General features: G+C 46.3%; 1 protein-coding gene across 1 annotated transcript; it reads left to right on the top strand.

The window, feature by feature from the left end:
- Positions 1-35,928: 35,928 nt before the first annotated feature.
- On the top strand, positions 35,929-48,532 carry LOC147711334 (uncharacterized). Its single transcript, XM_086919458.1, has 2 exons — positions 35,929-36,064; positions 47,727-48,532. Exons 1-2 carry the CDS (start codon positions 35,929-35,931, stop codon positions 48,530-48,532), a joined length of 942 nt encoding a protein of 313 aa, XP_086775584.1.
- Positions 48,533-72,089: the final 23,557 nt, after the last annotated feature.

Below are 72,089 nucleotides of genomic sequence, written 5' to 3'. Positions count from 1 at the left end.
CGTCAATTAAATGATGGCGTGAGTTACAGTCAATTACGATCAGACCCTTCAAAAGCAATTGCTCTGGAAATCCTGAAGTTGACTCAAGCTGGCTGGGATCAGGGTTTCCTATCTGAGAATGAGTTCCTTTTCCTCAACCAAAAACATCCACGCCTTGCGACCATATACACCATACCAAAAATTCATAAAAGCATGGTGAATCCACCTGGACGCCCCATTGTTTCAGGGTGTGGCTCGATATTCGAGCCTCTTGGCAAATACATTGACTTCTTCCTCAAACCCCTTGCTGAATCGACTCAATCGTATTTACGTGACACCATGCACACAATAAATATCATTGAGAATTTATCTTTTTGCCTACAACGACGACCTGCCCCAGTACAAGTGCCTTCGGAATTCATTGTGGCCCTGTTAAAAATAGCCATGACAAAAAACTTTTTTCTGTTCAAAAATCAATTCTACCTTCAGACATCTGGAGTAGCAATGGGGGCTCCCTTTGCCCCTGATGTGGCAATTCTGTATATGGCGGCCTTCGAAGATGACACTGTGCTCAATGAAGTCAACCCATTCAGAGACCAACTCGGTCTCTGGATGAGATACATTGACGACATTCTATTGAACTGGAATGGTGACGGGGATGGACTGTCCTCTTTTTTCAATTGGCTCAATCAACAATCTACATATCTTAAGTTCACGATCCAATCTGACAACCACACCATAAACTTTCTGGATATCACCATATATGAGCAATCTGGCAAATTACTCACTATACTTTATTGCAAACCGGCAGAGAGAAACTCGTTGTTACAATACAACAGTCATCATCCGCGAGCCCTTCGTGACAATTTGCCCTTCGAGCAGTTCCTTCGAATCCGGAGGAATTACTCCAACAAAGATCATTACTTTGAACAATCTGAAGACCTTGCAAATCGTCTACAACAACGTGGATATCCTAGACGCTTGGTTAAGAAATCAAGGAAACGTGCTTGGTTTTACCCCCGTGAGGAATTACTCACGCCTAAGGATAAGACAGAACAACAAGAAAACAGAATTGTATGCGTTACTACATTTACCACCAAAAGCAACCAAATCAAACGTATTGTCATTCAACACTGGCAATTGATATCAGACGATGTCAACCAAAATGGGACACCACTACACGCTTTTTAAAAATCCAAAAGCGTGAAGGACTACGTGGTACGGTCCTTTCTACCAACTCCTGATGATCCTACTATCATCTCGCTGTGGAATTTGCCACCGGTGATGGGCCACTTCAAATGCGGCCATTGCAAGGCCTGTGACACTACAATTCAAACAAAGGAATCTGAGTATCGTCAACACAAGATCCAACTCAAATCAAACAGTAATTGCAATACGTCCAACATCATTTATACAATAATATGTCCCTGTCAAAAGATTTATATTGGCCAAACACAACAAAAAGCAAAAGCCAGAATTCTCCAGCACATGAGCAGGATTAGATGTGAAGTCCTGGGCGCACCCCTTGTAGACCATTTCAAACTGGCCACACACCCCCCAGAGAGTCTTCGATGGGTTGTGATAGAAAAAGCAGTCCTAGGACCCCGGGGTGGTAACATCACAAGTATCCTGAACACACGGGAGTTAAAGTGGATTTTCTTTTTTGACTCCATTGCGACAGGTCTTAATGAGCAAGATAGTTCCTTTTCACAACTAGCAACCCTGTCCTGAGTCCTTCCAACACCCAACAGTAACATATAGTTTATATTGCTTTTGATTTGGCCTATATCCTCATGTGAGAGGTACGCCATAACAGCCCTTAAATATCTATATGATCATTGACCTATTTGGTCCATACCCGGTTTGATGAGGTATTTCATAGCAACAAGCTTTATGTCATTGCATGTTTTTGTAAGCGTCCATACTAGCATATTTGACATCTAAGTTACGATCACTGATTCACATGTATTTCATCATGCACTTAATTATACAAGTAATGGCTTTACCATCATGTGATAGGTACGCCATTTTTTTATATTATGACTACCTTTGTTCTGAGTTGGTCCGCATGTTTTGAATGATATGAATCGATTTCAATCTAGCCGGACAGAAACAGCATACTGATGTCACCGAATGCCTTTATTGAAAATAATACATCTTGTTTCAATATTTTCCTGCCTCTCACCCACATGCAATTATAATTCTTAGAAATCATCCAGATCGGTTTGTTATAATTATATGGGTCCATCAACAGTAATCGCAAATCTGTTGCCAGGTTCGACCCTTACACCGGGGTCTTTCTTCCATGTCTATTCACCGGCCATGAAGCACGTGGTGCGGTTACTATAGTAATGAGGTAATCAGGAAGCTCGGTTCGCCATTGCAAACACGAGCGGCGTTTATCGTTAGATTGATTCAGCCCACGGTGAGTCTCTCTCTGTCATCATGTTGGTTACAAACGACTCGCTAGTGATTTGGTACCCATGAACCTCCGTATTAATTCACAGGCATCACAGATTAGTTACGCGACCCCCAGCTGATTTTCTAAATAATACTACTGCTGACCTGACGATTATCCTTAATATCGTCGATTCCGGGTAAGCCTTTCTAAATCGACCCACTTGTGTGAAACGCCTTGCCATAGATAAGTTAACTCACCACGGGTTTGAGTTTTGTTAGAAATGACCAAGTTTCCATGTGTTTTTTCGCAGATACTGCCCTCTGTTTTGTATAACTGATATAACCATTGGACCCTGAGCCTATGTATTTTCGGGTAAGCCCGTTTAAATTCTAGCTCTCTAATCGTTATCATGATAAGTCCGGTCTCCACTCACAACCAGCTTTACGTGTTTCTTTACAGACACCGTGAAGCGATCCGCTGTGCCTACAATAATTTACGACTCAGTATTAATCTGATTGTCGCTCCAGGTAAATCATGTCATGTTACAAGCTATGCAATATGCAGCAATACCTCATGGTTTAGTACCAGTTATTCAAACTATCTTAGATTTTTTCCTTTCCACCGACCCCTGGTCAGTTCCAAGCTCCTCCCACTAGACACAAGAACACCTTGATACTAATGATTTGGAATATGATAATGAGTCCGTTCATCTCGGACCTTTTGGTCCTTATTAATCCCAATGAATCTCTCTTTACTAGTAAATCATACAACTAAACGGAGACGCTAGTCCTGTTCTTTAATTTTAACACGAGCAGTAACCAGTACTGTATGCCCCTTGTCAATTTTTCAGTGTGCTCCATGTGCTATAATGAATATTGTGATTCATCTTCACGACCAATTAATTAATAGTAGTTTCCTTTATTTTATATACATTAATTAGGTTGCATGCCCCATAACCCGTCCTGATGAAGACCCCACAGCAAGGTCATCACTAACTCCTGCGAATGTTCGAGGGTCGAAACGTCGACAATAGTTCTTTCTGGCTGTCAACTTCACGCCAATATTTTGACATTTAATGTATTCAGTGGAGTATGACATTTGTGTATTCCTGCATTGAACCAATGGTCTTATGTTTGTGTATGATAATTAACCTACCAATGCATTTTTGAAAATTGGTCGATTTTACTGTCACTTAATTTCCCTTCCATCACATCATCCTCACTTAATCACTTCCCTCTCCTCCTGGGGCACTATACAACCTTTTGTGATATGTAATCAATGTATAGTATATTTAATATACCAAGTCCCATTGTGAATAAAACAGTGTGGACACATTCAGTGTTTCTTTAATTGTTTCTTGAAATTGAACACATTTTGCTGCATTCACGCTGGGACCCCTCCCTCTCAGTACTTAATTGACCCAGGTCCCAGTGACTATGTTTGGGTAAACCCCCCTATACATACACCGTTGGGGGGTTTGGGGTGGTTGTTTACATGTACTGAACTTGCCCTGGCTGCTCCATTCTGCATTCCGTTATTTGGGGGTGTAATTATAGGCAATCTTTGCCTCTAGAGGCGGAAAAGTGACGTTGGGCTGACTAACGTGAGTTTTTTGCCTCTAATTGGCTTTTCGTCACTTTTCTCTTGCTAGCAGCAAACTTTCTATTGCCTTGACGCTGGTGTTAGGGGCAATTTTCGCTGCCGCAAGCAGATCTTTTCACCATGTAGCGATGTATTGTAAATACGTCAGTACCATGGTGATAGTTTTCGGCGATACGCAGAGTTATGAAAATTGCCGTTAATGCTAGTTAGCTGCAATTCTTGTAAATATACCCCTGACAATCAAGAAGAAACACTGTTGTTAAATCATGAGCAACAAGAAGAAATAGAGACTGGCATTTCAGTTCATGAAAAAGTAAAGCTGAAAATCTGAGTCTCAAGAGCCGTCAAGTCCATTAAACCCATGATTGAAATTTACAACAACAAATGTATATTGAATGTATGTTATGCAGCTGGTAAGAGGGGTTATTTTAACAATGTTAATATCTTAACTAAGGATAGTAGATTTTGAGGTGCTCATTAGCCCTACCCCATAGTATATCATCCTACATATGCCTCACAGAGCTTGATTTACCCTTTTTGGAGGACATTGTTAAACTTTGCGCTATTCTTCTGTGGGTTTCTTTAAAGATTACGGTCAAAACACATTTTAATAATCAGTTATTTTAAATTATCTGGTATTAGAAGGAGCCAACAAGATACTTTGGCTAAATTGTCTTCAAAATATGCAGTGTCCTTAGCAGACCTGTGATATTTACTACCTAAAATTTCATAAAACTACAGGATCTGATATCTGTCACAACTGCTTTTCTTTCTCACAAATATGCCCTGGGTTGAGCATTTGAAGTGTTAGAGCTCATGTGCTTCTTAAAACTACTTTGACAAAGCAGCATTTTCTTAATCTTGTACAATGTGCCCATCACAAATTTCAACTTGACCATTTTAGGTTGGGCATAGTCAATTACACCTTGTGTTTTTTCAGATGCTGGTCAATAGGTGGCAGGCTAATTGTGCGAGGCGGTTTGAGTATGGAGAGAAGAGCGGGACATTACTGGCATAAAAGGTAAGATCGGAGAGGACCAGGAATAACATAAAAGAGCTGGTAGTTAACTCTCAGGGGGGGATCTCTACTAAGGTAGGGCAAATGGAGGGTCCTTATTTTCAAACCTCTACAAGGAGGAGGTCTGCCCAGATGTAATAAACCTTAGAGGATGGTTGAGGGACAGGGGCCTCACTGGGCTTAAAAAATTGGGGAGGAACTTGCTAGGATTTAGGCTCAACAAAGCAAAAATATGGGAACATCTGAAATGAGTGTAAAACGGGAAGGCAGTGGGCCCAGATGCTATTCCCTCCGAGCTTTATAAACTATTAAGAGAGGTAATTATACCTGTATGGGAAAAGTGATTTAATTTAATAGGATCTACCTAGGGAATGCTCAGGTACCGGAGTCCTGGAAAGAGGCCACCTCAGTGTTAATATTCAAACCTGCCAAGGATCCCAAAAAGGTACTCTTAACGGCCAAACTAATTATTGACTGCCAATTATAAGGTAGATGAGCAGTTATCCTGTCTGGGTGACCACACTTCTATACAATCAACAAAAGATTTCATTGTATTTATTGAATTTATTATATTGGTCGTAAGCATGATTTGATTAACTTCATTAAAGGCAATGAATTTTAAACAAGCCAAACCAGCCTTAGTACACCTCTAAATGCTGAATGATGCCCTGATTTGTATGCTAATGGCTAGTTTTCTAAGAGATGCTCTTAAAATCAGGGATTTCTTACCTTTTAAAAAATCTTATCTTCTATAATGCTATTTTGAAGTTTAGCTTTTATTTAACTGTAATTTATAATCTTGAAACTATTTTCTGTATTTTTTGTGTGAACTCTGATGGCGAATTGCTGTCGGGGTGCCGTTGCCCATCAGGGGGGGCTATTGGGGCCTCCTTTCTTCTGCCTACATCCTTTGCTCTAGGGGTGTGTATTTTGCTCCACCCGTCACCCGCAAGGGTGCGCCACACTCTGGTGAGACTACCAGTCCCAGAGTGCATCGCAGGAGCTTAATCATCTGCAGCTGAGCAAGGCACGGTCCGGGCCTTCATAACTGCTGCTTCCACCCCGCGGCGGGGGACGCGCCCGGGCAGCGCCCGGGCCAAGGGCGGGCCCGCCTGAGCTCGTCAGAGGCTGGAGGAGACTGGGCTGGGCCATCCCTCCTATATCCAGTAATCACTGATCGCAAGCCCTCCTAGGTGAGCTAAGGACATTCTTTTTGTTATACCCAACAGACCTGTATGTCAAAACGTGATCATGGGGAAACGTGTAGGACAAGCTGTAACAAGCATTGATACCATGCTGGAAAGAGCAGTCAGAATTGTCAGCAATGAAATCGAATTGACTGAGAGGCGACTTTCTCTTGGCCTAGGGCTACCACTTCAACCCCTGATCTCGACAGATGAAGCTAGTAATTCCATTGTGTGTGACTCTGATATTCCAACTCCAGTTTGTGAGGAGTCTAGAGGTGTTACCATAACCAATCCCCCTGAACCAGATATCTCTATAATCACTGTTGTACCTATTGGGTCTAAATGCAAGAGGAAGTCAGCTAAGACTGTAAGCGCTAAGAGGAAGCAACCAACACATCCCTGTTCTACCCGTACAATACTAAATTCTTGGATTCGCCCATCCTCCAATCTCACAACAGTCGAGGTTCAAGTGCATGCTTCAGACACTTACGCCCTCTATTGTTCTATCAGCACTCAGACTGAGACCGGTCAGTTTTTTACTATTAGTAATGACAGTAGTAGTAGTGAAGTGGCCATGAGTTATATTATGGATACAATTACTGACCGTGTTAAGTGTGTTCTTGACAGTTTTCTTTCCTCTTTAAGGGATTCCCTGCCCGTTGTGCCTTCTGTCCTGCCTGGGCCTCAACCCATGATTCCTAACATTGCCCCCCTAGTAGATCCTAATGCGTCTGAATCTACCGGCGCAGGAATGTCAATTATGTCAAATCTGCCCCCCAATGACACTTGTATTCGCCAACAAAAGCCAAACGATCCAACTAACTTGAATTTAGGCGTTGATGATTGTGTTATGTGTATTAAAATGTGTTCTTGTTTTGAAACTGGTGGGATTAGAGGAGCAAATAGGAATACAGTGCGGGATGATATAAGCACAATCACTGATGGAAATCTGACAATCACCACGTTATCTAACAGACAACGAGATGGTGCTACCGGTGCTGCCTGTCTGTCATATCCTCGAGGTAATAGGGAGGGGTTAAATCTACCACCTGAGGCGTGTCCCTATGTTGTGGTTTTGGCAGGTGTTCCCCACCTAAGATCCAACCAGACAGAATTGTGGCAGCAATTACGTTGTAAGAGCGCGGACTGATTGTCGAAACATAAAAGATTTAGGCCACCACTGATTGAGAACATCATCATGGTACGGAGAGTGGGTTGGCTTGGCATGTCTCCAAAATCCATCAAGGGGGACTGTATAGTCATTAATTTCCGCAGGCCCGCTGTGGCAAAAGCTATATTATCATCACAGATGGAACGGGCTGATCTTACTACCAGTATTTGGGCTTTGCCATTGGGCTACTTTTATAAACCCTCACAAGAGGCACCTCGCCCTAACACGCCCTATCCCATCTCAACCCTCAATAGATTTACACCTTTATCAGACCTGGATTGCCAGGATTGACTGTCTATTCCATCGACGACTCAAGTATTAACTGAGGTAGTGAAATTAGTATCTTCTGGAACTTGCCCCCAGCCTTGCAAACCCGACATTCCAACCACAAGGAATACAGACTCGTCACTTAAAATATTGAGTTGGAACGTTGCGGGTTTAGTATCTAAATTAAACTTACCAGACTTGCAGGAACTAATCAATAGCCACGATATTGTAATGCTCCAAGAGACTTGGGCAAATCGGGAGCTGTTCATGGAGGGGTTTGAATGTTTCAATGTCTTATCCCCTATCCCTGAATCAGGCAGGCCTGCTGGCAGCCTTTCAACATGGATTAATATCAAGGCAGATGGCAGCGCTAGAGCTCTGCATACTAATAGCAATACATTTCAGGCTTCCATTTACACACGGAGCCTCACTTTATTTGATTAATTTTTATAATGATGATTTTAAATCTGTTCCTAATATGAACTTTATCAAATTGTTTAAATTTATATCAAATTTACAAATCGTTAATAGCGATATGAAAGCCAAGAGCATATGTTTAGGTGGCGATTTTAACGTTAAAATATCAAATGGCATCTGCTCAGCTATTCAATCTATTACCTTGGGTCTGCTGAGTCAGAGAGGAGACCATCTAGGGAATCTTCTAAGCTCTTATAATTTCTTAAATGCCATGGAGATCGCAGCAGTGCCCTCTAGGGATGGTTGTATTGAACCCACCTATAGAGGAAGGGGGCTCAGCCTCTACCATTGATTATATCTTTATAACTGCTTGTCTAGAGAATTATTTGATAAAGGCAGAGGTAATCCCTACAGTTCAGAGGGATCATAATACAATAAACATGACCCTGAGCTTTACACACAGACCAATCCATGACCATGCACACGGTGCTAGTGATTTAACAACCACTACTGACAATCTTTGACTGGTGTGGTGTGGCGTAAATAACAGAGTAGTATTTGAAATAATGGTAAGATCTTATCCCAATTTGATAGACACATGCTTGTCATTCAGAGAGAGCAACCGGTAGGTGGTTGGTGCCTCTCAGCTTTGCACTGGTATTAAATCTCTATTGTCCACGCCCAACAAGAAAACTAATTTAGACCCAGGTTGGTTTAACGCTGATTGCTCTGCAGCTAATAGAGCTCTGCGGAGGGCGCTTGTAAGCAAACCTAGAGATGGCCCTCTTGTTAAATCGCTTAGGATAAGTTATAAGCGAGCTATTAAAACTAGAAAAGAGGAGATTATTAAAGACCACTGGGATAATCTCGTACAGGAAAACACCTTAAAAAACGGCAAGGAGTTTTGGCAGGCAGTCAAAGGCATGAAATCACTGGGAAATACAGTGTCGCCTATTAGCTGCAATATTTTCAGTGAGTCCTGGGAGAACCATTTTAGTAAGATCTATGCCGCCCCAGACCTCACTCAAGCCTGTGAGGTGAATATTCCAACCACTGGGATTAGGATTTAATTATCTGAAGTTGAGGAGGCAATTACCCAGAGCCTGAGATGTAAAGCCCCTGGGCCTGATGGCCTCCCCATTGATCTCATTAAAAGCCACCCTGACTTTTGGGCACCATTACTTTGAAATGTTTTTAATAACCTAACAAATTCTCCCATACCCCAAACCTGGTAGACCAGTAATAAAGTGTCAATTTTTAAGAAGGGGGATCGGTCGAACCGGAGTTGCTACAGGCCAATCTCCCTGATTGATAATACTCTAAATATTTTAGGGAGGGTATTATATAACAGGATCAAGTCGTGGGCTGAAGAATGCCAGGTTTTACATCCGTGTCAGCTGGGGTTTAGGAGCAAAGTTGGTACTGTGGAACAATGCCTTAACCTCAATCTGATTATTGGCAAATACAACATAGCCAAGAAAACACCTTTATACCTCGCATTCATGGATCTTACATCGGCCTTTGACTTTGTTATTAGATCCCGGCTGTTGTCAACTCTTTTAGATTATGGACTGGAGGAGTCACTGGTCTCCTTTTTAGCATATTTGCACAAAGACCTACATGCTAGGGTACGCAATAGCAGGGAGGGCGAGGTCACCAAAGCTATTGAAGTCGGTAGGAGGGTCAGGCAGGGCTGTGTCCTGGCCCCCCTCCTATTCGTTTTATACATTAATGATTTAAATAAGTCTTTGGTGACTCTAACCCAGGATGTCCCATCTATCAATGGTAATACAATTCCTGCATTGCTATACGCTGACGATGCAGTACTGATGGGATGTACTCCAAAAGCTTTACACATTTTGGTTAACGGCTTTGTAGAATTCATGGCAGCCCTAGATTTATGTACCAATTTAAAGAAATCTTTCTTGATGACGTGTAGGTCTAAGAAGCATTCTAATCCATCAATAATTTTAAATTCAAATCAATTATTGAGCACTCGCACTTTCCCAAACCTTGGTTTGGTGTTCGCATCTAATGGTTTGTGGAACGAACATGTGACTTATTGTAGGAGGAAGTTTACCAATTCTATTAATATCATACTCAGGCTTCCTAAGCCAAGGAATGCTGAGGTTGTGCCCTCCACTGTTAAGATCTACAGACTTCAATGTATCCCAGTTGCAACCTATGGTGCGGAGGTCTGGGGGCATACGATTAGTGTCTGCATCCATGGTGAAGAGAATAGATATTGTCGTAAAATCCTGGGTGCACCTATTTCCTCGTCCAAGTACGCCAGCCATTGTGAACTTAACCTCCCATATATAGAAGATTATGTTAAGGCTCGTCCGACGTTATTTTGGTTGAGAGTTTGGAATAATCCTGCACCATTGTTAACAACAGAAATCATTTTAGATTGTTTGAATTGTGACAGGGGGATGGACATACCATGGTTGGCCGCTGTTCGCAAAAGTTTAGCCAGTGTAAATCTGAAACACGTATTTTTAAATCCCTCTGACCTTAGCTCTATTATTATTAAATCCCTTGAAAAGACCTTGTATGCATTGTATAAAAAAACAAGATTAGACACTGAAAGTAAAAAAACCTCAGTGGTTAGATAAATGGAAATTGAGAATGTGACACGAGCGGTATCTAGATATTTGTTAAAACCAATCAGCCGCTGGGAAAGGGGTTTACTCTTTCGGCTAAGGATTGACACTGTGAAATACCTGTTGTCATTTCCAGTGGGTTTTATTACCAACCTTGATTTCCTACCCTGTCCTTGTAATAAGCAACACAAACAATCAATGCTGCACTTTTTAATTTTTTTGTTCTTATTATTCACTCCTCATTAAAAGATTTTTGATTCCGTATTTTAAAGATTTATATGAAATTGACTATAAGGCAGCCTATGTGATGGTGCCAGCTCTGAATGATGATGAACTAACCTTTCGGGTTGGATCATTCTTGAAAGCTGCGGTGCGCACCTGCAATTCTATGCAACCTTGTTAAATCATTTGTATTTTATCCAGTGTTTTTAAAATGGATGTTTCCTTTGATTGTTTAACCATAAATTAGGTACTGTATTACTGGAGATCCATATTAATCCTGATGTATGTTTTTTAATTTGCACTGTTATGGATATGTTGTTTTCATCTAAATAAAGTTCATTGATTGATTGAAATCATGAGCAACAAGAAGAAATAGAGACTGGCATTTCAGTTCATGAAAAAGTAAAGCTGAAAATCTGAGTCTCAAGAGCCGTCAAGTCCATTAAACCCATGATTGAAATTTACAACAACAAACGTATATTGAATGTATGTTATGCAGCTGGTAAGAGGGGTTATATTAACAATGTTAATATTCTAACTATGGATAGTAGATTTTGAGGTGCTCATTAGCCCTACCCCATAGTATATCATCCTACATATGCCTCACAGAGCTTGATTTACCCTTTCTGGAGGACATTGTTAAACTTCGCACTATTCTTCTGTGGGTTTCTTTAAAGTTTAAGATCAAAACACATTTTAATAATGAGTTATTTTAAATGATCTGGTATTAGAAGGAGCCAACAAGATACTTTGGCTAAATTGTGTTCAAAATATGGAGCGTCCTTAGCAGACCTGTGATATTTACTAACTAAAATTCCATAAAAGTACAGGATCTGATATCTGTCACAACTGCTTTTCTTTCTCACAAATATGCCCTGGGTTAAGAATTTGAAGTGTTAGAGCTCATGTCAAAGCAGCATTTTCTTAATCTTGTACAGTGTGCCCATCACAAATTTCAACCTGACCATTTTAGGTTGGGCATAGTCAATTACACCTTGTGTTTTTTCAGATGCTGGTCAATAGGTGGCAGGCTAATTGTGCGAGGCCGTTTGAGTATGGGGAGAAGAGCGGGACATTACTGGCCTAAAAGGTAAGATCGGTGAGGACTAGGAATAACATAAAAGAGCTGGTAGTTAACTCTCAGGGGGGATCTCCACTAAGGTAGGGCAAATTGAGGGTCCTTATTCTCAACCCTCTACAAGGAGGAGGTCTGCCCAGATTTAATAAACCTTAGGGGATGGTTGAGGGACAGGGGCATCACTGTGAGTGCAACAGTAGGGTAAGTGTTGGATAATGTACCCCAAAACTCATACCCACCCTAAAACTAAAAAATCTCCATTACTTACCTTATATTGCGTTGTAATGGCATGTGCTGTAATGGTATGCGTAGTAATGGCTTGCGTTCTAATGACGTGTTGTAGTGACATGCGTTGTAATGGCATGCGATGTAACGGTACTGTATTGTAATGATTGCGTTGAGATGGATGTTTCCTGTTCTGGCAAATGCTTGACCTCCCCAACCCTCTACAAAATGGTATTGTCAACAACAAAAAATCTAATCTAGAGAAAATGACAGTACTTCTTACTATGGTATGTATACCCCCTCTAATGACCCATTCAATCTCGCCACACAAATATAATAAATTCCACTCCAGATTTAAGAGGTATGATGGGTCGTTCAATTTCGGGCCATAAAATCCTGCATACAAAAAGTTATAATTAGACCACCTCACCTGCCCTAAAACCCATCTCCCTGAACAATCAGTTTTGTAGTCCCGCAATTCCACCCTTACTCCTTTCCTTACAATGACCGCGACCCCCTTCGAATATTTGGCTTGATCAGATATGGCATACTGCCTGATCCACTTTTGTTTCGAGCACAGAGCCCTAATCTCTATTGCAGTCAGATGAGACTCCTGCAATTTTATAATATGGGCCATACAATCCTTCAGATACTGAAACACAGTGTTCTGCCTCCCCATAGACCTAAGCCCATTTATATTCCAAGGTAGTACCCTTATTACTATTCCAATCTTCAACTGGCCCTAATTTTCATACTGCATCACCTATTACAGTTTTACTGGCTAGAGGCCATATTACGATAACTGTAATGAAATATGGTGAACATGAGGACTAAAAACCGTTTGGAGATTTTTTGCCCCTGCTCCCCACCTAGTGGTTGACCCCCTAACCCCACCCCCCCACCACCACCACCCTCAACCGGAAACGCTCCTGTCACTAATTGCCATTTTTAATGCTATATGAACACTGTACTGGAGGAGAAAACCTATAACATCATAGAGTGCACCGACCTTACCTTCCCCCAGCGCCCCAGCCCCACTCTATTCAGATATACTATAGTACTCTACCCAAGAGCAGCTTAATGGTCAGTGTCCTTTATAATGGACTCATTCCGAGCATCAACCTCCTCCGGACTGCCATATTTATACATTTGATTGTTCCACATTATGCCGAGCATAACCGGAGATTTCAGTTGAGCGTTAGCACCCAGCTTGTGGAGCTCATTCATTTTTCTGCACAGATCCCACTGGTGCTGTTCTGTGGCCTTACATAGATCTAACCTTATTACAAACGTGAATTGCTTACTAGTAAAGGGGACATTCTTTAATGCAATGCCCACTTCACTGCATTGGACAATTTCACCAACATGTTTTTTACTCATGAGTCTTGGATCCCCAACTGACTAACCTCAGAGACTTCAAATCTATTCTTGGTCTTAACCCTAAGGCCCAGCAAAATTCATGCTAGTGATCCCTTGAGCCGCCCAGGATCCTCAACTTCACCCGGCATAGCACTGCTTGGTATGGGGATTGACTCGCCCATTGCTCTCCTAAAGGACCTCCTCTTCCTTGTTGCGCCTCGTAGGAAGTGCCAGGCACTGCTGATTTAATGCCACGGTTATCAGGGGGTTGTACAGGGTAGGACCTCCCACTGCAGAGTCAATTTGCTCTATGACTGACTCTGTGGAAGTTCCTGTAGTATTACTGCCAGGTGGGCGTGGGCTAGCCCCCCTACCTTGCCTCCTATCTCCAGTACTTTCAATAGAGAGTCTCTCCTTCCAAATCTGCAAGGAAGCAGGTGGCACCATAACCCGAAAGAAGGAATTTAAAGAGGGGGTAACTTTCAGCTGGGCAGCTGTCTTATTTCTCACCCTACCAGCAGCTCTGTTTATTGGGCAGACCAGGGGATCTCCCCACACCTGTTCTTTTGGTCTTAAAGGTTAGATCTCCAAAACCTTTCCTGCAGCACTGACCTTTTTTTAAAACACTTTCAGGTCCCTCTTGAACACAATGCGCACCAGCCCTAGGATTGTGCTGTGCATCCGAAGTACCCCCAGATAGGGGTTAGGTAGTATTGCACGCAGTGAATCCCTTAAATGCAGATTCAAGTAGAAACCACATTCATCCTTAGAGTAGGCAGTCAGTGGTGACTCACTTTTCTCTGGCCCCTACAGTGCAACTACTAAGGTCAGGACACCTTTACTCTCTCCCAGGTCTGGTGCCTTCTATTCAATCTCTGGAAAAGTAGACAAGGGGGAAGAAATACAAGGTCTTCCAACTCCCCAACGTTTATCACAGGCCCGCTCCTCTAGACTTGTGCCGGCACTGCAGTGAGGAATCCACTCCAGTGGTCTCCTGTGCAGCAGCTCCCAGTGGTAATGTAGATTAGCATGTGCTATTGGAAGATTCATGAGGGCAGTAGGGGTAATGTTTATAGAGAACTAGGAGGAGGGTTGAGGTACCACTCATGGGTACCTGCAGATTTTATTGGAATATATGTAAATTTTATTGGATATATGTTTTATATGATAATTTTATATGGTCTTATTACATGAAATTTATTTTTAAATATGTATCCATAATATATCTTATTGGTGTGTTGTTTAAAGGCCATTGGTCTAAATTAACATAATTTTGATTGATTGAGTTCCCAGTGGAAGTAACTAATGACGGTGGGAGTGCTCGGGCATGAAGAGCCGACAAGGCATCCACCAGCTCTCTTACTCATCTGCGAGCCCTCTCAAGGCCGTCCAGGTACCTAGACAGGAAACTATACTCCTCATGCAGACAAAGACAAGTAAGGAGTGCAGCTTTCCTTGTTATCCAAACCCCTATTTAAAATAGATCTAAAATGCCTAAGCAGTCGTTTTCAGGGAGTGCCCTTCGACTGCGGCACTCAATGCCCCCAGAGATAAGGACCATGTCCTTATTTGAACTTTTTAAAATAAAGTTTAAGGACCTGGGCCCTCATTTATGAAAAGTGACGCATCCTTGCGCAGGCGCAGGGATGCGTCACAATTCCGTACGACGCGCTGCGTCAGAATTATGCGACGCGGATGCGTCAGATTAATGCAATGGCGCATCATGTTGCACATGATGCCGAAAGTCGGAAAAAAGTGACGCAGACGCTGCTATCCTGACGCACCGGAAAGTCACGCAAGTGCTGGAAAAGTGCCGTAAGTCACAATCGCGGTACTGACGCAAGTGTACGCTTCACTGCGCCACTTTCACATTGCGTCAGAATCCGGAAAACGCCAAAAATACACGCATCCATCTCCTAATTCTCCCGCAAATCGAAAAAATTGCTACCATGGAGCCTGAAGGACACAGCAGCAGTCTAGGGAACCTTCCACATGGCAGCCAGGATGCCCTGCCTGAAACACAGGGAGAAACACATGGAAAGAGGAAAAGGAAAATAAATGTCAGTGCTGAGGAGAACGACATACTCATCAATGAGGTGACAGACCACCAGCACCAGCTTTTTGCAAGTTCCAAGTTGCCATTATCAAAAAAAGAGGCCATTTGGCAGTCCATATTGACAAAGGTCAACTGTGTGGCCCAATCTAAGAGGACAGTCATTGACATTAAGAAACGCTGGAATGACATAAAGCGCAGGACAAAAGAAAAAATGGCAAAAAAACCGCAAAGAAGCAACCGTGACAGGAGGAGGCAGCCCATCACAACAGGAAGAGCTGGATGACCTTGTGCACCTATGTCGTTGTGAAGGACAGGTGACACCAATAAAGAGACCCTACTGATAGTCACCCCATGCAGGCCCAAAATCTGTCATTGTACTACTTTGTGCATGATGGTTTCAGCCACATCATCTGCATATGTAAGGGAAAGTACTCAGGAATGTTACTCAGCATGTGAAGCCCTGTGCCACATTACACAAGCATCATGCATAACGTATGCATGGTGGGTCTGCACATCCAAACAAAAATATCAGTAGTGGTGCTGTGCAATCCATCCAAATTTTGGAAATACATTAGCATCTGGTAATTGTGTCAGTACCTCACACCTGCATCATGGTAGGTATAGGGGTGAGGCAGTGCCACCGGGAGAGGCCTGCAGCACGGTTTGCTGTACTTGAATGATGCTCCTCACATGAATGCATGACTTAAGCACTGACCAGCTACGTCTGGATGAATGACGTATATAACATGAATAACAACATGTAATGACATACAGTGAATACAGCACATCTATGTTGTCACGACCATGGGAAAAACATAAGTGTACCAATGGTGTTCTTGCAGTGAAAGAACATCCAACATCAATAGTTTGCAGGAATGCGCACCATCTCACCGAAGGCCTCCATTCATGGTCTGTACCTATGCATGCACTGCAGCACACCTATATCGCAAGGGGCGCAGTCCAGCTGCTAAACATCCAGCAAATATGCACCATAGTTAATTATACAAATGGATCATCAGCGAGTCTGCAGCACTGTTTGTGTAGCTTAAGTGCCAAGAATGTTTAATCACATTAGCAAGCTGTAGCATACAGATGAGAGCAAATGCTCAGGAGTGATAGCAACTTCTATGTCAATGGCATTGCATGTCCCAAAAAAACTATGGCAATGACATGCAAAGTAGGCGTTACGTATCCAAATAATGCTAACAAGTTGACTAACTGCACCTTGCAAGATTAGCAAGGCTGTCACAGACATGAGAGAAACAAGCAAACTCATGCAAATACACAATAGCTCCCGGAATGTAAAGCCACAACATACATGTCCCTAAGGAAGGTGATAATTCGTGGCACAACATATATGCATGGGACTGGTACTGGACAGCGCTGCAAACAAGGTTACAGGGTTGCCCTGTGACAAAGATACACTCTACAAATGTGCAAAAACAACAATATTGTGTGCATTCCTATGGCACAACCATGAAAATTGTTGCTGCAAGAAGACAGTGATGCTAAGAGGGAAGGGGTCCCAGTTGAAGGAAAATAATTGTATACAAATGAGACTAAATACAAAAACAATAAATGCGTCTACAATGTTTTAATCACAGTATAGAACAAACCAAGGATATAGTATCCAACATTGTCATTTTGAAGAGGTTGAATAATGCCCCTGGAGGTAAGGAGGAAGTGATATAGTGAGGATAGTGCAGGTAGGGAATAGTGACAATAAAAACAGATGTATATCTGAAGTATCCACAAATCAATTCTGAATATACACAAAACGGTCAATGATCAGAACAAAAGTATTTCATAGAACACATGCCCCACAGTACATAGTATGTAAGAATAGTGGGTAGGGGGCTGTAATCGAACAGGGACTTGTCGACGTTTCGACCCCAGAATGAGCAGGAATCAGTGGAGTCCTTGCGGCGGGCTCTTCATCAGGACAAAGGGGGACTAGCAACCTATTGATATTAAGTAATAGGTACATATTACTTATATACTAAAAAATTGCCGTAATTGCATAATTAAAATGAAAATAAACACACCATATTGCGGGCCTACCTAATAAATCGGTGCCTTGTGTCAGATAATCACATTCAAGGAAATCCGCGAATAGACTGGTATGTCCTGCGGAAGATTCGAACATTGTATGAGTATTTAATAAAGGTGAAAGGTGACACGATTTACAAAAAGTGCATTAAAATAAGTCAAAAAGACTAACAGTTGACTTCTAAATAAAGGTGTTATGGCAAAATTAGAAAGTTGACCCGGGGACGCTGGACCATGGGATTCACTCGACGTATCTACACAATTAGAGAGTGCCATTACTGATTGTGCTGGTAAAGCTTGCTATCAGGAGACATGAGCAGGCAGAAGTGGCTTACCAGGTATTAATCCTGAAAGTAGGAAGCGTCCCCGTGGAGACACGGAGCTCCGCGTTAGTCAGGTTTCGTGCACTAAAGGGGACAGAGGAGTAGAGCAACGATATTAGTGTTGCGCTCGAAGTAAAGTTGGTAATTAAGGCGTGGGTATGAAATCCGCCGCCGTATAGTGAACAGGCTTACCGGCACGCGATGAGACCGGCGTCTATGCGGCAAACTCGCAATTGAAGGCAGCGTTTCCTGATATGTCCGTAACCCCAGCAACCAGGGCACCTGATCGCATTGGAGCTAGTAGACAGACTACGGGACTTGATGTGCACCTAGGCGCTCGGGAAAAGTTATAATACGAACCAGACTGGATAGGAATTACGGCCAGACTGGAAAGATTAAATTAAATAGAATTAAGGAGGCGGCCAGATTTACCATAGATTGGGAATTGTTAAAAAAAAAAAAAAAAGGGGGAATTGGTAATCATCAAGGGCCACATAGTGTTGGTATTCAAGAAGGGCATTAACGCCAATTGAAGGCACTGACCGTGCTAGATATAACCAACATGATGAGCAAAAGTGCAATTAGGGATGATTGACATGAAGTATTGTGATACTAATGGGGCAGGGACATAGTAATTAGACAGTATGTCGTACCTGTGGTGTTAGAAGCCTGTTTGGTGTACCAACACAAATCTCATTAACTAGGATCTTATTCAATGAGAGGCAATACATATCAAAAATAGAGTGTCATGGCGTACCTATCGCATGATGGTAAAGGCCATGGTACAATGTCATGGGTGTACGATATGTATGGTATAGTATAAAGATTAGTTATCATGTGGTATACTTTTCATAATGAGGAGAGCAGGATCACAGGTGTACCTGTCGCATGACGGTGAAGACCTGGTGAAAACAGTTGGTTGTCATTCACATAATAAAATGGATCAGTGAGATCAGAGTCTATTACTATACAGAGTGTCAGATTAAGGTGGTTAGCTGGGAAAATGAACTATCATGTTCATTGAGACCTGATTGTATAGAATTGAAGAAAAACATCCACTTGAGCTCACGGATGTTAAGGATAGTGGTAATATTCCCACCCCGGGGTCCTAGATTTGCTTTTTCAAGTATGACCCATTTGAGACTCTCAGGGGAATGGGCAGCTGATCTGAAGTGGTCAACCAGGGGTGCACCTGTTACCTCACACCTGATTCTGCTCATGTGCTGCAGAATGCGCATCTTGGCTTTCTGTTGTGTCTGTCCAATGTAAATAGGATTACATGGACACACTATGGCATAGATAACGTTCAAGGTGTTACAGTTCGTCAGTGTCTTAAGTTGTACTTTGGCTTGATTGTGCTGGAATTCTTTTGTCTGGATGGTAGTATCACAGGCCTTGCAATGGCCGCATCTAAAGTGACCAATAACCGGTTGGAGATTCCATAACGATCTTATAGTTGGTTCTTGCGGGGTGGAAAGAAGAGAACGTACTACGTAGTCTTTAACACTCTTAGCTTTCTTGAAAGCGTGTAGGGGATTGCCTGGATGGTTCAGATCGTCGGAAATGAGTTTCCAATGGTGATTGACTGTGTGTTTGATTTTATTGCACTTGGTCGAGAAGGTGGTGACACAAACTATGCGGTCTGGTTGATTGGTGGTAGAGTCTTTTTGTTTCAGAAGTTCCTCACGGGGGTAGAACCAGGCTCTTTTGCGAGCTTTGGTGACCAGTCTCCTAGGATATCCACGTGGTTGTAAGCGGTTGGACAGATCCTCAGATTGTTGTAGATAATGTTCTTTGTTGGAACAGTTCCTGCGAACTCGCAGAAACTGTCTGAAGGGAAGATTATCCCGTAGTGCCCGGGGGTGATGACTATTGTATTGGAGTAAAGAATTTCTCTCTGTAGATTTCCTATAGAGTGTAGTTAGAAGACGTCCTTGATCTTCACATATAGTAATGTCGAGAAAATCAACTGTTTTATTGTCAGACTTGAGAGTGAATTGTAGGTGGGGTAGCTGGTGATTGAGCCACGTGTGGAACGATGACAATATCATTGATTCCGTGCGTGTATCAAGAGGGAGAGAGAGGACCAGAAAGCTAGTCCAAATCCCCAGTTTATATGTAAAGTTATCAAAAAGAGACTAGCTATGGATGGGGTTGGTATGATGTTTATTTTATAAAAATCATGGTGACTCAGTTGAGTTTTGTCGATTAGGGGTGGCACCTGTTAGGTGTCTTTAGAAAGCCCTCACCCACCAACCTAGTTGGTGGCATGCTTCATCATCGGGCCCACCCAGTGACACCTAGCGTGTCCCGGGTGTGCTACGACGCCTGGTTACAGCGGAGCAGGTATGTCACTGTGTGTGCGGTGAAGGGTAGTGAGATAGTGAGTTTAAAACGGCTTGGCGGGGGTCCCAGTCCTTGAAAACTTTATTAGTTGGGCCTCTGTCAGCGGTTAAAAATAAGGCTGTTGGACGTTGGGGGCGGGTTACGACCTCCCACGTCCTTTAAAGTGTCAACATGTTTCAGCCAGTGCCTTATCAATATACTGGCTTTCTTCAGGACTAAAATGTGGGTGTGAATTAAAAATTAAAAACTAGTGGGTGTGTAGTGTGGACTGTGTGTCTACACGCCCTAAAGTGTATCTAACTGTGAGAGGGGGGGATTCCCTTCTCAAGATCACCTGTACAAATAACATAAAGGACAAGGACAAAACATACAGGGAAAGAAAGAGTCACAAAAACGATATATGTCATATATATCATGGCAGCCGGCTTAATAGCGATGAGGTGCAGGCTATCAGCGGCTCAAGTGTAATGGTATTGGTGGTACCATTATGGTGGAAGATCGCACTAGAACTTCGAGGTGAAGTGGTTTAAAAAAACGGAGTATTATAACAGTGGTGAGAAAGAGTGAAGAATGAGGCCTAAGGTTTATGGCTTACGCTAGTTTTAAGAAGTGTCCTCTTCAAGGTTTGTTGAGGTGGCAAGGGGTTGACCCTGGGGGGGAGAATAAAGGGTGGACCACTGGAGTTAGGAACCTGTAGGGAGAAAAGAGCGGTAGCGCTTACCCATGGTCGAGGTGGTTGTTGCTGCATACTCACAGGATTTCTGGTCAGCGCCGGCTATGGACCTGTTGTGCCTCCTTCGTGAAACCGGTAAGGTATGGCCTGTGCCGCCGGTTTAAATACTGAGGCTAATTGGTAAATCGTGCGCACCTGGGGATTGATAGGAATGGTGAAAAGACTTGTGTTTGCCGAGTCATTATTGTGCCCAGGTGAGTGCCGGTTCTGCCGCGTAGAGACGCGGTGTAGCGTGTGAAGTTCGCGCATGCGCGGCGGCACTAGCATCCTGCGCATGCGTGGGGCCGTGCGAGCCACCGTGCATGCGCGTACCCCGGGCGCTATCTAGCGGAATTCTGTTGGTGTGCGCTGGGGGCATCCGCTTGAAATACAAGTGATTAAAGGATTCGAGCTATATAAATTGGTGATTTATATCCTAATGGTGAAGGCGCTCCTGGGGTTAAAGGCGCCCCTGGTGCTGGTGTGATTGATTATGCACTATCCAGGCAAATATGATGGGCAAGGCAACAAGCTATGTCCTATCCAGGCTCATGATTAGCCTGGATAGGACATAGCTTGTTGCCTTGCCCATCATATTTGCCTGGATAACCCCAGGAGCGCCTTCACCATTAGGATATAAATCACCAATTTATATAGCTCGAATCCTTTAATCACTTGTATTTCAAGCGGATGCCCCCAGCGCACACCGACAGAATTCCGCTAGAGAGCGCCCGGGGGAACGCGCATGCGCGGTGGCTCGCACGGCCCCACGCATGCGCAGGATGCTAGTGCCGCCGCGCATGCGCGAACTTCACACGCTACACCGCGTCTCTACGCGGCAGAACCGGCACTCACCTGGGCACAATAATGACTCGGCAAACACGAGTCTTTTCACCATTCCTATCAATCCCCAGGTGCGCACGATTTACCAATTAGCCTCAGTATTTAAACCGGCGGCACAGGCCATACCTTACCGGTTTCACGAAGGAGGCACAACAGGTCCATAGCCGGCGCTGACCAGAAATCCTGTGAGTATGCAGCAACAACCACCTCGACCATGGGTAAGCGCTACCGCTCTTTTCTCCCTACAGGTTCCTAACTCCAGTGGTCCACCCTTTATTCTCCCCCCCAGGGTCAACCCCTTGCCACCTCAACAAACCTTGAAGAGGACACTTCTTAAAACTAGCGTAAGCCATAAACCTTACGCCTCATTCTACACTCTTCCTCACCACTGTTATAATACTCCGTTTTTTTAAACCACTTCACCTTGAAGTTCTAGTGTGATCTTCCACCATAATGGTACCACCAATACCATTACACTTGAGCCGCTGATAGCCTGCACCTCATCGCTATTAAGCCGGCTGCCATGATATATATGACATATATCGTTTTTGTGACTCTTTCTTTCCCTGTATGTTTTGTCCTTGTCCTTTATGTTATTTGTACAGGTGATCTTGAGAAGGGAATCCCCCCTCTCACAGTTAGATACACTTTAGGGCGTGTAGACACATAGTCCACACTACACACCCACTAGTTTTTGATTTTTAATTCACACCCACATTTTAGTCCTGAAGAAAGCCAGTATATTGATAAGGCACTGGCTGAAACATGTTGACACTTTAAAGGACGTGGGAGGTCGTAACCCGCCCCCAACGTCCAACAGCCTTATTTTTTAACAGCTGACGGAGGCCCAACTAATAAAGTTTTCAAGGACTGGGACCCCCGCCAAGCCGTTTTAAACTCACTATCTCACTACCCTTCACCGCACACACAGTGACATACCTGCTCCGCTGTAACTAGGCGTCGTAGCACACCCGGGACACGCTAGGTGTCACTGGGTGGGCCCGATGATGAAGCATGCCACCAACTAGGTTGGTGGGTGAGGGCTTTCTAAAGACACCTAACAGGTGCCACCCCTAATCGACAAAACTCAACTGAGTCACCATGATTTTTATAAAATAAACATCATACCAACCCCATCAATATCATTGATTCGCCATTCCAAATTAGGAGAATATCGTCGATGTAACGTACCCAGAGATGTAGATGATCTCTGAATGGATTCTGCGTATTGAGTACAGTGCTGTCCTCAAATGCTGCCATATAGAGGATGGCCACATCAGGGGCGAAGGGAGCACCCATCGCAACTCCTTGGGTCTGTAGGAAGAACTCATTGTGGAACATGAAAAAGTTTTTTGTCATTGCTATCTGGAGCAAGGCTGTGATTAATTCCGTGGGAACTTGCATTGGTGCTGGTCTCTTTTGTAGACATCTGGTAATGACCGCTAAGGCTTCCTCTTGAGGGATACAGGTGTAGAGGGATACTACATCACAAGTAGCAAGAATTTGATTTAGTGGGTCAAATGGTAGATTTTCCACAATGTTGATTGTTTGCAAGGTATCCCTCAGATATGTCTGCGTTGCTTCAGCCAGAGGTTTCAAAAAGAAGTCGATATATCTACCAAGAGGTTCGAGTATCGATCCACACCCTGAAACGATCGGACGTCCAGGTGGATCCACCATATTCTTATGGATCTTTGGGAGTGTGTAGATGGTAGCTAGACGAGGATGTTGTTGGTTTAGATATTCAAATTCACTCTTGGACAGGAAACCTTGATCATAGCCTTGTTGGGTTAGTTCTAAAATTTCACAAGCTATAGCCTTGGATGGATCAGATCTGAGTATTTGATAGCTGATACCGTCCATCAATTGTCGTTTAATTTCAGATTCGTATTTCAAAACGTCTTGGATGACAATTGCCCCACCTTTATCTGCTGGTTTGATAACAACCTGCGTGTTGTTGGCCAGTGATTGAAGAGCAGCTTTCTCGACCTTGCTGGTGTTATATTTGGTAAAAGTTTTTTCAAGTAATATGCTGTTAACATCTCTCCATACCACCGCTTCATATGCAAGAATGTTATTGGACATAGTACATGAGGGCCGGACAAAGGTGGAAGGAATCCTAAGGCCAGTATAGGATGGGTTGATGTATGGTCCAGCGTTCCTGAAGAAATATTTTAACCTGATTTTTCTGAAAAAGTTGAAAAGTTCTGTACGAACTGTGAATGGATCTGGTCTGTTGGTGGGGACATAGGATAATCCTTTACTGAGTACGCATTGCTCACGTTCATTAAGAGAGTATTTAGAGATGTTCACTACCGGATTAGTGGTGGATGAATCAGTTACCATCAAACCAAACAAAAAACAACCAAACTCGAGAAAGATATTGCAAAATTTGCGAAAGAGAAAGTATACCCCTACCTGAAGGATGATTTCAAAGGAAAGAAGAAAACTTATTCTTCTGATGATAACTCAGGGAGTGATACCAGACGCGGATCGACGAGCAGTGACTCCAGTGGCGGATACCCACCCAAGAATCCTCGTCCACCCCGTGCATGGCAACAAGGCTATCATCAAGGCCCAGTCTTCCACGGACCACCACATATGGCACCCCCATGGCAGTACCCCTTCTACCCACAAGGCCCCCCACAATTCTACCCCCTTAATCCGCCACCTTTTCAAGGCAGAGGTTGGGGCAGAGGAAGAGGGCGAAAGCGAGGCGGGCAAAAGGGAGTACAGTGGCAGGACCAAACACCAGCACCTACGGCAATGGAGACCAGGAGCACGTCATCCAGGGGGAGACGAGCCTAATTGTCAATTTATCAAACAGAACCCTGACACCAACCGAGACGCAAGTCTTAGAGAAAGGTCTAGGATTTGTCCCTACACCAACCCCTGATACATTCCAAGAGATGATCGAGCTGAAACAATTTTTCAGGAAGATTCGCCTTCGGGCTTTCTTCGAAAACCAACCTGAACTTCCGGATCTCGACACGGGCCTGAGAAAACCTTCCACTTTTACCCCCACTGACGGGATGGTACCACCCGAAGTTCTAACTTTCGAACGGGCGGTCCTGAGGAGCATGCGGAACATACCCCCGACCAGAACTTTTCATAATCTGTCCACTGCAGAACGACTAGCATCTAATGATCTAGGCCGAGACGAATCAATCGTCATTAAGCAGGCAGACAAGGGGGGCGCTACGGTCATACAGAATTACGAAGATTATGATCGTGAATGCAGGAGACAACTAGCAAACACTACCCATTACAGACCACTCCAGGAGGACCCAACTAAACGACTTTCCACTACCATCATGGGCCTTGTCATTGAGGGGGAGACTAATGAATGGATTAGTAAGAAGGAGGCAGACTTCTTGGTGACACTAGATCCTGTCACCCCTTACTTCTATACTCTCCCCAAAATACACAAGGGCACCTCTCCGGTCCCGGGGAGATCGATTGTTTCAGGTATTGGGTCACTGTTAGAACCGCTTTCGCAATTCTGCGATGCTTTTTTTCAACCTTTTGTCAAACAGATACCATCTTACCTGCAAGATACCAGGGACGTCCTTCGTCTGATCGCAGATATCGATGGGAGAGAAGACACTGACCTGCTGCTCACCCTTGACGTGGAGGCACTATATACGAATATTCCGCAACAAGCGACCCTGGAAGCAGTCGATTCATTGATGCGAGAAGAAGAATGGCTGTCCCCAACACCGATAGCCTTCATCATGGAACTTGCCCATATTGCCCTGACCGAAAATTTCTTCAGGTACGAGTCCCAATTATACCATCAGGTCCGGGGGACCTCTATGGGTTCTACCTTCGCGCCGAGCCTGGCGTGCATCTACATGGCCTCGTTCGAAAAGAAATACATCTACCCCCCAGAGCATAACCCATACCGAGAGAACCTGACTCTCTGGCGTCGCTATATTGACGACATCTTGATTTTCTGGAAAGGGGATCGTTCGAGCTGTGCAGCCTTCTGCGAATGGATCAATCTACAAGACCCCTTCCTGAAATTTACCGGCACCATCTCAGAAACATCAATACCTTTCCTCGATCTAACCATCAGGCTAGAATCGGAAGCTATCACTACCTCGTTATACAAGAAAGACACTGACAGAAACAGTTTACTCCTCTACCAAAGCCACCATACAAAAGCTCTGCGAGACAATTTGCCTTTTGGGCAATTCCTTCGAATACGGAGAAACTGTAGCTCTGTCCAAAACTTCAAACAAGAGGCCCAGACCCTGCAACATAAACTCCAGGACAGAGGATACCCAACACGGTTGTTGAAAAAATCGTTAAAACGAGCATTGAACAACAACAGAGATGCCCTTCTCGAGGTTCACCCAAAAGAACCAGATGACACCATCACCTGTGTCACTTCGTACACCAGGCATTCCTCGTTCATTAAAAAAGCCGTGACCACACATTGGGGGATCCTGAACTCTGCAGGGATGGAACTGGCGCGACCACGGTTTGCTTTCAAGAGGACCGCGAACCTGAAGGACACACTGATCCACACCCGCCCAAAGAAATCGTGCACTCGACCTGTCAGAACTCTATGGGATCTACCCCCTGTCACTGGACACTACAGATGTGGTTCCTGTGTAGTATGCCCCCAAACAATCCAAGGCAAAACTATCGAACTCCCAGGGGATTTCATCTGGACTATAAACAAACACACCAACTGTAACAGCTCGAGATGTATATACATCTTGGTGTGCCCCTGCAAGATGCTGTACATCGGGATGACGATGCGCCCTGTCAAACAACGCATAATGGAGCACAATAGCAATATCCGATGTACCAAATCACACACCAGGCTTTATGACCATTGTAAGGAACACAAACACACCACTGAAGATATACAGTGGACTGTCCTAGAATGCCAACCTGGAATGAACCAACAAGCCCTGTTCAGACTGGAGCAGAGATGGGTACACCGTCTACATACCGATGAAAATGGTCTAAACGATGCGGTGCCCTGGACAATGCTCACCAGATAACTGAATGCTGGGACTACTTTGTCCTTATTATGCCAGAAACCTTTTGAACCAAGAAATAGAATTACCCCTGTCTCTGTTGTTAGCACAGAGGGATCTGTAGATGAACCTACGACTACCTCCCTAGCAGTATCAACAGTACTACTTCCCCCTTCCAAGATGGCACCCAGCCTTTCGACCCTCCTCGACATACAACGAGGGCATCTTCGCTGTCCATTCACGGCATTGCGTTGCCTGGCAACACATCCTGAACACGCCCACCTAATTCCCGCACTTCCCGGTCTTAACCAGAGTCTCCGGGACGGTACAGCTCCACCGGCTGTCCTGCGGTAGCATCCGAAGTGGGAGGGGTAGGTGCCTAGACGCCCTCTGCCAAGAACAATCAGGTAAGGCGCTCTGCTCCGTTCTACGACCTCCGCGAGCGAGTCCTTCTGATCGCCGTGGCTAGGGTCCGACCTTGAAGCTGGTTAAACGGTAAGACGCGCTGTCCGACCAACCCCTAATCCGGCGGCAATCCTTACTCCTTTTAGGTGTCTCACACCAAGTTCTGGCCCCACCAGGTCAGCGCGAGGGAGCTTCCCTAGTAAACAACACGGGTAAGGTTCTAACGTAGCTCGTTTTCGCTACGATATCCCGGCATGTTTCTTGGTTCACAATAAGGTTTAGTCCCCCCTTCTAGCACACTGACGCCATCTAGTGCTCGTCTTTGAATTTTTCAAAGAAATGTCTGAATATGTTTTTCTCCGTAAATGTTGTCTTAAACACTGCTTGTAATCACGTGTGCCAAAGGCTAATTCACAGCCGTCTAGATCACAAGATTTTTTAACGCATGACGTGTTTCAGCAAAATGAGTCTGCTATATACCATTGTGCATGCCACATCCCAGGGCAGACTTATTGCATGCCCAGTAAATGTATACTCCTGAAAGTCACAGGACGCGAGAATTCCACGTTCTTCATAATAGCCTTCTGTCTCTCTCTCACTCTTATATCTCTTCACGATGGGACCTCGAGAGACCCATCCACACCTCGCTACACTATGCTAGCATGTCAAAAGTGCATGTAAGGTCTACCGAGGGACATGTAGAGATATATAGAATCTTCTGATGACATCCTTCTTCTCCTCCCTTCGATTTCAGTTCTGGGAAGGGTCCTGACGAAGGATTACCATACGACACACACCAGGTCGTATACCGGATCCCTCTGACCACTGAGGGATCCCCTGCAATTATATGAGCACTGTTTATGTTTATATACTTTTTGGTCCTGACGAATTGCCTTCGTGGCGAGAAACATGTTGACCATTTGTTCACTAAGGGTTGAATGAGGCACCACTACCTTGATTGTCCTGCCTCAATACCCCTTATTGGTTTTAAAAAAGCAGTGAGCCATGCCATTAAAAATCTATTTTTTGGACTCTACTGACTTTCTTTAATCTCACCCACGCTCACTTTTGCACAACCATAAACCCCTTCTCCTTTTTTTAGGCCCCTCACACCCACACACCCTTTGGCGAAGGAATAGAAGATCCCCGCCAAAGTGCGACATCTGTTGTCGCCCGACAGGCATTGCACCGCCAGTCTGTCGCAGGGGCAGGATACCGATGATGACGCTGGACGATCACCGGGTGGGATTACAAGTGTAGTCCAACCGGTGACCTGTGTGAGGTATCCCTAAAAATTCCGAAAAGGGTTCACAACACTCACCCTTTCTGCCTGACTCGATGAGAGAGAGGCTCATGCCAGTCATTTAGTTGACTTTGCCCGGGGAACTCTGTATTATTAGTTGTTGATAGGTACGCCATGACACTCTATTTTTGATATGTATTGCCTCTCATTGAATAAGATCCTAGTTAATCAGATTTGTGTTGGTACACCAAACAGGCTTCTAACACCACAGGTACGACATACTGTCTAATTACTATGTCCCTGCCCCATTAGTATCACAATACTTCATGTCAATCATCCCTAATTGCACTTTTGCTCATCATGTTGGTTATATCTAGCACGGTCAGTGCCTTCAATTGGCCTTAATGCCCTTCTTGAATTACCAACACTACGTGGCCCTTGATGATTACCAATTCCCCCCTTTTTTTTTTTTTTTTTTTTTTTAACAATTCCCAATCTATGGTAGATCTGGCCGCCTCCTTAATTCTATTTAATTTAATCTTTCCAGTCTGGCCATAATTCCTATCCAGTCTGGTTCGTATTATAACTTTTCCCGAGCGCCTAGGTGCAATCAAGTCCCGTAGTCTGTCTACTAGCTCCAATGCGATCACGTGCCTTGGTTGCTGGGGTTACGGACATATCAGGAAACGCTGCCTTCAATCGCGAGTTTGCCGCATAGACGCCGGTCTCATCGCGTACCGGTAAGCCTGTTCACTATACGGCGGCGGATTTCATACCCACGCCTTAATTACCAACTTTACTTCGAGCGCAACACTAATATTGTTGCTCTACTCCTCTGTCCCCTTTAGTGCACGAAACCTGACTAACGCGGAGCTTCGTGTCTCCACGGGGACGCTTTCTACTTTCAGGATTAATACCTGGTAAGCCACTTTTGCCTGCTCATGTCTCCTGATAGCAAGCTTTACCAGCACAATCAGTAATGGCACTCTCTAATTGTGTAGATACGTCGAGTGAATCCCATGGTCCAGCGTCCCCGGGTCAACTTTCTAATCTTGCCATAACGCCTTTATTTACAAGTCAACTGTAAGTCTTTTAGACTTATTTTAATGCACTTTTTGTAAATCATGTCACCTTTCTCCTTTATTAAATACTCCTACAATGTTCGAATCTTCCGCAGGACATACCGGTCTATTCGCGGATTTCCTTGAATGTGATTATCTGACACAAGGCACCGATTTATTAGGTAGGCCCGCAATATGCTGTGTTTATTTTTATTTTAATTATGCAATTACGGCAATTTTTTAGTAGATAAGTAATATGTACCTATTACTTAATATCAATAGGTTGCTAATCCCCCTTTGTCCTGATGAAGACCCCGCCGCAAGGACTCCACTGATTCCTGCTCATTCTGGGGTCGAAACGTCGACAAGTCCCTGTTCAATTACAGCCCCCTACCCACTATTCTTACATACTATGTACTGTTGGGCATGTGTTCTATGAAATACTTTTGTTCTGATCATTGACCGTTTTGTGTATATTCAGAATTGATTTGTGGATACTTCAGATATACATCTGTTTTTATTGTCACTATTCCCTACCTGCACTACCCTCACTATATCACTTCCTCCTTACCTCCAGGGGCACTATTCAACCTCTTCAAAATGACAATGTTGGATACTATATCCTTGGTTTGTTCTATAATGTGATTAAAACATTGTAGACGCATTTATTGTTTTTGTATTTAGTCTCATTTCTATACAATTATTTTCCTTCAACTGGGACCCCTTCCCTCTTAGCATCATTACGACCCAGGTCCCAGTGACTTGTTCTGGGTGAACCCCCTTTTCTCATACTCTACTTCGTGCAGACACTGGTCTGCGAGGTTCTTTTATTTAAATTAAATTTAATACCCCTTGGTATTAGCACACCATGGTCGAACGAGAACTACTCTCTTACTCTGAAGAATATATAGAGAAACTCCTAGAAAATCCCGACAATATTTTTCTATCTACTGACCTACCTACCATAGACTTTACCCTTAAGGATAAAATTCAACGTTTAGAACGGCTTGAAAAGAAATTGATCCGTACCCGCTGGCACGGTCATTTACTCACTAGATACCTCAAAGAAAACATTATCCCCATTGGTTTGCAGATCAAAATTGAACCAGCTATCTTTGTAAAAGTACCCAAATTTAAGGAAGGATTCAGCCACGTAGCGAACAACTGCTCTCGCCATTGGATGGTGCTTGGCATAGAAACTGCTGCTGAACGTATCCAACTACTGACTACTGAAATCAAGACACTCAGAGCAGAAATTGCAGCTGATGCTAATCTCGCCAGCGCAAAAGAAACCCTTAACAACCTGGAGACATTGTTAAAAGACTTTGACCTCACCACCCAATACCGCAAACTAGAGAAACTTGCCAGGGACATCAGGCTGTACGATAAAAAGAAAACGTATCCGTATCTCCAAGACGACTATTACAAACAAGACAACCAAGGTCGTTTTACGAACAGAGGACGTGGCAGCTTTCGGGGAAGAAGAAACTACAGTACCTTCTCCGACTCATCCTATAGCTTGGAGGGAGAACAAGATCTGGCAGGCTCCAGCCGTCCCTATAATTACCAAGAATACGGATATCAATCACCTCAATTCATTCCTTTTTTAGGACAACGTCCAGGACCATGGCGACCCCCGAGAGGTAGAGGCAATTACACTACCAGAGGCCAATCACGCGGCCAAACCCAGAATACCAACAACTGGGAATCGGGACGAGGCCAAACCCAGAAACAGGTCCATTTCCAACAGGAGCAACATGGCGAAAGAGTCACGCGCAACAAGACGTACCGATGGTAACTGATTCATCCACCACTAATCCGGTAGTGAACATCTCTAAATACTCTCTTAATGAACATGAGCAACGCGTACTCAGTAAAGGATTATCCTATGTCCCCACCAACAGACCAGATCCATTCACAGTTCGTACAGAACTTTTCAAATTTCTCAGAAAAATCTGGTTAAAATATTTCTTCAGGAACGCTGGACCATACATCAACCCATCCTATACTGGCCTTAGGATTCCTTCCACCTTTGTCCCGCCCTCATGTACTATGTCCAATAAAATTCTTGCATATGAAGCGGTGATATGGAGAGATGTTAACAGCATATTACTTGAAAAAACTTTTACCAAATACAACACCAGCAAGGTCGAGAAAGCTTCTCTTCAATCACTGGCCAACAACACATAGGTTGTTATCAAACCAGCAGATAAAGGTGGGGCAATTGTCATCCAAGACGTTTTGAAATACAAATCTGAAATTAAACGACAATTGATGGACGGTATCAGCTATCAAAAACTCAGATCTGATCCATCCCAGGCTATAGCTCGTGAAATTTTAGAACTAACCCAACAAGGCTATGATCAAGGTTTCCTGTCCAAGAGTGAATTTGAATATGTAAACCAACAACATCCTCGTCTAGCTACCATCTACACACTCCCAAAGATCCATAAGACTATGGTGGATCCACCTGGACGTCCGATCGTTTCAGGGTGTGGATCGAAACTCAAACCTCTTGGCAGATATATCGACTTCTTTTTGAAACCTCTGGCTGAAGCAACGCAGACATATCTGAGGGATACCTTGCAAACAATCAACATTGTGGAAAATCTACCATTTGACCCACTTAATCAAATTCTTGCTACATGTGATGTAGTATCCCTCTACACCTGTATCCCTCAAGAGGAAGCCTTAGCGGTCATTACCAGATGTCTACAAAAGAGACCAGCACCAATGCAAGTTCCCACGGAATTCATCACAGCCTTGCTCCAGATAGCAATGTCAAAAAACGTTTTCATGTTCCACAATGAGTTCTTCCTACAGACCCAAGGAGTTGCGATGGGTGCTTCCTTCGCCCCTGATGTGGCCATCCTCTATATGGCAGCATTTGAGGACAGCACTGTACTCAATACGCAGAATCCATTCAGAGATCATCTACATCTCTGGGTACGTTACATCGACGATATTCTCCTAATTTGGAATGGCGAATCAACGATATTGTCATCGTTCCATATGTGGCTCAATCACCAGCTACCCCACCTACAATTCACTCTCAAGTCTGACAATAAAACAGTTGATTTTCTCGACATTACTATATATGAAGATCAAGGGCATCTTCTAACTACACTCTATAGGAAATCTACAGAGAGAAATTCTTTACTCCAATACAATAGTCATCACCCCCGGGCACTACGGGATAATCTTCCCTTCGGACAGTTTCTGCGTGTTCGCAGGAACTGTTTCAACAAAGAACATTATCTACAACAATCTGAGGATCTGTCCAACCGCTTACAGCTACGTGGATTTCCTAGGAGACTGGTCACCAAAGCTCGCAAAAGAGCCTGGTTCTACCCCCGTGAGGAACTTCTGAAACAAAAAGACTCTACCACCAATCAACCAGACCGCATAGTTTGTGTCACCACCTTCTCAATCAAGAGCAATAAAATCAAACACACTGTCAATCACCATTGGAAACTAATTTCCGACGATCTGAACCATCCAGGCAATCCCCTACACGCTTTCAAGAAAGCTAAGAGTGTTAAAGACTACGTAGTACGTTCTCTTCTTTCCACCCCGCAAGAACCAACTATAAGATCGTTATGGAATCTCCAACCGGTTATTGGTCACTTTAGATGCGGCCATTGCAAGGCCTGTGATACTACCATCCAGACCAAAGAATTCCAGCACAATCAAGCCAAAGTACAACTTAAGACACTGACGAACTGTAACACCTCGAACGTTATCTATGCCATAGTGTGTCCATGTAATCTTATTTACATTGGACAGACACAACAGAAAGCCAAGATGCGCATTCTGCAGCATATGAGCAGAATCAGGTGTGAGGTAACAGGTGCACCCCTGGTTGACCACTTCAGATCAGCTTCCCATTCCCCTGAGAGTCTCAAATGGGTCATACTTGAAAAAGCCAATCTAGGACCCCGAGGTGGGAATATTACCACTATCCTTAACATCCGTGAGCTCAAGTGGATGTTTTTCTTCAAATCTATACAATCAGGTCTCAATGAACATGATAGTTCATTTTCCCAGCTAACCACCTTACCCTGACACTCTGTATAGTAATAGACTCTGATCTCACAGATCCATTTTATTATGTGAATGACAACCAACTGTTTTCACCAGGTCTTCACCGTCATGCGACAGGTACACCTGTGATCCTGCTCTCCTCATTATGAAAAGTATACCACATGATAACTAATCTTTGTACTATACCATACATATCGTACACCCATGACATTGTACCATGGCCTTTACCATCATGCGATAGGTACGCCATGACACTCTATTTTTGATATGTATTGCCTCTCATTGAATAAGATCCTAGTTAATCAGATTTGTGTTGGTACACCAAACAGGCTTCTAACACCACAGGTACGACATACTGTCTAATTACTATGTCCCTGCCCCATTATTATCACAATACTTCCTGTCAATCATCCCTAATTGCACTTTTGCTCATCATGTTGGTTATATCTAGCACGGTCAGTGCCTTCAATTGGCCTTAATGCCCTTCTTGAATTACCAACACTACGTGGCCCTTGATGATTACCAATTCCCCCCTTTTTTTTTTTTTTTTTTAACAATTCCCAATCTATGGTAGATCTGGCCGCCTCCTTAATTCTATTTAATTTAATCTTTCCAGTCTGGCCGTAATTCCTATCCAGTCTGGTTCGTATTATAACTTTTCCCGAGCGCCTAGGTGCACATCAAGTCCCGTAGTCTGTCTACTAGCTCCAATGCGATCACGTGCCTTGGTTGCTGGGGTTACGGACATATCAGGAAACGCTGCCTTCAATCGCGAGTTTGCCGCATAGACGCCGGTCTCATCGCGTACCGGTAAGCCTGTTCACTATACGGCGGCGGATTTCATACCCACGCCTTAATTACCAACTTTACTTCGAGCGCAACACTAATATCGTTGCTCTACTCCTCTGTCCCCTTTAGTGCACGAAACCTGACTAACGCGGAGCTTCGTGTCTCCACGGGGAAGCTTTCTACTTTCAGGATTAATACCTGGTAAGCCACTTCTGCCTGCTCATGTCTCCTGATAGCAAGCTTTACCAGCACAATCAGTAATGGCACTCACTAATTGTGTAGATACGTCGAGTGAATCCCATGTTCCAGCGTCCCCGGGTCAACTTTCTAATCTTGCCATAACGCCTTTATTTACAAGTCAACTGTAAATCTTTTTGACTTATTTTAATGCACTTTTTGTAAATCGTGTCACCTTTCCCCTTTATTAAATACTCATACAATGTTCGAATCTTCCGCAGGACATACCGGTCTATTCGCGGATTTCCTTGAATGTGATTATCTGACACAAGGCACCGATTTATTAGGTAGGCCCGCAATATGGTGTGTTTATTTTCATTTTAATTATGCAATTACGGCAATTTTTTAGTAGATAAGTAATATGTACCTATTACTTAATATCAGTAGGTTGCTAGTCCCCCTTTGTCCTGATGAAGACCCCGCCACAATGACTCCACTGATTCCTGCTCATTCTGGGGTCGAAACGTCGACAAGTCCCTGTTCAATTACAGCCCCCTACCCACTATTCTTACATACTATGTACTGTGGGGCATGTGTTCTATGAAATACTTTTGTTCTGATCATTGACCGTTTTGTGTCTATTCAGAATTGATTTGTGGATACTTCAGATATACATCTGTTTTTATTGTCACTATTCCCTACCTGCACTACCCTCACTATATCACTTCCTCCTTACCTCCAGGGGCACTATTCAACCTCTTCAAAATGACAATGTTGGATACTATATGCTTGGTTTGTTCTATAATGTGATTAAAACATTGTAGACGCATTTATTGTTTTTGTATTTAGTCTCATTTGTATACAATTATCTTCCTTCAACTGGGACCCCTTCCCTCTTAGCATCATTACGCCCCAGGTGCCAGTGACTTGTTCTGGGTAAACCCCCTTTTCTCATACGCAAGAAGACAGTGAGGCAACACTTCTCACCATGTCCCCCCTTGCAATAGCATGGATGTACAGTACCCACTGGACATTGCTCCATGATTAAAGTAATGACTGATCCATTACAAATCATAATGTCAGTGTATGCACAACCATGCCGCAACTCCAGCAATGCATAGTGGCAGACGATGCCAATGGCACTGCCCACATACATGGCTGCCATGAGGCAGGGGGAAAGTAGGGATGCAAGTACATTCATGAGGGGTGCAGAAATGATGGTGTCATTAGAGATCCTAACAGTGCTATTTGTGTGCTGTAGTGTCACAAGTATTTAGGCATTGGTGGACTGTCTTTGCACAAGGAGTGGGTGAGATGTCATGCACTGCCCTTGCTCCAGCTGCAAGAGGGTGCAAGGATGGCGGTGGTGATTGCTGGTCAAGTCACATATGTCATGCATTCAATGATGGTAGTGCCAGGAGAGTATGAAGTCAGACCTGAATCAGAAGTACCTGCAGCCGTAGTACAGGTACTTAACCGTGTCCTGTTCAGTGGTATGTTGAGGTCCCTTGATGCTTGTGTCTGATGTCAGTGAAGTTACCCTGGAGGTGTTGTTGGTCAGGTAACTTAACCTGCTGAGGTGGAACTGGAGGTCATCGAGAGGGATGCTGTCTGTGGATGTCACACACTGGGGTGCAATGAGGTCAACAATGGTGTTGGAGAATGGGGCACATGGCCTGGGTGTCCTGCACATGAGTGTGCTGCTGAGTATGGCTATGGGCCTGGTCACGATAATGTAGTTGTCGTAGTACATGGTCAACCATGGCACATTAGAGTGCCTGCTCATTCTGAGTGTACCAGTGTATGGGTTTACAATGCCTCTTCCATGATTGTCGTGCTGCCACATGCAGGTGACACAGAAGTTGTCAGTGACAGTGATGGTGATGTCTGTAGCAGAGTTACATCCTGGCAGGTGAGGTGACGTACAGAGTTGAAGGTGAGGAGGTTGCTGACATTGTATTGTTGCAGTGTCCAAGAGGAATAAACCTTGGTTCACAGTGTGGACCTGAGCCAGTCAAATGCAAACAGCGTAGACTATGGTTGCCGTAGTCTTTTGCGATGACCATTACAATGTATGCTGCACAATGTCAACAATGCAATGCATGTGTACCAAAATATCATCTCAAAATACCTCATTGTGACCACAATTATGTTGTGATGTAAGTACTTCATGTGGTAATGTGTGTCAGTATGAAAAACAAAATAAATTGTGACAAATCTGAAAAATATCTAAAATGTTGTGCATTTATGTGTCAAATAATAACATTTGGTTGTGTCATGGGGTGACATATGGCTGAACTATTATTTGTATAGATGTACATCATGAGAAATAGGGGTTGAAATGTTGAGAATATTAACAAATGCTGTGTATATTTGTTTTGGCAATGAAAAATGGTGTGTGCATTACTCACTAATCTGACTCCATTGTGTGTGTTGTGGTTGTTCATAAAGGAATTTAATGCTTCAGGTCTGGGTGTGTGGTGACAAGGATAGTTTGTCCATGTACTCACTCAACTTTGAACAGTGTAATTAAAGTCTCCGCTGTGCAACACCTACTCTACATTTGCAACATGCCTAGTATTAAAAATTAATTCAATGGAATGTGATGACATGGCATGTTTTGGTAAAATGTATGTGCCTTTTGGCACAAGAGTGGTACACCTGCTCTGCATGGGGGCACAGTGGCAAACATTGGCAATTGGGGGGGGGACAGCTGTGAGTTAACAAATGCAGGAAATAACAATGAATGTCTTATGGATGCAGGGATGTGTGTGTGAGTGGGTGCTGCAAAACATATAGTGGCCGATTCACAGAATGAACTTAAGACTCAATCCAAAACTTACTACTATTTTGGTATTCACAGAATGCACTTACTAATTTTGGCATTCACAGAATGAACTTACTACTTTCGGTATTCACAGAAGTTAGGATTTTGTCTTAAATTTCTCTTAAGACAGACTTAAAATAGACTTGAGACAAAATCCTAACTTCTGTGAATACCAAAAGTACTAAGTTCATTCTGTGAATGCCAAAAGTAGTAAGTGCATTCTGTCAACACCAAAATAGTAGTAAGTTTAGGATTGAGTCTTAAGTTTGTTCTGTGAATCAGGCACATATTGAGGGAAGTCTGACCTCAAAGCTGTGTCCCATTTCTCTGGAGCCTATGCAACCCTGCCTTTGTGTCACGTAAAAGGAATTAGGCAGCCAGGCTCACTACTCTGAGTCAATCACAACGCTGTGAAGTGCTGGTGTGACTGGTAATAGGAAATGGGATGAGTCGTGCAGCCACATGCTGGAGTGTCGGCCATGTTTGCCATGGAGGCTGAAATGCAGCCTGCATACCAAACATGGAAGTGGGTATTACTGCTCTGGTCATCATGGGTGGCACCTGAGTCATCTTGCCAATATGCACATGACCCACCTCATCTTAGATGTCCCCTACCCACCCTCCCATGCCATGATGACACATAGCATGATCACATCAGTCACTCATCCCTTGTGTCTCCATAATAAGTCAGTTCAGTGCTCTCATCAGAGCCCACATTCCACATATGGTCTATGAACTACCACTAAGGCCCCCACCCCTGTCTTCATGTGTTCCGTCATCACTGAATTTTCTACCTCACAATTACCCTACTCAATGTCAGCCGCTGTGCAAGCGCACAGCAGACGCATGTACATGGTGTGCTGAAGGGACGCCTATGGCAAGTCTGAATGCGCACATCTGTGTCCCAAATGCAATCATTTCCAGCAACAACTGATATACAGTCACTCAGTGATGCAGCTCAGCCAGCCTCCATGCACTCATACATGGAAAAAATTGGAGAATGACAACAGGCCTTTGCAAACATGACCCGCAGACATTTCACATGCCTACACTGCTGACAAAGCTCAACCACCACCCTGGTCTCAAACACAGCCAACGCCAGCATTTCTGCAAGTGAAAGTCACACCTGGATTCACAACTGCGCATACCAGACCTCCACCCTCTGCAAGCCTAACAAACAGCACTACAGGGACACGGCATGGTAGAGCACTGATCTCTAAGAAGCAAGAGGCACCAGCAGATACCTTGGTAAGAACTGTATAAACACCAAGACACCTGAAATGTAAAACACATACATGGACGCAATGAGGGACTACCACAAAAAAATAGTCTAAGATAATGGAAAGTCCTGCAAACTCGTCAAGGACCTGCATGAATAAAACAACCTATGCAGCAAAGCTACAGACATCACCCTGGCACTACAGCCCTGTGATAAGTGTCCAACAAAGTTCACCATAAAGTAAAACATTTCACTACAACAACTTTGCCGTACACATCACAATCGGACTTTGTCCCTCAGAGGTCAACATCACTGAACCTTCGCACGATTATTTCGGTTCTGCACAGAATCGATCCAGCCACCCCTGCTGCCGCGGTTTTTCTAGACACCGAGAAAGCTTTTGACACGCTAGAATGGCCCTTTTTTCTGGATGTGATGCGCAGGATGGGCATGCCCGAGATGTTTGTCGCGACAATTAGAAATACTAGGACAGGGGTACAGGGTAAGACGCTTGACTGCACTCTATTCACTATGTCTTGGTCTAGTTGTGTTTGTGGGTGCCAGAAACCTGAGGCCACATACCCCTAGGCCTCCAAAGTCAATGCCCAAGGCACTGTATACAATTCAACACAATGGTTCAGCACACCATACAGTATATAGTAACAATATTAATATCAATAAGACATGGAATTTTCTTTCTTGTTTTTATTCCAAATCTTCACACACAAGTAGCCAACGCGTTTCGTCCGAAGGACTTCTTCAGGGCGAATGATTATCAGAATTACGTCATAGATTATGTGTTCCAGTGCTTTATCAGTGAGAACCAGTCTTCAGAAAATTAAATAGAGAGGATCCTTATTTTAAGATGGATAAGTCAATTTCTCTGCGAATGCTGTATTGGAAGTAGAAACGAGATTTGGATGCCAAAATTCGCATCCATTGACAGTGATATCAATATTCACCTTGGACGATCTTCATGTCTCCGTTCTTCCCGGTCGCAGCCTCGAAAGGGTAGTTCGACAGTGGAACTGCTGTACAACCCTCCCGCGGCTCGCATTCGCCTGAACGGCACCATTTCCGACAGATTTACTCTCTCCCGAGGTACCAGCCAGGGATGCCCCCTGTCTCCCTTGCTCTTTATTTTGGCGATGGACCCCTTGGTGCGACATTTACAGGAAAAACATCTCCACAGAGGGCTGCAGTTCCGCACGGGCCCGCTCTTAGTTTCGCTCTATGCGGATGACATGGTCCTATATGTCCGTACTCCGGGGACCAATCTGCAACCCCTGCTACCTGAGATTGCACGCTTTGGCGAGTACTCTGGCCTTAGGGTTAATTGGCATAAGTCACAATTGTTTCCCCTCACCCCTGCCACCGTGCAGTGGCCCTGCTCCTAAGCATGGGCGAATTTTGCGAATCTCGCGTTCGCGAATTTTGCGGATTTGCAAACTCGCAATTCGCAAAATCCGCGAATTCTCGCGAATTTGCGGATTGTTTTTTTGTGTGTTCGCGCGGGTTTCTGCCAGTTCGCGAGGGTTTTGTACAATTTCGCAAACGCGAACTTACCTGTCGGGTCGCAAGTTTCGCGAACTTGTTGTTTCTACGTGTCCAGCCTGTTTGGGACACTCTTCTTCATCACTGCCACTCTCTGTCACCACTGCCACTCTCTGACTACTCATGCCACCCTCTGGCCCACCCATGCCACCCTCTGTTTCATCACAGCACCCTCTGGTTGTCCAGTCAGTGTACATTATTGTGGCAAAGCAAGCACACCTTCCCTGCCTCAAGTGACCTGAATTAATTTGGGGCTGATTAATGTGTCACAGAATATTTTTTTAGCTGGCACCTGCTTCCTTAGTGCTTCCTGATTAGTGATCTTTTGCACTTGCTAAGTGCTTTCATTGTTGCAAAATTAGTTACAACACCTGCCCTGCCCCAACTGACAATAATGAATTAGGGGCTGATTAATGGATTTGAACTTCCAGCCTGGCTCCTGCTTGTCTCCCTTAGCTGTAATTCAGGACCTTTGTGGCATATGTGTAACTATTCTGAGGTTCAGAGCAGGGTCACATAATAGTTGCAACTGGCAACTGAACTCTGGAGGGGCCCCTCAGGAAGCACTACAGGAAATGGCTACTAATGATGAGCCTGAACTTTTGAACCTGGTAAGTAGTTTCAGTTTTGCTAAGATCGTATTTCTGCAATTTTGCGCTTATTCGCGGGGCGCAAAGTTGTACTGGGAAGCCGCGAACTCACGCGAACAGTGCGAGCAAGCCATAAAATCCGCTGCTCGCGGATTTGCGGATTTTGCGGGAGATTCGCGAATCTCGCGGATTGCGAATTTACCGAAAATCCGCAAAATCCGCGAGCGAAACTGATTTTCCGCCCATGCTTACCTGCTCCCTCCCACTGGAGTGGTGCGAGGAGTCTGTCAAGTATCTGGGGATACATATACACCTTGACACAGTGTCCATCATCCGCCTGAACTATGGACGAGCCCTCGACTTTCTGGAGGATAACACCGATAGGTGGCTCCGTCTCCCTTTGTCCATGGCTGGGCGCATTGCCATTGTTAAGATGGTTGTCCTCCCCCGGTTTTTGTATCTTTTCAATAATATTCCGAGTCCTCTTACCAAGATTTTTTTTACACAATTGCGTACTGCCTTGCTGAGATTAGAATGGGGAGGAAAACGCCCACGACTAGCCTGGCGCACACTAACTCTACCTTACGAGCGGGGTGGCTTTGGGGTCCCAGATTTCTACCTTTACTACCTGGTCGCCCAGTGCTCCTACGCTCACTCTTGGTATCATCCTGATGCCAGGATTCCGGATTTGCGGCCCGAGGCGGACGCGGCGCTCCCGGTGAGCCTCGCGACGATTCTTCCCAGGGGCCTCCCCTGAGAACCACGGGACATACTCCCACTCACCACAACCACTTGGGCTTGGGACAAACTCAGGCGCTTGCTTTGCGTAGACACGCTATACTCTTCCGCCCTCCCGCCCACTGGTTCCCTATAACGGGCGAAACGGTGGTAAGCAGATCGCTGTCGAAATTCCAGCTGCACACGATTGGCGATCTATTCCCCAATGGCCACGTTTTCACAATCACAGAAGACCCCCGCTTCACTGATCGTACATTCATGGACACATTTATACTTACAAGAGTACGGGCGCTGTTGAGAGCTACTTTCAGTACATTCCCTCTCCCGCCGGATGATACCCCAGCCCTTACACACATCATACAGTCCACATCGGGGGCACACATGGTGTCCAAACTTTACAAGCTGTGCTTGTTTTCACTACCCTCGTTGGATGAAGCGGTCCGCATCGCTTGGGAACTTGATATAGGCACACAGATCACAGATGACCAATGGGAGGCGTGTTGTCTAATGACCATGGAGGTCTCCATGAATAGCAAGCACAAACTTATACATTTTAAATTTCTTCGGAGACTGTACCACACACCGGTGCTTTCACATAGGATAGACCCCACCAGACCCCATACCTGCCCTAAATGCAACGCCCCTCAGGCAGACTTTGCACACCTTTCCTGGACCTGCCCGAGTTTGTACACCTACTGGGTTGAGGTACACAGAGAGTTGGGTGAAATACTGGATCTATCACTGACTGTCACGCCTGAGATTACCCTGCTGGGGTATGTGTCCGATTTCCCTCGCAAAATTCGCAAGTTGGCGTCCATTTGCTTCCTGCTGGCCAAAAGAGAGGTGGCGCTGCTGTGGTGCTCGTGACGCGCTCCTACAGTCGCGTCGTGGCTTAGGAGCGTGGCTTTCTGTAACATACACAGCGTGGAGTATTCGGAATAGCTTCCGACATCCTCCCGCCCCTTGGATATCTGGGGTCCATATCGCCATTATCTAGCTGGGAGGGCGGAGGTGGCACCCTCTCAATCCCTACATCCCGTCACTCAGACCGGGGTGGGTTAGAACTTGAACCCTCCTTCTTTGACCCCGCTTTGGTGTTGACCTCGTTGCGGCACACTCATTTTCCTTGTGGGTGGTGGTCGGGTCCTTGTGGGCCAGGGGTTCCTCATCCTTCCTGGCACTGGAGTTTTTTTTTTCCTGGAGCTACAGGCTGTGGTGCTGTGCTGGTTCCGGCTAGTGGACTGTTCCGTCTTCAGCCGCATATGTTGGCTCTTGCTGGTTGCTTGTACCCTTGAAGGGTGGTGCCGGACATCGTATGTTTTTTGCTCTGAGGTGGTTGTTGCCAATAGCACTGTGCATTGTCATGCTGACTGAATTGAAATGTTGTTCTCGCAAGACGATCAAAATGTGTTCTGTTTCTTTTCCCCTTTTTCTTTTTTTTCTCATTTACGTGCAATCTGTGTTGTTATATATTCATTTCTGTTGCCTTATCAGAAAAAAATTACACTGCTGTATACATGCTATCCTGCTATGCGAGCATAATGGACAATTCCATGTACACTTTGTTCTGTTGTCGATGCCACTTGCTTTTCCTCTGTACATGGTGTGTATACGTTTGATGACGATGTGGATTGCTCTACTTGCTTCAATAAAGTGTTTTATAAAAAAAAAATCAAAAAAAAAAAAATTTGCCGTACACATGAGATGCCACAGGCAGCACCACGCAAACCTCTCCCAACACAACAGCCATACTACCATCCCCACCGGGACACCAGTCACAGCTCAATGCACCCCCTCACCCCCTCCAACATGAGATACAGCCACCTGTGGGATCACTACAGTCCTGTCCTCATCACATCAACAACAGCACCAAGATCACCCTATTCACAGCCACCGGTGACATCCGCACACTCCGGGACCAAGAGCCGTGAGTGTGCTCCGACACAGACTAACACCACACAGATTTGCTACACTACATGAAGCAGGATTCCAAGGAACAACGCTTAACTGGGTCACTCATCCCAGCAAGAGGTCCAAGGATCAGACTGACAACCTTCGTCTTTAAAATCACGTAATTCCAATGCTGAATGCAAGAGGGACCATCTATGTATCTGACCCTTGTCAACATCAACAGGGCTGCCTCAGCGCCATTTGAAACCAAACACAGCCTCAACATTGTATCCATTGCTGATGACAGACAGCTCATACTCTCTCACACCTAAGACTACACCAACCAAAGACTTAAAATACATTGAGGAATGCATTACGTCGCAGTCTGCATGAACCACAGCTGCATGAAAACAAAATCAGAGAATACAGAAGTCCGTGTCCTTGGAACAACTCCTTCAGCATGTAAAAACACCTGTTGGATCTCCCACTCTGATGGGAAGGGGCTGCCGCTACCGCTCAAAGAGACAGGTCTTGATGAGTCTTCTGAATGCGAGTAGGTCCTGGGTCTGCCGTAGGTGGGCCGGGAGGGTGTGCAAGGTCTTGGCGGCGAGGTAGGACAAGGATCTGCTGCTGGAGGTTGGTCATAGGATGCGGTGAACAGTGGTGAGGGGGAGGCTGGTGGAGCAGACCTGGCGTGTGGGGGTGTAGAAGCTGAGTCTGCTGTACAGGTAGGCTGGTCCGGCCTACTGGAGTGCATTGTGTGTCTGGGTCTGGAGCTTGAAGCTGATCCACTTGCTGATGGGGAACCAGTGTAGGTCTCACATTTGGGGGATGATGTTGCTGCGGTGGGGGACATTGACAATCAATGAGCCGTAAGTGTATTGGATGCGTTGCAGTAGTTGTAGGTGTTTGTCTGGGAATCCTGCGTACAGTGTGTTGCGGTAGTCCAGTCTGCTGCTGCTCAGGGCCTGTGTCGCAGTTATTTTTGTCTGGGGTGGGGATCCACTTGTAGATCCTGCATAGCATGCGGAGGCAGTTGTAGCAGGAGGAGGAGATGGCGTCGACCTGCTCAGACATGGAGATGGAGGAGTACTGGATGTATTGTAAGTTGCGTGCATGGTCAGTGGGTGTTGTTGCTGTTCCCAGTGTGGTTGCCCACCAGGAGTCGTCCCAGGCTCAGGGTGTGGGTCCGAGGATGAGGACCTGTGTCATGTCCAAGTATAGTTTCAGACTGCTGCTCCTCATCCAGTTGGTGAGGGACTTCATTCCCCCGTGGAGGTTTGTTCAGGGTGTGTGTGGGTCCCTGGTGATGGAGAGGATGAGCTGGCTGTTGTTGGTGTAGGAGATGATGTAGAGGTGTGATGGCGGCCCACGTGTGCGAGGGGGACATGTACATGTTGAACAGTGTTGGGCTGAGGGATGACCCCTGGGGTACGCCGCAGATGATGTTGAAGGCGTCCGATTTGATGGATAGGTTTTGGACACTCTGGACGCTCTGGGTTCTGCCGGAGAGTAAGGACGTGGTCCAGTCTAGGGCCTTCAATTGGAATCATGATTCTCGGAGGTGTGTCTTCAGAGTGTGATGGCATACCGTGTCAAAGGCGGTTGACCGGTCCAGGAGGAAGAGGGCTGCTGTCTTGGTGCTGGCTAGTTGGCGCATGATGTTGTCTGTGCCGGACATGTGGACTGTCTTGCTGCTGTATGTACGTATGAATCCGGACTGGGACGGGTCAAACATGTTGGGGTCTACCAGCTCGCGGCCCAATTGCATGTTGATGATTACCTAGATGACCTTCGTTGGGAATGTGAGCAGGGAGATGGGCCGTGAGTCCTCGAGGGCCTTGGGGTGTGCCTTGTGCCTCTTGAGGAGGGCATTGCTTGTGGCGTGCTTCCATATTTCATGGAATGTTGCTGCATTGAAGAAGATGTAGATGAACTTGTGTAGTTGTGGTATGATCGCTTCCTCTGCTTCGTACAATAAGTGGTGTGGTGATGGTACTGCTGGTGATCCAGAGTGTATGGAGTTCATGACCTTGTGTGTTGCGTCCTTGTTGACGTAGTACCAGGAGGTGCTGCGGTTGGTGCTGGTGGTCCTCGCCGGGGAGGTGGAGTCTGGCGTAGTTGGGGTGGTTGTGGTGTTGAAGCTGTCGTCGATGTCACCAAACGTGCGCTGTGAGAAGATGGACAGTGAGTCGCACACTTCTTGTGAGGGTGGGATGTTGTTAACGTTTGTGCATGGGTTTCTCTGTTCAATAATAATGCTGAAGACCTCATTGCTGTCGTGTGCATTGGTATCCAGCCAGGCTCGGAAGGAGGAGCTCTTTGCCAATCTGTTGAGGTGGTGATGTATACACGTGGCATCCTTGTGGACTTTGTGGTTGTGCAGTGTGTGTCCATGGAGCCATGTTCACTCCATCTTCCGGCATGCGCGTTGGTAGGTCTGGAGGTAGTCGGTGAACCGGGTGGCTCTGTTGCAGGCGTGGCTGTTGGAGGGTAACGTGAGTGGGGCAAAGGTGTTGGTGCAGTCCTACATACACTGTCAGAGTTTTTGGGGACTGGCGACTGGGTTGGTGGGGTTGTAGTTTGGGCTCTGGCTGAGGGGTGTGACCAGCTGGTCTACGTTTACTTTTACCCAGCATTGGTGAGGCAGCAGTTGTCTGCAGTGGTGTGTGGTTGATTAATTGAAGGTCAAATTGATGCTGCGGTGGTCGGTCGAGTGCAGTTCGTTGGTGTGGTTGGAGGTGACGTGGGTGCCTGTTGAGAAGACGGGGTCCAGCTTGTGGCTGGCGGCGTGGGTTTGGTCCCGAGTTGTCTGCAGCCGGGTCTGGTGAGGTCGTTGATCAGTATGGTGGAGTTGTCGTCGTTGTTGTCCTTGAGGTGTAAGGTCAGGTCCCACAGGATGATGTAGTGCATGGAGGCAAGTGCGTGGGTGCTGGCGAGGTCATCGATGGAGCAGCAGAATTAAGCACAGGGTCGGTGTGCTGTACACGAGGGTCCTCTGAGGGTGGTGTTGGGTGTCGGTGTGGATGTTTATGTGCAGGTGGTTGGCGGTGTTGATGGTGTTGTCTGCATGGGTGCCGACCTTGAGGGTGGACTTGTGGTCGATGGTGATTCATCCACCAAATCAGTCAGCGCAATCTCTGCGGTTGAACTTGTAGCTGTCTGGGATGTCTATGGTGATGTTGGTCACAGAAGAGTAGTTCCACCAGGTCACGTTTAATAATCACACATCTGGGGCGGAGGTGTCAAGCAGATCCCAGAGCCACATGGGCTGTTTTCGTGTGGAGCGGGTGTTGTGGATAATGCATTGGAGGTGGATGGGTCCACTCCATGGGGGTTTGGTGGCTCAGTTGCATGTGAAGCTGCATGTGCGGCAGGAGAAGGGTCCCGTGTGTATGTTATTGTGGTGGCCTGGAAGCAAGTGTTGTATTGGCCGGCATTGAGTGCATGGAGGGTACAGGCGTAGTACTGGAGTCTGGTATAGTGGCGTTAGTGGCCACAAGGGGTCCTGGCGCTGGGCATGGTCCAGGCGCAGATGGCTGCAGACTGGCTTGCTTAAGGGGTGCCTCTGGTGCGCAGGTTGCACAGTCGAGCAAAGTTTGGCACATATGGGGATGTGGGAGGGAGGAGCAGCTGGTAGGCGGGAGCAGCAAGTGTGCATGGGGTGGTGGAACAGTGGCACTGAAACCAAAATGGTGTGCAAACAGGGTGAAAAATAGTTGCACAGAGGCAACTAACGGGACACTAATATGGTGGTTCTGCACACCTGCCAGTGTGTACTCAGCAGCGGCAGCAGGGGCACACAGGGGGAGCTGGGTGTAGGTTGAGCAACATACCAGGAGCAATCTGTATTATCCAAATATAACGTCATTAGCATGAAGACACAGGAAATGGGTCACACACAAACAACACAGCTGTGATGGCTATGACAGGTGGGATGATGTGAGATGGTAAGAAATCCATGTCCCAAATCCTCAGTAATTGTGGCCTGATACCTGTTGCACACATATAGAGTGCATAATGCCACTTGTACTTGCTACTGTGCTGGAATGTGTCCTCAATATACACCAACAAAACAGACATCAGGACATGCACTCAAGTTGAATGTTGCAAGTGTGCAAGCACTGTCTGGCCATGTGCCATGTGATTGGAAAAACATTTTGAATCCATCAAATGAATCATGCCATGTCATTTTAGGTAACATGAGTGATGATGTGTAGCTTTAACTTTGACATGTTGACACACATCAAAGTCAAAAAGGGTAGATGACTCAAAATTGTGCATCTGTAGACCATATGTCAGACATGAACATAAACCTACATCTTTTTTCATTTCAGGGCATGGTACACCTACTCATGAGCAGGAACCTATGTTTGAATCCGATGATGAGGGCGGTGACAGTGTACCGAGTGTGGACACAGGCCTCCTCCAGGACCTGTTAGAATCAATACAAACTCCCTCTCCCCGCACAAGAACACAAAGCAGCACAGTGGGATCTCCGCTTGCCCAACATGGAAGCACTCCTACGCCACCTCCCACAACATCTCAGCCTCACTACTCGCAGAACACGCTAAATTCTTTTGAACAACGTGTTGTGGATGTACAGGGTCAGTTGGCACAGGAGGTGCGTAAAGGGATAGAGAGCATGGCAGGCACCCTAAAGGGAGTGCTCCGTTGCCTAACATCCAATAGTGGCAGTGCGGAAACTGGTAGCAGCAACGATGCACCACCACGTACTTTGTTTCACGCCATGAATGACATATCAGAAGTCATGCAGCAGAGGCACAGACAAATGCCCAACACAAGTGCCAGCCTTGAAGTTGCCAACAGGCTCAGGGAAATTCAGGACATTCTTAAAGAAATGAATGCAAAACAGGATGCATACCTAACCAACTTGGCTGCCTACCAACGGGATGTTACAGCTGTGCTGGAAAACCACCAAGTCATGCTCAGTGCATTTATGCGTTACCTGATGGGCATGGAACATGATGCAGGTACAATCCCGTCAACATCTGCAGTCCCTGATGTGTCTATGCCTCCTATGTCGACTGCACCACTGATTACACCATCAGCTGTGACAACACACACATCTGATGAAGAAGATTCAGAAGATTGTCCAGTCCTCCGCAAAACTATGCGTTAGCATCACATATTGTACCAGGACACTAAATATACACTGTCTGGTGCTCATATTACTGACATTGTACCCCAGTAATGATGAAAAACAAATTACTGCTAGTCAATGGATGTACAATAAATTTTCTGTGGCCTCCCTCCATGAGGTGAACGTATGATGCAGGGGCGTAGCTAGAGCTTCTGGCGCCCGGGGCTATCCCTCAGATTGCCACCCATGGCAGGTAGCGGCGGGGAGGGTGGATCTGGGGAAAAAATTTCGGCGAGCGGCAGGGGTGGATTGGCAGGGTTTAAGTTATGACGCCACTCTCTACTCCAATGCATAAGAAAGGGTGTGAAACTGCGGCGTAAGGATAGAGCAAACCTCGAAGGTCAAGTCTCAGTTGATGAAGGCCCACCAGCACTAAAATGGCAGATAAATGCATAAGTAAATGTATCCCTTCCTCCTCTTACACCACTCCATACTGAACTGCTGCTACAAGACCACAGCAGTAAAACCACCAGCTAGACATCAAGCACACCAACAAAACAACTCCCACATAGGTCACACTCTACACCCACACTCTACCAAACAACAACAGTATTTAGAAACATGGGCAAAGCTATAGCAATAGAACAGCTTCATTATCTCTTCCATCCATGCATCTATCTATTCATTCTTTCACCCTTCTATCCACCTACTGGCATTCACTATTTCACCTTTAGATTCTGTCATCCATTCATTCTTTCATCCATCATTCAATATTTCCCCATTCTATCCATTTATCTATCTAGCCGTCTATCCAATTTGCCATCCATCTATTATGCCATCCTTCTGCCCATCCATAGTCTAAAAACCAACCATCCACTCTGCCACCCATTGATCTATTCACTCTGCCATCCATTCTTTTTGCATCCATCCTCCACTCTGTTATCTTACCATCACCTCTGCCATTCATTGATCAATCGACATCCTTTCTTCAAATTCATTAACTCTTCCATTCATCCACTCAGCCATCCATCAGCCTACTCTGCCATCCATCCATCCATCCTCCTATCCTCTCTTCCATCCATACATCAATCCACTCTTTCATTCACCCGCTCATCATCCACTCTGCCACTCATTCACCAGCCATCCACTCTGTCACCCATCCATTCATCAACTCTTCTATCTATCCATTCAACCACCCATTCACTCTGCCATTCATTCATTCATCCATCAATCCACCCATTCTGCTATTCAACCACCCATTCATCCACTCTGCCATGCATCAATCCCCTCTGCCATCCATCCATCCATTCTGCCAACCATCCGCTCATCCATTCATCCATTTATCCACTCTGCCATCCATCCTGCCATTCATTCATCAATCCATCCACTCTGCTATCCAATCATGGATTCAGTCACTTTGCCTTTAATCCATTCACTCTGCCACGCATCCATCCATTTACTTTGCCATCCATCCATACATTCATTCACTTTGCCACCCATCTATTCACCCTGCCATCCATTCATCATCCATCCACTACGACTTCCATTCACAGATCTTTCGCCCACTCATCCATCCCTTTACTCTATCCTCCTTTCAGCTGTCCCTCCACCTATTCATTCACTCAACGATTCATCCATTTGTTCTGCCATGCTTTCACTTGCCCATCCACCTATCCATTCATGCACTCACCCATCCCTTTACTTTACTATACTTTCATGTGTCCATCCATCATCATTCACTTCTTTCACCCACTCATTCATCCACATATCCATTCATCCTCCTACTCCCTTTTTTTCTCCCTTTTCTTCCAACATTCCTTCTTTCTTTCCCTGTTCTATTTTTCCAGCTATCGGTTTTCGTCTGTGGCTGTGGGAGTGCTTCCGGTTTCCACTGAGACACGTTTGGTGTCCTTCTTGCTGGTCCACAAAATGTAATTAACTGAATGTTTGCTTATTGCGGCGCTGGGAGTGAGATAACAGAGCACACGAGGACGGAGGCGAGAGCAGAGAGACGGGCGGGGCGGCGAACATAGGAGGATATTTGACTTTTTGGGAGCAATGCATTCAATGTCGGGCATCAGAACGCCTAAGAGAAACCGAATGAACAAGTGCAGTCCAATCCTAACTAAAGCTTACCTAGGAGGACCTCCTTATGTAGGCGGCTTGGAGCGGTGGTGGTCGGTCTCAAACTAAGTGAGACTGGTGTTCTTAATGTAGCTGGACTGTCTGCAGAAAATACCCGGCACTCCAAGAGTGCGCAGTGGTGGCGCGCGAGCGTGCGCCTGCGCACTACTTCTGCATTTCAAAAGCACAGTGCGGGGGCTGGCCCAAATTGCCCAGGGCCTTCAATGGTAGCACTTGTGCGCGCTACAATATTGACGGTCTGGCCCCTGGGACCAGGTGCGCGTGCAGCCATGCACTTAGATACACGTGAGGTGTGCAGTGCACTGTGCTGTTCGACAATGTGCCTAAGTGAATCCTGGGCTGGCCACTAGTATAACGCAGCTGCCGCCCCCAAAATAGTGCCGCCTGGGGCGGACCGCCCCCCTCGCTCCCCCCTAGCTACGCCAGTGGTATGATGTTAACACTCCCTTATCACACAATAAAAACCTACTCACTCATGCATGTCACAAATGTCATGTTGATGTATGGACTGTGCATGTACATCCTCAACCCTACTGTATGTGTCCCTTGATTATTAGAGTCCTGTCATACCTTGCTACTAGCTAAGTTGTGTCACTTACATTAATTTGCAACCACAACATGCAATGTCCAACTGGCAACGTTCATAAAGTGACTAGTAACGTGTGTACTACAGCATTGCTAATGTGCAACATAACGAATGATGTCATAAGTTTGAATGACTAACACTACAAGTTTGTACAAGGAGGGGGTGACATCAGATCTGCTTGCACGCTACCATAAATGTGGGTCAGTCCAAGGTGTATGTATGTGAAGATGAAATATCTGACATACCACATGTATGTATAAATGGAAAACATCAGCACGTGGCTGGCATCAAAGGCACATCCTAAGGTAAGATAAGAAGCAGACAATTCTATTAACTTAAGCATAGGAATAGGGACATGCATCACACCAGTGATTGCAACAACATCTCTCAACACTCAAATGGTGTCTCATGTATGAAGTCCTACAAACACTTCAGTGCTGCTGCAAAGACTGTGGCCCTCATGCCTTAATGCCTTGTGGCACCGAAGCATCACGATTTTCACTTTTCAAAAGTGATTCAAGGCTGTCATTGATGAGGCTCAGTGTGCCAGATGTATGTTGACACACTGACGGACAAAATTGGCTGCGGAATTAGCCATGGCAAGATGACACGTCAGAATTGAGATGTCCTAACACATATGTGAATCTGAGCGAATGGCAAAGCCTTGCCACACCACTGATCCTTGATCACGGTTACACCTTTCATTTGGAGAAGTGAGAACGTGACCGATTTCAAGCTTGGAGTCTGTTAGAAAATCCACTAAATTGCTATGTGAAAATGAGTCAGCTACCATACTTCCACAATAAGTACTTATGTACAGGCCTGTCACACAGATTATTGTGCTACTTCAGACAAGAAATGTCATTCCCCAATTGAAATGCCCCAATACACTTGTGGTACAATCTGCCCCACTAGTACAATGTAGATTGCCAATGAGCCTTGTTCACTGTATTGTGCCCTTGGTGTGTGTGTCTGCTGTTCCTGATAGGGCTAATTTGGCCTGTCTGTTGTGTATCCCCTGTATTTTCTCTGTATTCACACTGACTTTTACTTGCCACTGCAGTTACCTGCCCATCCAGCACCCACACACGTCCATGCTCCAGCTACAAGCTGCTCACCCTACACACGACCCCAGCTGAATGGTGGATTATGTATATAGGTACCATTGTTGTGCAGAGTTCAAGCACATCAGTGAACATACACAACATGCGCAAGACCAGCTCAAGTTAGCCTGGTCGTTAAAACCACCCCCACTACAAATGCAGCACTCCATGTATGCAACCTTGTAAGATAATACAACTGTCAGGTAAGGACACCGTGCAAATAACAAGCAACAGTCTCATGTTGACACTGCTGAAGCACCTTACCCCGTCTGCAGACAATTACAGCTATGAACAGCCAGCTGTATGCCAATGCACAGTGGTGCCTGAGCTGCATCCTCCTACACACATGTCCTGTGCACAGATATGGCATATAAATGTGTGAGGCCAACTACAGCCTCTGGCACTAGTTACGTTGCCTGGGTCACATCTGCAACTGGCATTGCATACGCAATCCACAACTTGTACAAGATCATGCAGAAATACGGCCACAAACACCATGGAGGGATGCCTTGCCATCATCTCCAGGAACTGCCTCCAACAGACTTATGCCATTATGATCAAGTGATTGCACAGTCCTGAACATGTCCACTCCTGTATCAAAGTCAACTACAGGACAACTCCATGTTGTACCCTTGCATACAGACATCCTTGATGTGCCACAACATTTGCCAACTACAATGCAGATCACAGACCGCACAACAACCTACAATACGTGGACTATGTACAGCTCAGACACCAGTATGACTCATTGACAAACTCTGCCAATTCAACCTCACCGCACTCCTAGACAACATCCCTGACATCAGATATACCCAGATTGTCATCAACACAACTCACAAGGTGGGACACACCCGGGCACACATTGTCATCCAAGGTAACTACATTTTCCTTGGCCATCCCTCACAACCTCCCTGATCCAAGCCCCAATGCATCCTCTCATCATTCAGAAAACACACCATACACATGTCAAGGGCACAGTCCCTGTGCAGACACTGGTGCAAGATCAACACAGAGTCCCTTGCCTCAGCACTGATACACACCCCTCCATCCACCATGTGCCACACAAACTCAGATCATTACGAATTACAGATGTTGTACTACATATGCACATACATGCCTGCACACTTCCTTGAAGCACAACATACAACACACCACCAATGTCACCTGTGTATCCACGGACATACAATACTCATGTGCAGGCTGCTGGATTTAGCTTTGAGGGTCACCCAAACCCCAGGAATTACACTCCGCCTACAGGGACAACATCACAGCAAAATGTCAAACTCATCTGATCCACACAAATGCAAAATCATCAAGGGCACAATCCTCTACACATCATGCCAATCCATGGCAAGCATCAACTCCAGACCAAATTAAACAATATGACCCAGCTCAGCCCTCACTCACTTCACGGGAATTTTCTAAACACTTGGTACAGTCTCCTACCACTAGATCAGAAAAGTGAATGTCAACTTAGATGAACATAAGCAAGGCATACCACACAACACCTTAGCCCAAGTAAGCCACACTACACACCATCCTCTGGTGGCCACATGTCTACATGTTTCACACCACAAACACCATGATGGACATACTTTAAGGAGCACCCACACACCCCTGCCCACAGCACATCTTCCACAGGGCTGCATCCCCCATTGCACACGAACAGTGACAGTACATGGCCTCCACCATTGGAACATGCACCTCCACAGTAATTGCAAATGGTGAGAGCTAAATGACATTAGCAGTTACACCCCTGCTGACCAAACAGACGTCAAGACCCACAGGCACATCTTTCCACACACATTTGCAGACAAAGTCATAAACCAGAGGGTCATCATGCACCCAGTGATGTTCATAGGAACATACAACATCCCCAATCCTGCTCCATGACAAATGCCGCTGCATTCAGTGCAATACAGCCACGCCAGAAGAGCTACTGCCCTCTGTGCCCCTCCTTATCTAAGGAGCTGCCCAACCTCATGAGCAGTCCCAGGACAAGACGCCACCAGTGACCAGCACGCATTGATTTCGTAAGCTGTACACCACGCATCCTTGCATGGTTCCTCACTGTATTCATTAAGAACAACCCCGTCCTGATGACGATCCCGACTCAAGGGGATCGAAACGCCGTCGACAATACAGCTTGAATCAAATGACGCATATGACACTTTCAGCTTTCTTCAAAAATAATTGTCTCAAGTGATTGTAACTTGTCTATTATAATTGAAGCTGCAATTGATGTATATATCACATTCTATGCGCCACCAATGCTGTTTTTAAGCACTTGCACTTCACTTCACTAAAACTGTATATAGCACCTTGCACCAAGTGCCACTGGGTTGTCACACGATCTAATCTTTACAGTGCTGCTGAAAACTGTAAACATATGTTGAATACCCTTGTCCTTGGTAAATAATACCACTGTTCCTCTAAAAATCTTTTTGACTCCTTGTTTTCTGTTCTCAGTAATGCCGCCTGGCATGCACAATTGAAATTGACTCTCAATAATACCTGTTGGGAATTGTTTTTGTTTATACTGTATACCCATCCCAACTCGGTTTATGGGTCCCCTCCTGTTCTTCCTACCATGACAAACAACAGCATCAAGAGGTCCCTCCTACACGCCACAGCAACATCCACACAATCCTCAAAGTCGGTCACACTGCCACTCCATATACACTATACATCGCATCATTTCAAGAAACAATGTTCCACAACACACTAGCAGCCAGACTCCACTATGGCATGAGGCAAGGTAATACACCACACTGGATTGTCTCCTCCCTTGCAGACCGGAGCAGATGATTCAGCCTAATACATTTCACAGCACAACACACAGAGTACTGATGCTGAGTTCCTCAGGGACTGTCCCTCAGTACCTTTGTCTACTATGTCTACATGGCCCCACTTGCTGAGAACATCAGTGAAAATGGACTCTGCATAGTACCCTACGCCTAATACACCCAGCTATGCCTCTCCCTCACCAAGGTACCCAACATCACAGGACACAACTGTGAGAAGTTGGCCCGATATGCAGCGTTCGCTATTCTAGCGACCGCTATGTATCGTTCCAAACGACCCTTATGGTGATTGGTTGTAAGTCAACCTATAGACCAGCTATCCTAGTAGCGTGGATACGAGCAGTCTAAGGCTAAAGACTCGAGAGGGCGTGTTAAGCCAGCTGTTATACCACATATACCCCTTGAACACCAAGTGAAAGGACACCACACAAGTGTTATGAAAATAAACAGTTATTTATTAAGAATCACAACAGCCCTGTACTCTTTATGAGGACAGGGTACTAAGCACAAACCAAATCTCTTAGGAAAATACTTCAAGTGCACAATTAAAACAAGTGTCCTAGGACACGGAAAGTTTAAGGTCTCGGGCGGACCCGATAAGGCAAGTCGGAAGCGAGGGACTCGGGACCCTAGAGTAAAGAGGCTATGCAGGCACCGAAATGCCGAGTTACCTAGCCACGAGGGCTGCGGCTGCACAAGTCTTACAGGCGTCGGGGTCTTCGCTGACGAGCCAGGAGCCGGAAGAAAAGGAGTTGCTGGCCGGCGACCAGTGATGAATAGTTCGTAGAGATCCAAGCCTGGATCAGAGATTGATGATACCTGAAAGCAGAGGGGACCAAGTTCGTACTACTAGCCAGTAGTCAGAGGGTACCAGGAAGGCACCGGTTGGCCGTCACCTCGACCAGGTGAGTGGGCGACGCTAGGCTCTGCAGTCTCACGGACCAGGAGGCGTTGTCGGCGACCACGGTGGAGGTGCGAGCTGTCCCACGAAGGATGATGCTGTCGGCGTCGCTGGGCCCAGGATGGGGCAACAAGCCTTGGCAGATCTCAGGGCCACGTGGTGGGCCTAAGATGGCGTCTTGAGTGGACCAGGAGGGTCCGGGGTGCTTCTCGCAAAGATGGAAGCAAGGGCCAGTCTGGAGCAACCAGACCAGCAGTGTTGATTGTCGGATGTCGTCACGGAAGGGCACAAGCCAGCGGCTAGTGACCAGACAACGTGCTGAGCAGCGAGCAGAAGGGCCCCACGCAGATCGTGGAGATGCTGGGAGGCTGCACTTCGGTGCTGGAGCGGCTCAGGGTCGGGGCTTCTCGGACCCCAGAGCACTCACCAGAGAATTGCTTCGATGGTCGTGCTGGTTAAGAAAGCGTGCAGGTTTTGATGATGGCCGGTCCCTCGAGGTCTCGTCGCACCCACAGATCACAGCTGAGCTGATGACTGGGTAGAGGTCAGAGGTGCCAGGGAAGCCGGTTCTCGTCGAGCTGGGCCGTCGGATCCTTGAGGAAGGACTTGCAGCAAACCGCAGAGTTCTTAGATGGTGCCCGCTGATGCAGGGTGACTACTCCTTAGTCACAAGGGAGAAATCTTGAGAAGAGTCTCGAAGTCCTTTCGTAGAAAGTATTCTTGATTCAAAGATGATCTAATTTGGAAGGGTCCCCGCTCCGGCCTTTATTCTAAAGAAAGGGGTGGGTACATGACTAGGTCCTGCCCTAAGGGTGGGACCAGGAAGGGGGGTAGTTACACCCCTCTCCCCTGCCGGACTTTCCCCAGGCCAGGGCTGGCGCCCCTGGAACTGGTTCTGACCGGCAGATGCGTAGTGCGCACCGGGGTGCCACTCCGCAGTCACCTTCTCGCAAAAGCCCTACCTACCCAGAATACACAAACCCTGTCTGGGACGGTGCGAACACCGCCCTCGACAGGAAACCCTTTGTCCAAGCGCTCCTCGCTGGAAGGACTCCCAGCAGCAGGAGGTCAGACTCGTGTCTGTGGTGGCAGCATCCATTTTGTGGAGCTGAGGCTTTAGTTAACTTTAACCGGGGTTCACAGTTACGTACATGTCGTGTCCCTCTAGAAGGGCGGAATGCTAACCTCGTCGCCAGAGTCGGTGAGAGGGCAGCATCCCGATTCGTATGACACCTTACTCGACATGTCTTGATAACGCGACACCGAAGTTACCGATATGGTACGCGTTATCATGGAACAGCCATTGGGTCTTGATTCCGCAAGCTGCAACCGGCTCGGCTCGGGCCAGAACACAGTTCACACGAGCCCACGCACTCTGCCTTCAGGATTGTCAAGGCCTGCCATAGGAGTGACTGATAGGAACTCGGGTGTCCATTGTATGGTTAGATATAGGGCTACTATATCTAAAGCAAAGGGTGATTACACGACTTCGCCCCAGCTGTCATGCAGCCAGTTGTGTCAAATTTAGGAGGCCAGCCAGAGGTGGCATAATACATGCTGCAGCCCCTGGCGGCCCTGGGTACACCTATGCCCTGCGTTACGGGGTCTGATAAGGTGGCCCAGTACCAATTGGTAAATGCACCTAGGGTACATATCGTAATTTAGAAAGAGAACAGCCAGGCTGTGGGTCTGATTAGCAGGCCCACAGCCAGAGGAAGTCGTAAACCAGTGAAACAAAAGCAAAAAATCTGGGTGATCATAGGATTGCAGACCCTACTCTCCTACATGACCCCCCCTCAAACGTCGGAACAATAAGCTAACCTTGACCAGGTGAGTCTTCTTGCTCTAAGTGGAAATATCTGGAGAGCCCATCGGCATTGCCATGATCAGTACCAGGTCTATGTTCCACTGTAAAGTCCATCCCCTGTAGGGAAATGGACCACCTAAGCAGTTTGGGGTTTTCACCCTTCATCTGATTTAGCCATAAGAGGGGCTTATGGTCGGTCTGAATCTTGAAGTGAGTGCCAAACAAGTATGGCCTCAGCTTCTTCAGGGCCCACACCACAGCAAAGGCCTCCCTCTCAATAGCTGACCAATTCTTCTCTCTAGGGGTCAGCCTTCTGCTTATAAAAGCAATGGGCTGGTCTTGACCATCAAAATTCAGTTGAGAAAGAACAGCTCCCACACCCAACTCAGAAGCATCTGTTTGGACAATGAATGGTTTGGAGTAGTCTGGACTCTTAAGGATAGGCGCCGTGCACATGGCCTGCTTTAGGTCATCGAATGCTTTTTGACAGCTCGCTGTCCACTGAACCTTTTTTGGCATTTTCTTGCTTGTCAGTTCGTTTAATGGTGTCACGATGGAACCATAGTTCCTGACAAACTTCCGGTAGTATCCAGTCAGGCCCAAGAAAGCTCGAACCTGAGTCTGGGTGGTTGGAGGAGCCCAGTCCCTGATCGACTGTATTTTGCTCTCCAGTGGCTGAACCTGGCCTCCACCTACAAGGTGGCCCAGGTATACAACCTGTGTCTGCCCTATCTGGCACTTGGTGGCCTTGATAGTGAGGCCTGCTGCTTGCAGGGCCTCTAACACTTTCCGCAGGTGGACCAGGTGATCCTCCCAGGTGGAGCTAAAGACAGGAATATCGTCAACATACGCCGCACAGAAGTCATCCAGCCCAGTAAGGACTTGATTCACCAACCTTTGGAAGGTGGCAGGTGCATTTTTCAGACCAAAGGGCATCACCACGAACTGATAATGCCCACCAGGGGTTGAAAATGCGGTCTTAGGCTTGGCGTCCTCAGCTAACCTGATTTGCCAATACCCAGCTGTCAGGTCAAACGTACTTAAGTAGTTGGCCGAAGCCAATCTATCGATAAGCTCGTCCGCCCTTGGTATTGGGTGGGCGTCAGTCTTAGTGACTGCATTGAGACCCCTGTAGTCTACGCAGAACCTCATCTCTTTCTTACCGCCCGGGGTGTGAGGTTTCGGCACTAGAACTACGGGACTAGCCCAAGGGCTGTCCGAGGGTTCAATGACTCCCAGCTCCAACATTTTCTGCACTTCACTCTTGATGCAGTCTCTAACGTGATCAGGCTGCCGGTAGATTTTACTCTTAACGGGCAAGCTGTCACCAGTGTCAACCTCATGGGCACACCAATTGGTCTGACTGGGTGTTAGAGAGAACATATGTCTGAACGACTGAAGAACTTGTTTACAGTCGCTCTGTTGATGTTCGGAGAGGCTGCCACAAAAGACAACACCATCTACCGATCCATCGTCAGGATTCTGAGTGAGCAGGTCGGGGAGAGGGCCACTCTCCTCTTCCTGTCCCTCATCTAGGGCCATGAGCAAACTCATGTCCTTCCTGTCGACATATGCCTTGAGCCTGTTGACATGAAGCACCCTGTGGGGGCTCCGGGGAGTTCCCAGGTCGACCAGGTAGGTGACCTCTCCCTTTTTCTCCAGGATGGTGTAGGGCCCGGACCATTTGTCCTTGAGTGCTGCTGGGGCCACTGGCTCCAACACCCACACCTTCTGTCCGGGCTGGTAAACAGTCAAGACAGCCTTTTGGTCATGCCAAGTTTTTTGGAGTTCTTGGCTGGCCTTAAGGTTTTCAGATGCCTTCTCCATGTATTCAGCCATCCGCGAGCGGAGGCCAAGCACATAGTCCACTATGTTGGCTGCAGGCTTTTTGAGAGGTCTCTCCCATCCTTCCTTCACCAAACACAGGGGTCCTCTTACAGGATGTCCGTACAAAAGTTCAAAAGGGCTGTAGCCAACCCCCTTCTGTGGGACTTCTCTGTAGGCGAACAAGAGGCAGGGGATCAGGACGTCCCATCTACGCCGAAGCTTTTCCGGTAGTCCATGAATCATCCCTTTCAGGGTCCTGTTGAATCTCTCAACAAGCCCATTGCATTGTGGATGATAGGGTGTAGTGAACTTGTAGTTGACACCACATTCCTTCCACATAGCAGTTAAGTAGCTCGACATAAAGTTTGCACCTCTGTCGGAGACGACCTCCTTAGGGAAGCCCACTCTGGAGAATACTCCAACTAGGGCTCTTGCCACAACAGGTGCTGTAGTGGTCCTAAGGGGAATAGCTTCAGGATACCTGGTGGCATGATCCACTACCACCAGTATAAACTTGTGCCCTGATGCTGTTGGTGGTTCCATGGGACCGACGATGTCGATCCCCACCCGTTCAAAGGGCACCCCCACCACAGGCATTGGTATAAGGGGGGCCTTTGTCGTGCCACCTGACTTACCACTGGCTTGGCAAGTGACACAGGAGCGGCAAAACTCCTTGGTATCTTCGTTCATATGAGGCCAGTGAAAGTGCGAGACAAGCCTGTCCCACGTCTTCGTCTGGCCTAAGTGACCTGCTAAGGGAATCTCGTGGGCCAAGGTAAGTAGGAAACCACGCTGAGACAAGGGTACAACCAGCCTCCTGGTCATGCCAGGCTTGGTGTCTCTTGACTCAGTGTACAGGAGTCCATCTTCCCAGTATACCTTGTGGGTACCTGTGGCATTCCCAGCAGCCTCAGCAGCAGCCTGCTGTCTGAGGGGTTCAAGAGAAGGGCAGTCTAACTGGTCCTTCCCCAGGTCTTCCCTTGAGGGTCCCCCTGAACCTAAGAATTCAACTTGATCAAGTTCGAACTCTCTCGGCTCAGTTTCCCTCAATTCCTGTAGGTCAGCCTCCTCTGAGACTTGATCCACGACCTGGGGCAAGGGGGAAGGGGGAAGGCGCAGCCTTAACCCTACTGCTCTTTTTCTTGGGAGGTGTCTGGTCCGTTGTTCCAGGATCCAGCACCTGTTCAGTGGGGCATTTCCTGACCTGTGACCTGGTCACAGCGAACACATGTGCTGGCAAGCCTAACATTTCCATGTGAGTCCGGTGCTCCACTTCTGACCATTGTGATGACTCCAAATCATTGCCCAACAAACAATCCACTGGGAGGTCTGGACTAACTACAACCTTCTTTTGGCCAGTTACCCCTCCCCAGGAGAAAGCTACAATTGCCATACTGTGATTGGTAGTGACATTGCTTGCATTGGTCACCAGGAATTCTGTACCTGGCATGATCTGTCCAGGGTCCACAAAGTTAGGTGTCACCATGGTGACACTGGCACAAGTGTCCCTATAGGCCTGAGCCATTTTTCCATTTATGAAAGGCGTCTGTCGGTATTTGCCCAAAGTATTGGGACTTACGTCAGGGGATATATCCACATCCCCTGTACTGACAAGGACAGCCTGAGTGAGTGTACCAACTAAGTTGTCACGCCCCTCAGAACCCAGGGTTAACCCTACTAAACCCTTGGGAGGTGCACTACCACTGCTGGCTGTACTAGGGGGCACAGGTGCCTTAGGGGCTGCAGTGGCAGGAGTCTGCCCTCCTCCTTTCTTGGTGCACTCACTAAACCAGTGAGATTTACTTTTGCAGTACTGGCACCATCTTTTGGATTGGCCTTCTTTCTTCTTTTGGGGAGCCTGACCCCCACCCTCTTTGGGTTGTTGGGGACCTGTCGAAGACTTCTGGTCATTTTGTTCCCCCTTTGAATCTTTACCCTTCTGGTCTGCTTTCTTCTGACCACCTTGATTCTGGCCCTGGTTCTGTTTTACTCTTGTACGAACCCATCTGTCTGCCTTCTTTCCCAATTCTTGGGGAGAGGTCAGATCCGAGTCGACAAGATGCTGATGCAACAACTGGTTCTGACAATTGTTTAAAATTTGTTCTCTCATCATCAAATTATACAATCCTTGGTAATCAGTAACCTTACTGCCCAGCAACCAGCCCTCAAAAGCCTTAGTGGCACAATCGACAAAGTCAGACCAATCCTGAGACTGCGTTTTCTGGGTATCCCTGAACAGCACCCTGTACTGCTCAGTGGTTAGGCCAAACCCTTCAACGAGTGTATTCTTCAAGACGTGGTAATTATTAGCATCCTCTACCCTTGTGGTGAGGAGCTTGTCTCTTCCTTTACCTTCAAAGGAGAGCCACAAGATAGCTGCCCACTGACTCTGGGGAACACCTTGCACAGTGCAGGCCCTCTCCAAAGCAGTAATCCATTTGTGGATGTCGTCCCCTTGTTTAAAGGGGGGCACTATCTTACCAAGGTGTTTCGTATCAAAACTCCTTTCCCTATTACTAGGTACAATGCTGCCACCAGTGGGGACTACCCCACTTAACTGTTGCTCTCTAGCAAAGGCAAGCCTTTCTTTGGCCAGGGCAAGTTCTTCCCTTTCAATCCTCAGATTAGCTGCCCTTTCCTTAGCTTCGTACACTCTCCGCTGAGGGGACGTCATCCCTCTTTGAGAAGAGTTGTGAGAGCCATTGGTTTGAAGGGATCTGCCAGAGTCTCTTGACAGAGATCTGGCTCGTCCATTCCCAATGTTAAGCTGACCTGATAGTGCCCCCAGGAGTCCCCCAGTACCACTGTCATGTTTGCTTAAGTTGGACCTGCTTAGTCTACCGACTTCTACCTGTCCCTTATCTGCCTCATCCCCAGAGGGATCCTCATCCTCATCATCCTCCACATCTTCGTTCTCAGTTGCGAGGTGGATGAGGTCAGGATCGTCTCTGGTTCCCTCGAGGGGAGGCATGTCTCCTTCTGGATTAGAAGAGCTGGGAAGGGTCTCAGCTTTTCTGGCATCATAAGTCTCCAAGAGACCAATCAGAAAGGACGTGGTGGGGTTAGACCCCTGCTTGATCTTCCTGGAGTGACACACTTGTCTTAACTCCTTGAAGCTCAGCACAGTATATCTCGAAGGGATGACCTGTGGAGGGTCAACTGACACAAGGGGAGACTCAGAGTTTCCTCCTTTGTCCGACATACTGTTTCTAGTGTGGTGTAAGTGATGCACCTACCTACACTATGTGTTTACCTACTATTCCCTTGCTAAGAGTTGCAGCCAAGGTGTGCTAAGCCTTGAGGAGCTGCAACAGCTGGTTCAGTAGAACTCAGAGTATTCTAAGCTTTAGTTATATGTACTAACAGTACTTATGTGATCTTTCAACAAGATATTCTTAGGATACGTGTGGTAAAACAACAGCAAGCTCAAATCCCAACCGCTGCTCACCAATGTGAGAAGTTGGCCCGATATGCAGCGTTCGCTATTCTAGCGACCGCTATGTATCGTTCCAAACGACCCTTATGGTGATTGGTTGTAAGTCAACCTATAGACCAGCTATCCTAGTAGCGTGGATACGAGCAGTCTAAGGCTAAAGACTCGAGAGGGCGTGTTAAGCCAGCTGTTATACCACATATACCCCTTGAACACCAAGTGAAAGGACACCACACAAGTGTTATGAAAATAAACAGTTATTTATTAAGAATCACAACAGCCCTGTACTCTTTATGAGGACAGGGTACTAAGCACAAACCAAATCTCTTAGGAAAATACTTCAAGTGCACAATTAAAACAAGTGTCCTAGGACACGGAAAGTTTAAGGTCTCGGGCGGACCCGATAAGGCAAGTCGGAAGCGAGGGACTCGGGACCCTAGAGTAAAGAGGCTATGCAGGCACCGAAATGCCGAGTTACCTAGCCACGAGGGCTGCGGCTGCACAAGTCTTACAGGCGTCGGGGTCTTCGCTGACGAGCCAGGAGCCGGAAGAAAAGGAGTTGCTGGCCGGCGACCAGTGATGAATAGTTCGTAGAGATCCAAGCCTGGATCAGAGATTGATGATACCTGAAAGCAGAGGGGACCAAGTTCGTACTACTAGCCAGTAGTCAGAGGGTACCAGGAAGGCACCGGTTGGCCGTCACCTCGACCAGGTGAGTGGGCGACGCTAGGCTCTGCAGTCTCACGGACCAGGAGGCGTTGTCGGCGACCACGGTGGAGGTGCGAGCTGTCCCACGAAGGATGATGCTGTCGGCGTCGCTGGGCCCAGGATGGGGCAACAAGCCTTGGCAGATCTCAGGGCCACGTGGTGGGCCTAAGATGGCGTCTTGAGTGGACCAGGAGGGTCCGGGGTGCTTCTCGCAAAGATGGAAGCAAGGGCCAGTCTGGAGCAACCAGACCAGCAGTGTTGATTGTCGGATGTCGTCACGGAAGGGCACAAGCCAGCGGCTAGTGACCAGACAACGTGCTGAGCAGCGAGCAGAAGGGCCCCACGCAGATCGTGGAGATGCTGGGAGGCTGCACTTCGGTGCTGGAGCGGCTCAGGGTCGGGGCTTCTCGGACCCCAGAGCACTCACCAGAGAATTGCTTCGATGGTCGTGCTGGTTAAGAAAGCGTGCAGGTTTTGATGATGGCCGGTCCCTCGAGGTCTCGTCGCACCCACAGATCACAGCTGAGCTGATGACGTGGGTAGAGGTCAGAGGTGCCAGGGAAGCCGGTTCTCGTCGAGCTGGGCCGTCGGATCCTTGAGGAAGGACTTGCAGCAAACCGCAGAGTTCTTAGATGGTGCCCGCTGATGCAGGGTGACTACTCCTTAGTCACAAGGGAGAAATCTTGAGAAGAGTCTCGAAGTCCTTTCGTAGAAAGTATTCTTGATTCAAAGATGATCTAATTTGGAAGGGTCCCCGCTCCGGCCTTTATTCTAAAGAAAGGGGTGGGTACATGACTAGGTCCTGCCCTAAGGGTGGGACCAGGAAGGGGGGTAGTTACACCCCTCTCCCCTGCCAGACTTTCCCCAGGCCAGGGCTGGCGCCCCTGGAACTGGTTCTGACCGGCAGATGCGTAGTGCGCACCGGGGTGCCACTCCGCAGTCACCTTCTCGCAAAAGCCCTACCTACCCAGAATACACAAACCCTGTCTGGGACGGTGCGAACACCGCCCTCGACAGGAATCCCTTTGTCCAAGCGCTCCTCGCTGGAAGGACTCCCAGCAGCAGGAGGTCAGACTCGTGTCTGTGGTGGCAGCATCCATTTTGTGGAGCTGAGGCTTTAGTTAACTTTAACCGGGGTTCACAGTTACGTACATGTCGTGTCCCTCTAGAAGGGTGGAATGCTAACCTCGTCGCCAGAGTCGGTGAGAGGGCAGCATCCCGATTCGTATGACACCTTACTCGACATGTCTTGATAACGCGACACCGAAGTTACCGATATGGTACGCGTTATCATGGAACAGCCATTGGGTCTTGATTCCGCAAGCTGCAACCGGCTCGGCTCGGGCCAGAACACAGTTCACACGAGCCCACGCACTCTGCCTTCAGGATTGTCAAGGCCTGCCATAGGAGTGACTGATAGGAACTCGGGTGTCCATTGTATGGTTAGATATAGGGCTACTATATCTAAAGCAAAGGGTGATTACACGACTTCGCCCCCGCTGTCATGCAGCCAGTTGTGTCAAATTTAGGAGGCCAGCCAGAGGTGGCATAATACATGCTGCAGCCCCTGGCGGCCCTGGGTACACCTATGCCCTGCGTTACGGGGTCTGATAAGGTGGCCCAGTACCAATTGGTAAATGCACCTAGGGTACATATCGTAATTTAGAAAGAGAACAGCCAGGCTGTGGGTCTGATTAGCAGGCCCACAGCCAGAGGAAGTCGTAAACCAGTGAAACAAAAGCAAAAAATCTGGGTGATCATAGGATTGCAGACCCTACTCTCCTACAACAACTAACCACAATGGATGCAAGATGTGCCAACAAGTATGTGCCTCAGCTGGACAAATATCCATTTGTTGTCAAAACAGGTCATCATCCTCACAACAACCACTACCACATGGGACTATACCTGGGGGTCCCCTGGGCTGGATAAACAGTTCACCACTCATATGTGTCACACAAACTATACATTGTACAGAACACATCCCTCACCCTGTCATTACGGATAATAGCAGTATCCTCACCATACTTCTTCACCCTCTGCAAACTCTTCAAGAGCATCAACATTATTGCCAACAAATGCATTGATTAGATCTGCCACACATCCATCATCATCAGCCTGTTCAATGTGAAAGCCCTCAATATCAGTATCAAAAATTCCCTAAAGACAAAAATGATGAATGTCCAGACAACCGTAGGTAGACGTTCCCTGTGGCTCCCATGATAATACCACTTACGCCAGCACATACAGGAGCTCTACTGCATCCACACCCATACAGATATAGTGACACTCAAGGAACTCACACACGCCTACACAGTCAGCCACAACCCTGGGCCAGCAAACCTCTACCAATGAATCTGCTTACAGGCCCACAAGACATACCTCGGCAATACAGACCTAGCCATGGTCACATTTCCCTGCATCTACATAGCCAGCCTGTGAACCAGCTTTATTTTCCACTTGCAGGAAAGACATGGGTCATACTGGCCCTCAGCATTGGGACAACACTGCAAACATTGAGCTACAGTCTCAATACCAGGTGGCCCAATTAATGACGGCCCTTGTGCCATCTGACCCTCACTTGTAGTGACGTTGTGTGACGCCTAACCCTGCCTAATAGTCATCATCCATCACCAAGGCACATAGTCATGGGATAATGCTGCATGCAACAAATCCGACACTTGAACGCATTGATCTGCGTTACAGGCACGTGCAATGGGTGTTGCTGGGTGCCTTCCCAGCAACATCCATTGGCTTTTGACACTGCCCCAGATGTAATAGGAACATGAAATGTGAGGCACTGTCCAGAAATTACACAGACCCAGGGCAGGCGTGAGGAAGGCACAATGTTGACAAATATGATGAATTCTCCTTGTCTTCCCTTTTTCTCACAATGCAGTACATATAGTAAGAGGAAGAGGCCGTTGTGATGATTGATTGACTGAGAGGTGTCCATTCCTGTACAAGTATGATGTTCCCCCCAAGGCAGACACACTTACCCCATTGTGCAAAGGTGACTGCGTTAGCGCTGAACAGGACATTGTGCAACAGTGCTGGTGAGAACAACAGGACTGCGCAGTATCTTGCAGATACAGCACGGTCCTGCCCTTCATACTGCAAAAGGGTAGTGCAACAGGAAGGCCTGCTGTGCTTCACTACGGCAAAACGTCATGAAAGAGGTCCCACAATCTTTACACATGATTGTTGATCACATGGGCTCACCTGAGACGCAATACCTAAAGTCCCTCAAGGGTGAGTATTGGCCCGTATGAATTAGTGATAGTGTAATAAACAATTGGCTTACAATACCTAACATGTAACGGTAATCTCAGATATGAGATCATTGTTGACATTCCTTGGCCAGCAAGTGTAAGGCTCACCCTAAGCTGATTTCACAACTTCATATGCCTACAAGTCCGACTTATTGTAAAAGAAAAACATATTTTATTTACAAAAATTGTTCACACAAATAAAAAGCTATGGTAAACTACACTACACTTATTAAAATTTGAATTAAAATCCTACAGTAAGCTAATCTAAGGCACTAACATCTACACTTATCTTGTCTAACTGTTCCTATACCTACCTCACACATACTACACAACACACAGATGACCCCCCACCCCCTATTCAACAATCACACATCAGGCATACATACACTTAATCTAAACACATACTAATTAACCTACCTAACTAAACAATTATATATTTTTTTGTATTTTTTTATACATCTTAAAATACATTTAACATACACTATACATCAACCCCCCACCCACTCCTAATAACTTCCTAACACTATTCCCAAGTACTACAACTATCCTAAAAGCTATCTAACAATTAAAAAGGTAAACAATAACAAGGTCCGTAATTTGACATGTGAAATTCCATGTCATGGACAACGACCACAGTAGTGATGGCGTTGTTCACTCTGTGTTCATTGCTGCTCGTCCATTTGTTGAATGGTGGCAATCATATCGGCAACCATGGACAACAGGGTGGCCAGCTGCAGTTGCATGTCCGCAACCTTCAAAGTCAGTTCCTTTTGGGCCTTTTCAATATTGTCCATTTTGCCCTCAATATTGCCAATTTTGGCCATCAGGAGCACACCGTCGATCTCTGGGGGAGCTGCTGCATGCCCTGTTGCTGTACGTCCGACTTGCGCACAAGCCAGTTCAGGTGGCGCTACTGCAGCTCCATCTGTCTTTGTTGCAAGGGGCTGTGCAGTGGTGGGTCCAGATGTTGGAGCAGTGGTTGTCACAGGGGTCAGATCAGAGGGATGTCCAGAAGTGGAATAACTTGAAGATCCGGAACCAAGACTAGCTGGGGGTGCGACCAAACCAGATGTTGATGGTGCTGATGTCTGTATGCCTGAGGGTCCACTCTGTGTTGGAGATTCAGTTTCCATTTGTGGATCTTGATCTTGACATGATCCAGTTGCTGGTCCGGAGTCCATGTGTGAGGTTTTTGGCTTTTGCTTCCTGCTCCGCATGTTGCATGGGGGAGTGAGAGTTGGTGATGTCCAGGCTCCAGCAGCACGTGAGTGCTCATGTCGGCGTCCCATCTGCCTGAATGAACGACCAACATTCCGTATGTGGCGGTATCTTTCTAGACGGATGCGATACTGACTCCTCATCTTGTGACATGTTTTCTGTAATGGAGCAATGACATCCACATCAGTCTGCACTTACACATTGACACCTGTACACATGCACATTAATGCAATCTTCGGCACATTTTGTCAAGGGCCTATCGTTAACAGGGCATCAATTTCAAAGCATGGTGGCATCATCATCGATGGTCATACACAGGGATGCTAAGTGATGTTGCCTAATACCTAACATGATAAATAATGTAGATGACATGTAAGGCCTCAATACATATGAGATGGGGCTTTCCAATGCATTTGTCCTGGCCATGAACCCAATGCTCGCCATTCACATATGCAGGCCCCTTCTCAACATGATGCCAGTGCATCTGTGTGCAGGCAAGGTTTGTAGAGGCATTGTAAGTTGACACTTCATACGCAGATACAAAGCAAGGTATATGGACCATCATCCCTGTATGCTGCACAAGGCAACACACATGTAAAATGCACCATGGAAACGAAACATGGGCAAATTAGGATTGTGTTGCAAGGAAAAACACAGGTGTGCACTGCAATTGATTTGGGCACCGCCTCCTATCATTTTACACTTGTACATGGGGTGCTGCTTGGGATTAAATATGTTCTGCGTTTTTACACAACGCAACACACACTGCACAACACTTTCATGGTAGACGCATCTTGACAGGGGACGTCATATCATGCCCTGCATTAAGGCCTGGTATGTGGATTCACTATGCATGATAAATGATGCAATGACCATTTAAACACATGTACATCATTGCATATTAACTACTGATGTCAATAGGGAATTCTGCAGGCGACCCTTTTAGTTGCATAGGTAACTGCATGAATGCTGTGATAATTAATGATGGACTTGCAGCACTGTTGCATCCCTCTAACAATGGCAAGTACTGACACACGTGGGGCACAAGGAAATCGTACATGTAGGAGGTATATCTATGTTGTACTACAATTAGCATGTGTCATGTAGCCATGGTATAAATACACTGACTGTCACGTAGCCCAAGGCTCCTTGCTCAGCACAACACTTTTCGACATCTCCATGAGCACCCTTGCCGCCATTGCATGCACACACCACCACAACATAATCTCCTATGCCAATGACACCCATCTGGTACTGTCCCTCACCCAAGACCCAGCCCCAACCAAAAACAACCTCATGAAGGAAAGATAGACGCTGCAGAATGGAAGAAGCTCAGTCAGCAGATACTGTAGACACACAATACAGAGGTTATCATCCTTGGCAAATCAACATCCGCCAGGGACGACGCCTATTGGTCCACAACAATGGTCACTGCAACGACACCCACGGAGCATACACCCCACTTGGGATTCATCCAGGTCTACTCACTCACAACGAACAAACAAGTGGACGTCATCTCATCCTTATGATTCTACACCCTGCGCATGCTCCAATAGATATTCTGGTGGATCACCACCGGAACGTGTGAGACGGTCATTAAGGCCCTCATCAACAGCCAACTGTACAACGGGAATGCCCAATACACAGGAACCACTGCCAGACTTCACTTAGAACTACTACCCATAGTAAATGCATCGGCACAACTCATCCTCGACAGCCCTCACCACAGCAGCATTTCTACAGGCCATATTGACCAACACTGGGTCACCGTCAACACAAGGATCACGTTCAGGCTCCTCACCCACACACACACACACAGACACATGACATGGGCCCAGAATGACTCCTCAACCGCCTCTCGTTCTCAGATCCTACCGGCCACCTCCGCTCCACCAGCCTCCCACTAGCCACAATCCCAAGGATTCACTGATCCACCACTGGAGGTAGATCATCCTCCTACCTGGCCACCAAGACATGAAACTCCCTTGGCGCACAACTACGACTGACCAGGACCATCTTACCTTCATAAAAGAACTGAAGACCTGCCTATTTCATCAGTAGCAGCACACCCCCTCCCTTCAGTGCCTTGAGACCCTCACACCTGAGTATGGTGCTCTATGGAGGTATAGATGTATTGTTTAATTGTGGTTTCATTTTATGTGATAGATACTTACAGCAGCACAAGAAGTGTTACTGTGTCCCTTGCACACTGTAACACCTCATACATGTGACCCTTATCTTTGAGTTTATGCATTTCCACATAGTGCCATTGAGTCCTTGACACTTCCATGTACATGTGATGTGTAAACATGCTGCATGCAAGAATGATGCTTTTGGACTGTCTGCATACAAGGCATGCATGAGGAGACATTGTAAGCATGCAGACAAAGATAGTAATGATGTCTTACTCACCAGTGGCCTTAGGATTCTTGAAGGACTCCACCTCATCCCTTGTGTATGGTGGTGAACCACCTACAAGGGAAAGACAATAGACCAGATTCTCAGCGTATGTTGCATATTTCAACACAGTACAGACATTACATGAGGGTCAGTAGTATATTCAACATTGGCTTACGTTGCGTCCCATGAGGCTACCTGATTCATACAACAGTCTCTGGCTAAGTGCTTCACATGTGAAGCACACTCTTCCACTGCATGTATAACACATATGCGATCCCTTGTTTGTGGTGTCACATTGAGATGGCATTTGCCAAATACATGCACACTTGTCCCATATTGCAAATATGTTTGCATTGTGTAGATGTATGTGATTGTGCTTTTATGGGGGACTTTGGTACAATGGTGAATGTGAACATCTGAGTATTCACAGATGTGCCAGCAGATTAATGCGTCACACACAAAAAAAAGCAAATATCCGCCATATGTATTCAAACAATTGTGGGATTTACGTGGCCTTTTAGAGAAGTATGTCCTCCCTAATACACACATGGCTTATCATTTGTGTATTCATCATTCACAGATGTACTGGCACCCTTAGATGTGTCAGCTTCTTTGATATGTGCATTGTGACAACAACTGCAAGCAACATGCAATTACACACATACACATTGATCTGTGTGCAAGTACACCATGTACACACATGTACATGGTATTAACATTACATACACTTTTCCAGGCCTTGTAGATGTGTGCCTATTTCCCACGTGACTAAGCACAATAGTGGCCTAAAATTTTGATTGATGTTGTTGTTTCAGCACAACAAACATGTGACCGGACGTAATCCCAGCTGTATGATGAATCCTATGTTTGGGTATGCTAACAAACCTTACTCAGCCCATGATATGCCATCATGTATGCACATTGTTGCATAAGTGTATTGTTATTATCATGTTGTTTTCTATTCTGCACTGCATTTAACATCACAAGTAGTTACTGTACATCCAGTCATTGTGTAGAATCCAAGTAATTAAATGTGATACTTCCTGCACACAGTCATGATGAAGGAGTGAAGGCATTGCATGGTGTGCACTCAGTTGACACTTGTGCATCTTCGCTGCATACAGATGGTAATGTAGCACATTGTGTATAGTGAAATACACATACAAACACGTTTGTGGAGAGATTTAGAACCACTACAAGGTTACTTGTAATGCTGGCAGACATATGCTCCTCTGAGGTGATGTCCCTGTAGATTATTACTGTATGTACAGGGCCTACAATGTGTGATGGAGGGGGGAGCATGAAGTTTGCATCCAAGTTGCTGTTGATGTTATGCAATACTTAGGATGTTTAGGCCCATTGTTAATAGGATATTGTCACTGCGTGAAATAT

This window comes from Lissotriton vulgaris, chromosome 5 (assembly GCF_964263255.1).
Source record: "Lissotriton vulgaris chromosome 5, aLisVul1.2, whole genome shotgun sequence".
Lineage (NCBI taxonomy): Eukaryota > Metazoa > Chordata > Amphibia > Caudata > Salamandridae > Lissotriton > Lissotriton vulgaris.
This window is presented reverse-complemented; position numbering and strand designations above follow the sequence as displayed.

What these genes read in the sequence shown, in the direction of transcription:
- LOC147711334 (XM_086919458.1), top strand. Translation starts at nt 35,929, where the DNA reads ATGGCGGTGGTGATTGCTGGTCAAGTCACATATGTCATGCATTCAATG. An exon ending in TAACCGTGTCCTGTTCAGTG is followed by an intron (nt 36,065 to 47,726) that starts GTATGTTGAGGT and finishes TTTTCATTTCAG; the next exon opens with GGCATGGTACACCTACTCAT.